The sequence below is a fragment of the Rana temporaria genome, chromosome 7, assembly GCF_905171775.1.
Source record: "Rana temporaria chromosome 7, aRanTem1.1, whole genome shotgun sequence".
NCBI lineage: Eukaryota > Metazoa > Chordata > Amphibia > Anura > Ranidae > Rana > Rana temporaria.
In genome coordinates this window covers 145,018,551-145,090,639 of record NC_053495.1, presented here as the reverse complement: position 1 = coordinate 145,090,639, position 72,089 = coordinate 145,018,551, and positions in this window count along the sequence as shown.

The window sequence follows — 72,089 nt, the reverse complement described above, 5'->3', positions numbered from 1 at the left end:
TATGGAACATATTAGCAGCCTTACATAGTGTGGGGCATGGACTCTGCACCCTGCCTTTGGCTAATCATGGCACTCACAGCAGAGCGCGCTGTGATTGGCCAAAGCATGCAAGTCAGGTGCATGCTTTTGGCCAATCAGCAGCCATCAATGCACTGCAATCTCACAGTGCATTGACGGTCTCCCCGGGCGGGTGCTCAAATAACGCCCCATAATGTTCGGTATTCGGTGAACGGGCAAACACCTGATGTTCAAGTCGAACTTAAGTTCGACTCGAACATTGGGCTCTTCCCTATTCTTGATGATAGTGTTCTTGTTTGATGTTTTATAACTGATTTATCCAGTGTAGAAATATTTCCTACCTTTTGGCCATAGCAATATTTAGGAGATTGTTTGCATCTATATGGTCCTGGTAACAATTCTCTTTGACGTGGCAACATCCTTTAAACTGGAGTTCCAAAAATGCTAGATGCTTGCATAGTTCAATTTTCTCCATGGGCTTTGCAGAGTAAAAACATCTTGTGTGATAAAGACACTTGATCTGCCTTGAAAAACTTTTAGATTCGTTCTATTCTTTCTTCCCTTTTTATTTTTCAGTGTAGGTTTGAATATGATTGGTTGCTATGGGAAATCTAGACAGCAATTTTATTTCAGGCAATTTGATAAATATACTTTAAGAAGTTGGGTCTAGACATATTTCGTCTTTACTGTAAGTTTAAGATTTAGTTCTAGAACATGATACATTTTATATAATGTGCATCTCTATTCACTAATTTATTGGCTATGTTTATTATATTTTTACACATACAGTACCCATTAAGTTTGGCAAATAAATATAGAAAGAGGTTAAAATGAAAATAATAGAAATATGAATAATGATGTATTCGATTATATTTTTTAATTGATAGCCCTTATAAAGATTTTATACTGCATATAATTATATAACACCATGGTTTTTTAAATATAATAACCTTGATATTTTAAGTCTTTAATTAGTGCTATTGCTGCCACCTGGGGCCTGAACATAATATCCCAGTCACAGGCATTGGTGTAACACATGAGATGACTTCAAACTTATTAATTAGGTCTATTGTTTGTCCTTCCATTTGGAAAGCCAATCATTCTGAGTCAGGTCTTAGTTACTGAGACATGATCTATTAGTATAGGAAGTACATTTAGCTATGATCAGCTTATTGTGAACAATTACCACATACTTACAGTACAGACCAAAAGTTTGGACACACCTTCTCATTCAAAGAGTTTTCTTTATTTTCATGACTATGAAAATTGTAGATTCACACCGAAGGCATCAAAACTATGAATTAACACATGTGGAATCATACATAACCAAAAAGTGTGAAACAACTGAAAATATATTTAATATTCTAGGTTCTTCAAAGTAGCCACCTTTTGCTTTGATTACTGCATTGCACACTCTTGGCATTCTCTTGATGAGCTTCAAGAGGTAGTCACCTGGCGCAGCACCCCATCTCTCTCCTTTTTGTGGGCTTCACATGCCCACAGGCAATATGGAACATATTAGCAGCCTTACATAGTGTGGGGCATGGACTCTGCACCCTGCCTTTGGCTAATCATGGCACTCACAGCATAGCGCGCTGTGATTGGCCAAAGCATGCAAGTCAGGTGCATGCTTTTGGCCAATCAGCAGCCATCAATGCACTGCGAGATTGTTTACACAGCCTGGAGGTGTGTTTGGGGTCATTGTCCTGTTGAAAAATAAATGATGGTTCAACTAAACGCAAACCGGATGGAATAGCATGCCGCTGCAAGATGCTGTGGTAGCCATGCTGGTTCAGTATGCCTTCAATTTTGAATAAATCCCCAACAGTGTCACCAGCAAAGCACCCCCACACCTCCTCCTCCATGCTTCATGGTGGAAACCAGGCATGTAGAGTCCATCCGTTCACCTTTTCTGCGTCGCACAAAGACACGGGGGTTGGAACCAAAGATCTCAAGTTTGGACTCATCAGACCAAAGCACAGATTTCCACTGGTCTAATGTCCATTCCTTGTGTTCTTTAGCCCAAACAAGTCTCTTCTGCTTGTTGCCTTTCTTTAGCAGTGGTTTCCTAGCAGATATTCTACCATGAAGGCCTGATTCACACAGTCTCCTCTTAACAGTTCTAGAGATGTGTCTGCTGCAAAAGGTGGCTACTTTGAAGAACCTAGAATATGAAATATATGTTCAGTTGTTTCACACTTTTTTGTTATGTATAATTCTACATGTGTTAATTCATAGTTTTGATGCCTTCAGTGTGAATCTACAATTTTCATAGTCATGAAAATAAAGAAAACTCTTTGAATGAGACGGTGTGTCCAAACTTTTGGTCTGTACTGTACATACTATATATATATATATATATATATATATATATATATATATATATATATATATATATATATATATATATATATATTGGTTTCTACAATTACAATATTTTGTTATGTATGTAGATTAATTTTTTTACAAACTCATCTGCAGCTCCATCCCTAAGGATGTGTGATCAGTGTAGTGTGCTGTGGTACTTGCTGCTTAAACTACTGTGAGAAGTTTTCCTCTGGACTTTTGCTTTACTGCAAAACCCCCAAACTGTCAGTAATACGATTTTTAAAGACTCCATAGTGTAAAGACTGAGGGAAGAAAGAGAAAGATCTATGCTGCTGAAGGGGGAGAGTCCAACATGCAGAGGACGTTAGCTTCAAGAAGAAGCTTGTTTGTCCTTTGTTCATTCCGTATCATCATGGCTGCAGCACACCACAGAGAATTCTTGGCTTTCAAGAGGACTTGCTACTGTGGTCTACAAAATCAACAGCATCTGGTAATATTTTGATGTCCTCTGGGTTTTGAACAGAAACTGAACTGATGTTGGAGAGGACAAGATCCCGGTAGCTGAATAAAAATATTTCCAAATTTTTGCCTAAACAACTATAGTTTGACCTCAGCCAATATAAGTTGCAAATTGCAATGAATATATAATTCACTTGGAAAGCGTTTAGAGTGTAGAACATCAGCTCCAGGTCTACAGCTAACCTATTTTGTAGCATCCCTATTTGCTTATTTTATGTCACCTCTTTAACACCTTTATCTTGTTCCCAGGACCTGTTCACTGCTACTTCATTTTAATCACCATTAACTATTGCATTGCCACAGTGCCACAAATGTCACAACCACCCTAACCCAATAATCATTCATGTTTGAATTTCCCTCTCCCTTCTTCCGAGTTAAACAATGAATGTGAGTTTTCATACTTTTTTATTCCATCCAAACTTGTTTATACAGTATTTGGAGAAAAACATTATGTTATGACTACCAATTTTACTTTCACATACAAATTAAGCTGTAGTACAAGGGACTGTTGGAAGCTGACTGTTAGGACCTGGGCTTGAACCTGGGACCTCTGGTGTGTATTGCAGTAACTCTGTTTGCTGAGCCACCTGGAATGCTGGACAGCTCCTTGGACAGTTCCTTAGGCTATTCCTTGAATGATCTTGTCTTGAATCTTGTTTTCCTTGAACCCTTTGCTCCTCCCATGAACTTCCTGATTTAAGCCATGTCTCTGCACTTCCTGGTTGCCAGAATATTGTGTCTTCACCAGCCAATATCTTGCTCCTGTCTCTCCTGCTGCCAAGCATATCTTCGCTACCATTCGTTACCGACACTTGGCTCGCTCTTCGACTGCGCTTCTACTGAATCCTAACCTGCAACTATTTGTTACTGACTTTTGGCTTGTTTCTCGACTATGCTTCTGCTTGATCCCTATCTGCTACCAGACTCAGGATTGCTCACCTCCTGGTAGGGGTATCCTGAGGACCACGACCTGGCACTAACACACAGAAAAGCCCATCTCCACCATCAGGAGTTCTGGTGAATAACGGTTAGTGCTTAGACCCCGTACCTCAGATGAACCTGTGTCATTAGCCAGGGTGACCTGTGTAAATAGCTGCTCTGCTGCTGTTGCTACTGGCCTCTGAGCCTGACTCCAGACTATGACACTGACATGCTTATAAACCCATTAAGTGAAAAACCTGAAAGGGAGCACAAGTAGGAAAATTGAGTGCAAACATTTCCAATCCTGGGTTCATCATTATTTTACAGCTACAAAGCTGAACCTTTAGTTCACATTGTGGACCACCAATGTGGTGAGTAGATAGACCAAAAAAACTTTGATACATTTGGGGAACCACAGTGCCTTCTTGCTGTGATTGCACCATAATACTGTTTCTGCTCTGCCCTAAAAATCCACTATGTGTCTGTCCCTGGGATCCTGCACTTTGGGAGCACAAGCTTAACCCCCCTGCCCAAATCCATACCAGATGCTTATCTAAGCATGCAGCCTGGCAAGCTAGGACATTGGGGGAAAGAGCATGCAGCCCTCTACAGAACCAAATTAGGCCACACGTGGGGAGGGTACCTTGCCAAGGGGAAAAAGGATCACCATGTCGGTGAGAACAAGGACCTCTTCCCCACAATTCAGGCCCAGTGGCCCATTGAATGATACCTACTGATTTGCCAAAAAATAAAAAAGCCGCTGACCCACGAATGACAATTCCCGGGACAAGCCAATTAATGTAAACATAGGGACAGGTCTGACCAGGTAACATAATTCATGACAACACCTGGAGAACTAGGCCCTTTTTTTACATGCCACAGCAGGGACTACAGGCTATCATTCACAGTGAGTGACAGAAATGAATGTGTCAGTGGGTGTTTTGGACAATTAATGGCCATTGTTCATAATGATAAATAAGGATATGCTTTACTGGACAATGTGACTAACTTAAATGTTATGTTTCACAAAAAAAAGAAAACATTTTTTCCTTTTTTTGTTTTTTTTTGAGAATAAGGAGGGGTACTATGGCCCAGATTCACATAGAATCGCGGCGGCGTAACATATCGTAGATACGGTACACCGCCGCAAGTTTTCATCGCAAGTGCCTGATTCACAAAGCACTTGCGAAAAAACTTCCGCCGGCGTAATTCAAAGGGGTGTGTGTCATTTAAATTAGGCGCGCTCCTGCGCCGGACCTACTGTGCATGCTCTCTTTTGAATTTCCCGCCGTGCTTTGCGCGAAGTGACGTCATTTTTTCGAACGGCGACGTGCGTAGCGTACTTCCGTATTCCCGGACGTCTTACGCAAGAAGGAAAATTTTTCAAATTTCGACGCGGGAACGACGGCCATACTTTATACAGCACATACGTGTGCTGTGTAAAGTTAGGGCACCAAAAACGACAACTAACTTTGCGACGGGAAACTAGACTAGCAGCGACGTAGCGAACGCGAAAAACCATTGTGGAACGCCGTAACTACTAATTTGCATACCCGACGCTGGTTTACGACGCAAACTCCCCCCAGCGGCGGCCGCGGTATTGCATCCTAAGATCCGACAGTGTAAAACAATTACACCTGTCGGATCTAAGGGCTATCTATGCGTAATTGATTCTATGAATCAGTCGCATAGATACTCTGAGAGATACGACGGAGTATCTGAGATACTCCGTCGTATCTCGGCTGTGAATCTGGGCCCATGTATTTATTTTAAAAGAGAGTAAAATTATAATATCTTAAATCAAATATAGCAGACTCAAAGTATTAAAGATTTTATTATTTTGAGTCTGTGTACTAAAAACTGATATTAGATACAAATAGGTATTTACCCTTTTGGTTTTTATATTTATTATATTTTTTATTTGTATTATCATTTTTTATATTTTTGACTTTTTGTTCTAAGATTTATGACTTTTGTATTTGTACTTATTTTGCAACTCTGCTATGAATCAATTTTATCATTAAATCACCTTGGATTCCTAGACCTTGTTTGGTGCTCTCATTGGATTGTACCAGTGTATGCTAACCTGATGACAGTGGTTTGCACTTTCTGACTGCAGTCCACCTGGGCTTTCCAATAATTCAGGTTCTATGGACCACAAATTGAGCACACCTGCTTGTCTCTAATCCATTGGAGTGCTGCATTATTACAACTTCCTTGACATTTACTAGTCCTGCTTAAAGTGAAATTTGTGTACCACTTTTGTATTTTATTATTGCTTACATGTACACAATATTTCCAAAAATAAGAAAAAGATTTGTTGAACAAATACAGTTTATTAAATTTGTGGGGTCCATTTGCCTTCCAACTGCATTTCCATCCAGTATTTTTTTGAAAATTGGTGTGTGGGTAGAGCTCTGGACCCAAAAGTAGAAACAAATAGGCATAGGGCTATAAAAATGGACTGGTTACTGTGTAAATGTCACTGGCAGGAAAGTGGTTAACACTAAAGGGTGATAAAGGGGTTAAATTTGTTTCTAACTGTGGGGGGATGGGACTGACTGGATGAGGAGACAGATCGTTGTTCCTAATCACTAGGAACAGCATATTTGTCTCTACTCCCCTGTCAGAACAGGGATCTGTGTGTTTGCAAACACATCCCCATTCTGACTCTTGTGTCTGCAATCGTGGGTGGCTGGCACTCATTGCGGCCGCCGGCCACGTGCATCGGGTTCCTGCGCACCTGCTCTGCCTCTTAAAGGAGCTGACGTGCGATGTACGGCGATTTACGGAAACATGCCGACCTGCCGCCATATAATAACAGTGGCTGGTCGGCAAGTGGTTAAGCTTATGATCTACCACAACCCCCAGATCCTTTTCCCCTATGGATTCCCCCAGTTGTACTCCCCCTACTATGTATGATGCATGCATACTCTTAACCCCCAAGGTCATTATGACCTCTATTTTTTATATTGCATTTGTTGTCCAGTATTCTCTTCAGTTACTGCCAGGGAGTTCTGGGTCCCTGAACAACATTGGCTTTCTTCTCTGACCTCTTGTCATGTGCAATAAAGACTTAATAGACTCACATTATATTTCTGGCACTCTCATCCTTTCTATAATATCTAGTAGTTTTTGAACTGTTTCATTTTGATATTAATTTACAACTTGTATAAAATGATACACTACTCACCTGGAACAAAATGATGTCAGGCTGAGCAGCTTTGTATTCTATCAATGAACACAAAGCTTTCTGTGATTGGCAGAGATGGAGATTGTGTCATCATTAGCTCTTCCCCCTGACTCAACCGTTCAGAGGAAGCTTTGTGTTCATTGCTAGAATACAAAGCTGCCTATGAATGGCTGAGTGCAACTTTGTTCCAGTTTTAAGACTGGAAGGTCTACATACAGTTTTATACAGCATACCCGGTGGGCGCCACACATAATGGTGAAGGGGGCCAGCTTGGCTCAAACAAACTATTTAAAGTGAAATTAAACCTGGATATCAGCTTTAAGGATGCAATGAACTTTAACGGCTATTGAAAGTTACAAAAACCCTTTCTAACTATTCAGGATCAGTTCTTGTGCCAAAGAATGGCGCATCATTGACCTCATTAACTACATTTTTTAACAGAAAGAGAAAATAAGTCAGAGGGGGAAAAAAAGCAATAGTACATAAATGATTGTCAAACATGAAAAGAGGGAACAGAAAGGGAAAAAAACACAGGTAGAAGGAACACTAAATTAAATAAACCTAACTATAACCTAACCTATAAATCCAAAAAAAGCTCTTATCTTATCTTTAACACTTTAGTTTGTTTGCCAAGAGTTTGTGTATGTATGCGCTTAAATCAGTGCATGAATACTTGTTATCTTCTACAGGATGTGACTCTAGCTAGGTGCATCATGTTGTGTTTGGCAGCTTCAGAAGTATATGGCAACATTTTCCAGCTGCACAGCATGGATGGCTAAATATATCCTTTAATTTCTGACTTGTTGGCAAAAAACATTATTTTACTGCTTTCGCCTAATCATATGCTTAGATTTTGTCATATTTGATATTTTTAATTATATTGTTAACAATTATTTTCAAAGGGTGAGACCCTGGATACCAAGGTACTTTATAAATGTTCTGAATTTCAAGAGGTTAAAACAAGCTCATTGTTGCTGTTGCAGCTGAGAACTTGGTATGGTTATTTTGAGCCTCACAATGAGCTTTGAGGAAAAAGTGATCCAGGTGGCTCTAAAATTACATGATCACTTTTTACAAGACTCTGGAGGTGAAACCAACCCTTCCGTAGCTTCTGGCACCTGCAGAGTCCCAAGAGGATCAGAAGGGTGAAGAAACCGCTCTGGAGGCACAATTGGAGCAGCCCCACTGTCATAATCGGTGTGGAGTGCTAAACTGGAAGTGATGTCAACAGGAAGGGACCAACAACCAGCATGGACCACAGACCGGAAGTGAGGTCATCAGAATGGGACACATTTCAAAACTACTGATTGGTGCCCTCTTCTTTAATGAAGGAACCAATCAGGAGTTTCGAAATGTGTCCCATTCTGATGACCTCACTTCCAGTTTGCGGTCCACTCTGGTTGCTGGTCCCTTCCTGTTGACATCACTTCCAGTTTCGCACTCCACGCCGATTCTGACAGCGTGGCTGCTCCAATTGTGCCTCCAGAGCTGTGTGTTGACCCTTTTGGAACCACTTTTATGCTGGATCACTTTCCACACTCATGATGCATTTCTTTTCACCATCAATCTTGTAAGTGTTTTTTTTTTCCCCCTTTTGGGGATGTTTTAATAGTTTTGTATACTGCACTTAGAGACGCCTTTTTTCTGTTTTTTATATTTCACGTGAGTGCTGCTGTCACATTGCAATACCCTATAGGGGTGTATTCCTCCGTCCATCTCATTTTGCGGATTGGGGACAGCTACAATACACCCATGATGATTCAGAGTTAAAACTCTCCAATCAGCAGGAAACGTGCAATTGCAAAACTGGGGGATATTTGAGACCTTTTGGAGAGAGATCACTGGTTTTATGCAAAAAGCAAGGGTCCTTCACTACATTATGTAAGCAGGAAATAGCCTTTGCTACTGAGGTTGTGGCTGCTTTCTAAAGACAACAAAACTCTGTAACTGACTGTATAGCTGATGGATTGTTTCTACAATATAGTCCTTAGCCTGCTCCCAAAAAGAAAGCAAATTCATGGTTGCTATTGTAGTAGATACATAGGGGGCGTGAAAATGGAAAGTTAAATTGGGCTTTAACCCATATCTACTCAAGAAAAGGGCGACAATCCCTTTACTTGGTCCAATTAGCTTTGACACACAACACAAAATAGTTCTGATACCCAGGCTATTGGAAAACTTCATGAGTCCACATTTTACAATGTATTTCTTATAAACATTTGCAGATTTTTTTTTTTTACATGTTTTTTATACATTACACGTTTTGACGCAATCTACAAAGTATGTTGAAGCCAGTTCCCATTTAAGTCTATTTCATATTTTCACAGTGCTTCTATTGGTGAATATTAATCCTGTTTTTCCTATTTGTAAAGAGTATCTTTGTATCTTTGGGGGAACAAAAAACAGAGTAGCCCTTAAGGAATAAATTATTAAAATGACTTAGTATGATTTAGACATGAATATATAAGTCAGTAGGCTATTGATTTTAAAAAGAAACTGTTTGAATCCTACCAGATCATTATGCGGATTCATTATTTTGACACTTCTCTGTCATTTGCTTCTCAAAATTTAACTCACGCTTCCCCAGTGGTTGTGTTTCTTTGGAGCAGCCTACTTACTATGCACTTGGTTGGCTGCACATGATTGCTTAGGGACAGCTGCCTGATAGTACCAATGGTAGAGCTTGAATGCGTAATGTTTGTTGGCATAGCTGTGGGTAGTCTTTATAAGGGGGTGCATGTAACAGGGTGAAAATGCAGAAGCACAGTTGAGAGAAATTTGTAACCCCATTACAGGATGTCCTGAAAAAATAAAATTTTGGCAGGATCATCAGTTATTCTTTGAATAAAAAGTAATAGCTTACTGATAGAAGATTACTTTTTAAATAACATTTACATATTAATGCTTATTTGAGATTGTAGTGGTGGGGATTGAATCTATTTTAATGTTTTTTACACCTTGATGTATAATTTTTTTCATTTTTTCTTGTTATGTTTCTTCAAAACTGACATAAATTCAAGTTTCTCCAAACTCACAATCCAGTCTATCAATATAGGGGTAGATTCAGGTAGATTGGCTTAATTTTCTGCGGGCGTAGCGTATCTCAGATACGCTACGCCGCCGTAACTTAGTGAGGCAGGTTCTGTATTCACCAAGAACCTGCGTCCTAAGTTACGGCGGCGTAGCGTAAATCTGCCGGCGTAAGCGCGCCTAATTCAAATTGGTAAAGAGGTGGGCGTGTTTTATGTAAAAAAAACATGACCCCACGTAAATGACGTTTTTGACTTACGGCGCATGCGCCGTCCGTGAAAGTAACCCAGTGCGCATGCTCCAAATTAACCCGCAAAAAGCCAATGCTTTAGTCGTGAACGTAAATTACGCAACAGCCCCATTCACGGACGACTTACGCAAACTACGTAACATTTTCAAAATTCGACGCGGGAACGACGTCCATACTTAACATGGGATACGCCTCATATAGCAGGGGTAACTTTACGCCGGAAAAAGCCTAACGTAAACGACGTAAAAAAATGCGCCGGGCGGACGTACGTTTCTGAATCAGTGTATCTACCTAATTTACATATTCCTCGCGTAAATCGACGGAAGCGCCACCTAGCGGCCAGCGTAAATATGCTACTAAGATACGACGGCGTAAGAGACTTACGCCAGTCGGATCTTAGCCAAATTCCGGCGTATCTTTTTTTTCTGAATACAGAAAAAAGATACGCCGGAGCAACCCAGAAGTTATGCAGTGTATCAATAGATACGCCAGCGTAACTTCTTTATGAACCTACCCCATTGTCTATTTCAGTGCAGATAACTTTCAACTCGGAAAGTCCAGCCATCTCTTCCGCTCTCTCTCTCTCTGCTGTGAGTCCCCCTACCGTGGGTCCTGATCCAGAGCCTCCAGTCATCCCAACCCCGATGGGCCCTCTCCTGTCCAGGTCACAAACCTACATATTGTACGTGGCGCCGCCGTCTTCCCACACTCCTCTTCCACACACACTGACACAGTCACAGATCCTGTCAGCTACACAACCCGGTAAATCAGACTCTGAATTCAGGATGACCCCTATTGCTCTGCAGAACACCCCACACAGCTCTGACCTGCTCAGCCAATTTTAGCGGATAGTTCAGAAAGCCTAGCAGAATACCTCAGATACCATAACAGACAAGCTCACGTGGGAGATCCGCAAGGTGGACCACCGCACCTCTATCTTTGTGGAGAGGGTAAATGATCTACATGTTATATCCACCAACCACAAAGAAGAAATGGAGACCCTCAGGGAAGAAAACTCTTCCCTCCAAGCCCACCTGGAGGGTTTTGAAAATAGTGCCAGAAGATCTAATCTCCGCATCAGGGGAATAACTGAGGTGATAGAGGTGACAGAGGACCTTCATCCCAAGATTACTGCATTCTTTCAGGAATAAGCCTCATTTAGAGATGGACAGAGTTCATAGATTACTAGCCCCCCACAAAGACGATGCCCCGCTCCCCCCCAGGGACATCATTATGAAACTGCACTACTTCCGCACCAAGGAACAACTTATGTCAGCAGCCGCAACAAGGACCCCCTGATATTCCAGGGTCATCGCTGCCAAGTCTAAAGGACATCTCCCGGCAGACTCTTGCCAAAAGAAAAGCAATGAAGCCTCATCTGCAAATCCTTGAGCAACACCACATCTCATACTGGAGTTTCCCCTTCACCATTCACTTTACATACAAGGGATCCCCCTATACATGAAAATCCAGCAGAATATCTCATCGCTACTCTCCAAGATCTCCGCCTGTCAACACCTGATGCCACCAAAGAGGGCTCCAATACCGGGCATCATCTTGCTCCCCCAAAAAGCTGCTAGATACACCAGCTCACCAAGCTCACTCCAGCGTCCACAAGAGGAGTCCCTTCGTCTCCCCAGCTCCAGAGGACCCAAAGGACTAAATTTTCATAACTGGGTGATATGTTGCTTCACATTCTTACCACCACCTCACAAACATAGTGAACCCAGTGGTTCTGCAAAATTTAATTGACATAATCCGGTTATAGTTGGGCATTCTCCCGCTGCAGGTCATACTTACCCAGTTTCACCACCTGGCTTTTTTACTGCCTGTTAGGATGGGGTTTAATACCTTTCCGCTTACTACTGGGCCTTATGCCGCGTACACACGATCATTTTTCGGAATGTAGAAAAAACAAAGTTCTTCCAACTTCATCATTAAAACGACGTTGCCTACACACCATCGTTTTTAAAAAATGCTCTAGCAAAGCGTGGTGACGTACAACACGTATGACGGCACTATAAAGGGGAAGTACCATGCGGATGACGCCACCCTTGGGGCTGCTTTAGCTGATTCTGTGTTAGTAAAAGACGAATCTCGCTTTTCTGTCTGTTACAGCGTGATGTGCTTACTCCATTATGAACAGTAGTTTTACCAGAACGAGCGCTCCCATCTCATAACTTGCTTCTGAGAATGCGCGGGTTTTTAACGTCGTTTTAGCCCACACACGATCATTTTTTACAACACAAAAAACGACATTGTTTAAAACGTTGTTAAAAAATGCAGCATGTTCGAAAAAAAAAATTGTCATTTTTCAGAACCCGAAAAATTATGTGAAGCCCACACACGATCATTTTAAATCACCTTTTTTTAAAAACAACGTTTTTTTAATGGCGAAAAATTATCGTGTGTACGCGGCATTAGGATCATGATATTTGATCCCCTGCTCAGAGCATCCAGAGACACCTGGTTCTACAGCACCATTCAATGGGGACACCGTTTCCTATTACTCCCCATAATGCCTAGCTTTGCTTTGACCTCCTCCAATGAGCCGTGCATACCAACGCTTTCTGTATACCTAATGATGAAGAGCCCTACCACGTCAAGTGGCAACCCCTATTTCGAATAACACCTTCACCCCTCTTGTAGGATTCTCAAACCATACCTTAACATAGCATTACCTAGTTTTTAAATGTAATAGTTTATTTTCTTTCTACTATGTCTTACTTGCTCTTGAGACTTGTTTACTTCACACTATGGCCCGGATTCACAAAGCACTTACGCCAACGTATCTCAAAATACGCAGCGTAAGTGTAAATATGCGCCGTCATATCCATGCGCCGTGCCCACAAACTGAGATACGCCTAAAAATAGGCTTCATCCGACCGACATAACTTGCCTACGCCGGCGTATCGTGGGCGCATATTTACGCTGGATGCATCTGGCGCTCCCATTGATTTCCTATTCAAATATGAAAATGAGGGAGATACGTCGATTCACGAACGTACTTGCACCCGGTACATAATATACGAGGTTTGCGTAAGTCCTACGTCCGGCATAAAGTTATTCCCCATATATGAGGCGCAACCCATGCAAAGGTATGGACAAGGGAACTCAAGCCGTCGTATTTTACGTTGTTTACGTTGTACGTGAATATGGCTGGGCGTAGGTTACGTTCACTCCGTAGGCAGTGATCCGTCGTATCTTAGGCATTCGTTCTGACGTGATTCTGAGTATGTGCACTGGGATGCGTCCACGGGACGGCGCATGCGCCGTTTGTTATTCGTATCTGGCTGAGACTCAGCCCATCATTTGCATGGGGTCACGCTTCATTTGCATGGCTCACGCCCACTTCCACTTACGACGACTTACGCCTAAGAAACCCAGTGCAGATTTGGTGGCAAGTGCATTGTGAATTCGGTGCTTGCTTCTCTGCGCTACGTCGGCGTAGCGTATATGAAATACGCTACGGCGGCATAAATATGCGCCGATGTCTTTGAATCTGGGCCTATATGACTAATACTGCTTATGTAGTGGCTGTCATAGACCTGGAGACGGCCCACTGTGCCTCCACTTATTCCTCGAGTACACAACACTGTTGCTTGGGTGTTCCTTGGAAATCTCGGTACCCACCGGCTGGTGATCCTCCACCACCCCTTGGATAATACTAACTCTATATAGGAGTTACCTCCCCCTACCTAGTCCAAGTGCTTCCCATCCTCTTCCAATATCAGTGCTTATGCCAATAGACTGACACCTACCTACTCCCACCCTAGATTTGAAAAAAATGTTGTGGGGGTCCCCCTAAAATCCATATCAAACCCTTATCCAAGCATGCAACCCGGCACACCACAGGAAAAGGGGGGATGAGAGAGTGCCCCCCCTCCTCAACCATACCAGGCCACATGCCCTTAACATGGGGAGGACAGGAGAGGTTTGGGACAAGTCCAATTTTGTCACAGGGTTCCTATTAATATCCATACCAGCCCTGATTTTAGGGGGACCTCACACATTTTTTTGGTGTGGGGTTCACCCTTATATTCATACCAGACCCAAAAGACCTGGTAATGGACTGGGGGCAACCCAATCCGGACAATATATTACAGCCGTGAGAAGTTTTAAATGATTTTCATTTAGCAATGTAATTTTTCTGTGGTGCTGTTCTAAACATGGTAAAGAGGTGCTACTTTACAGGTAGACTAAGAACACCCTCCAGGCATGATATTTAAAGGAATATTTCATTTATATTGTTTCACTTTAACCACTTCCATACCAGGCACTTACGCACCTTCCCGCCCAAGCCAATTTTCAGCTTTCAGCACTGTCGCACTTTGAATGGCAATTGCGCAGTCATGCTACACTGTACCCAAACAAAATTGGCGTCCTTTTTTCCCCACAAATAGAGCTTTCTTTTGGTGGTATTTGATCACCTCTGCGATTTTTTTTTGCGCAACAACTAAAAAAAGACTGAACATTTTGAAAAAAAAATACGTTTTTATTTTTTCTGTTAATTTTTTTGTAAATAAGTAAGTTTTCTCTTTCAATTACGGGCACTGATATGGCGGCACTGATGAGATGGCACTGATGGACATCGATGAGGTAGTACTGACGGGCACAGATGAGGTGGCACTGATTGGCAGCGCTGGTATGCGGCACTGATGGGCACACATAGGCAACACTGATGGGCACACATAGGCGGCACTGATGGGCACACATAGGCGGCACTGATGGGCACACATAGGCGGCACTGATGGGCACTTATGGGCGGCACTGATGGGCACTCATGGGCGGCACTGATGGGCACTCATGGGCGGCACAGATGGGCACTCATGGGCGGCACTTATGGGTGGCACTGATGGATACTTATGGGTGGCACAGATGGGCACTGATAGGTGGGCACTGGGCATGGATGGGCACTGTGGGGTGGCACTGATGGACACTGTGCGGTGGCACTGATGGACACTGTGGGTGGTACTGATGGACACTGTGGGGCGGCACTGATTTACACATGTTGCCAGTCAGTGCCCATTTGTGGGCACTGATTGGCATCTTTTTTATTTTTTAATGCTTTTTTTTTACTTTTTTTTTTGTTTGCCCAGGTGGGCTTCCCTGGTGGTCCAGTGTGGCGATCCGAGGAAGGGCTGCGCTGATAAACAATCAGCGCGAACCCCCCTGTCAGGAGAGCCGCCGATCGGCTCTCCTCTATTTGAGTCTGTCAGACGCGAGTGAGGAAGAGCCATCAACGGCTCTTCCTGTTTACATCGTGATCAGCCGTGGTTGGACACGGCTGATCACGTGGTAAAGAGCCTCCGTGAGAGACTCTTTACCGAGATCGGTGTTGCGGGGTGTCAGACTGACACCCTGCAACAACGATCGCCGCGATGCGCCTGAGGACATCATATGACGTCCAGTCAGGATTCTACAACCACTTTGCTGATGTCAATATGTCATTGGCGGGCGGCAAGTGGTTAAGCATTATTAAAATCACTGCTCCTAAAAAAAACTTCACTTTAAAAAAAAAAACTTGCATTAATACATGTCCCCTGGGGCAGGACCCAGGCCCCCAAACACTTTTTATGTGAATAACATGCATATAAGCCTTTAAAATTAGCACTTTTGATTTTTTCATGTTCGTTTCCCATAGACTTTAACAGTGTTTGCGTGTTCGCACAAATCTTTTGCATGTTCGCGAGTTCTGGTGCGAACCGAATGGGGGTGTTCTGCTCATCTCTACTCTAATGCCTCGTACACATGACCATTTTTATTGATCTAGAAAGAACAATTTTTTTTTCAACCCGATTATTGTTAAGCCTGCCTTGCCTACACACAGTCGTAAAAAAAAATGCTCTAGCAAAGAGCGGTGACGTACAACACGTACGATGGCACTATAAAGGGGAAGTTCCATTTGGATGGTGCCACCCTTGGGGCTGCTTTTGCTGATTTTGTGTTAGCAAAAGTTTGGTGAGAGACGATTCGCGCTTTTTAGTCTGTTACAGCGTGATGAATGTGCTATCTTCATTACAAACGCTAGTTTTACCAGAACGAGCGCTCCCGTCTCATAACTTACTTCTGAGAATGCGCGTTATTTTCGAAAATTTAGAGCATGTTCATGGCCATTTTTAACGTTGCTAAAAATGCTCTGGAGTCCACACACGATCGTTTTTAATGACATAAAAAAAATTTCACATCGCGAAAAACGGTCGCGTGTACACGGCATAAGGCATCATGCACACTCAGCATTAAAAACACAACGTCAGAATCGGGGCAAAAGTGGGATGCCATTCAATTGCCATTAATTGGTAATGGCACCCCAATCGAGGTGCCATTTTGCCGCGATTGGCAGGCGATAAATTGCGTTGCAATTGCCGCAAAATTGCAACACTTACAGTGTCACCCAAAATAAGCTAATACTCTTTTTTGAGCGAGTAATGTCATCAGTTGTGCTATTCACATCCTCTATGTGTTTGGGGTACATGCATATACTGTATCCCCAAGTGGAATGTATGCTTTACCTCCCACAGATGAGAATTACACGTCACACTGGTATGGAGGCCTCCTAGATTATAAGTGAAAGATGCTACTAATCCTGTGACAATTATATAAGATCATACATATCACACCCTATATGAACATCAAACAAACAGAACTATGTATAGTATTGGGGGACATTACACAGTGGCACGACGTGCTGACGCCATTACGTTTTTATGCCCCACGTGATTCCGGTACATGGGTGTTAAATGCTTAACAACTATTTTTTATGTATATGCGGCTGATCCCACTTACTTCTTTTTTAAGCATTAAAGGCTTTTTAATATACTACACTATTGGAAGTCCTTGTCCCTCTTTTCACTCACGGCCTGCCACCCAGTAGTAATTTCCCCAGATTGAAGTTCCAGCTTCTCTTATTCCCCATTGAGGACCACAGAGATTGAATCACAGCACGGACACCGAGATCCACTTGTCAGAGGGCTGATTCTGTCTGTGCATATGACCTTGCTCTTTAAGGGTCCACTGTATCTGGTAAAGGTATCTACTCATAAGATTAAAACCATCTTTTTCAATTGGGACTCCTGCACATATTCTCTTCCCCCTATGCTATTTGGTGAAGGTGGATGAACTCTGGACCTCTATTTATTCATTTGGACTCTTTTGTTTCTTTTTCTATTAGTTTGCTGAACTCCATATGGACTCAATATAGTATTGAATGTAGTCTTCTGTCACTAATCAAGTTTTATTAATCTTGTTGTCACTCGTTTATTTAGCGCAACTTATTTTTTTGATGTTAACATCATAAAGATGAAAATAGTTCCAAAGTTTTTGTACCTTTTCCAGTCCTTACCTATTGCCATTCCCATGGCTTACTTCAGTCAAATTTATGCCATGTTTACCAAATTTATCTGGGCTAGCAAGTGCCCAGGGATCAGCAGAGTACTGCTGACACTGCCAAAGAAGGCAGGAGGAGTAGCGGCACCAGATCCATACATATATTACCAGGCAGCCCAACTTGGTAGAATAACTGACTGGTGTAGACATGGAGAATACAAACTCTGGACGACTGTTGAACAACAAGTGAGCCCTATCCCATTAGATAGAGCTGTATGGTTGTGACGGGAGTCACTTTTGTGCGCTGGGTGACCAAGAAAATAATGAACACTGAGAATATGATTGGATTACTTCAAATGGTACAGTAATATTCATTAACAATATTTCTAAAGAAATATGACAATTTTTTCCCCTGTACACTGTGAAGTCTATGATCACGAAGTATAACTCCTATTATGGGCTTCCAGGAAGTTCAATGTAAGAGACCGACTGTCTATTGCTTAGCGACGTTGCTTTTGTCTGGATAAGTAAATTGTGTTAATCTTGTCCGAGGCAGCATTCCATTCAACTGTTATTAAGTGTGCTAATAAAACTCACCTGTTGACTGCTAAGGGATGTATTGACACTCAGAATAATGTGTATTGGGGGCTCGTTATGTAACCATTGTGTAATGTTGTGGGTGGTTTCCGGGACATTGTTCATGTGGTGACTGCAGTATTCTCAAGTGTATATAAAGAGCCTGTATTCCTCTCAATAAAGAGTCTGATTCCTGCTTGACCCTCAATACAGAGCCTTGTCTCATACTTGGGGGGGGGGGGGGAATTATTCGTATGGGTTTCTTGTTCGGCTGCTTGGAGTGTTTGGTAGCTGCCTTTGTGTTTGGGAATGTAATGTCCTAAACGACTTTAACCCCTTTCATACTCTGGGTGTCGTTACAACTGGTGGCAAGCAGCAGGATGAGACAGCCACAAGAGGACACAGGCCAATGGAAACACAGTATAAATGGCTAAAGCGCTCCACCCTCAAGGACTTACCGGAGAAATGGGGCCGACCGGCCAACAACCGTAAGAAGAGGAACATTATAGCAGAACTAGTCTAAATGGATAGAGCCGAATGACCCAACACAACCGAAAGGCCCAGCGTAACAGACAGGACACCCGAAGAGGCAAGTTTTGATTGGGCTGTTAACATAAGACTGGCACATTATGGTCCTAACCCTACAGAAGAGATCATAGACTGAGTAATAGCGGCTGTGGAGGCAAAGAGGTGCTGCAGCAGCAGAAGTCACAGCTGTACCAACTGAAAGGAGAAAGGAACATTTTGCTGCTTTTAAAGTTTTTATCGAAACAGAAGGGGAGATTAATGGGTACCTTGCCGATTTTTAATGGCAATGTGCCCTACTCCGGGTGCCCACAGAGGAATGGATTAACATTTTGTCTGGGAAATTGTCCGGCCGGGCCAGTGAAGCGTTCAGGGCCATCCCAGACGAGGATATAATGAACTATGGTCTGGTAAAAGAAGCACTTTTGGCCAAGTATGCTGTCACACCGGAGGTTCTGAGAGACTCGCAAGCAGACTGGAGACTCATATACAGAGTGGAAATGCCACCTACACTGCACGGCATCCCACTGGGTCGCTGGATGCCAAGCAGTATCCGGGGAAGAGGTGCTGCAGCTGTTCCTGCTGGAGCACGTCTTTGACAAGCTGTCCCCGGAAGTCAGAGATTGGGTCCAGAACGAAAACCTTTCACCTTGCCTGAAGCAGCTCACCTGCCAGGCGAATACACAGACACCCAGAAACTGGATAACCCTCTGGTCAAGACAACAGCTCAGGTGGATTATCGATCAGCGGCACCCCCTCCAGCTGCCGTCTACCAACCACAGTCGTACTGCCCTACAGCTCCACCTCCAGCGGCCACCTATTTTCAGCAGCCCAGATTCAACTCCCAGGGCTACTCACAACTCATCAGGTGTTTCGGGTGTAAACAGCGAGGGCACAAAAAGCCAGACTGTCCATTGCATCCAGCCAGGCAGTCCCAGTCTTAGAGAAAGCCAGCAGGGGGAACCTCTGACCATCCATGCCTGCGGCCCACCGCGTGAGCAGGATGAACATTGGGGTATGCTGCACAAGGCTGATCCAGTACAAGCAGCTAACCGGGACAACAGGCAGCAACACAGGCAGACTGTCCGGGTTAATGTAAAGGTAGCCAATAGCCTACGTTATACTGGCGCTGCCATGACCCTACTACAAAAGAACCTCATCCTGGAGAGCAAACACACCGGAGACTTTGTAGCCATAAGGGTAGTGGGAGGCACTATTTTCCAGCTACCCGTTGCCCATGTTCACCTGGATTGGGGGGGTTGGTTCGGGACACGTGAATGTGGGGGTGATGAAGGATTTGCCAGTGGATGTACTACTGGGGAATGATTTGGCCCCCCTCGTTTCTGCTGAAGCCAACCCAGTGAATACCCTGCCCAGACCTGTGCTGCTGGAACCGGCCCGCCTGCTGCTGAGACCCAGGTAAGGCTATCGCCCTCGAAATGTACCTTAGATCAGGCTCCCCTAGGCTGGGATACCCCAGATGCATTCGGGAGGAAAACCCGGGAGGACCCGACCTTACACAAGTATAGGGCTAAGGCAGATACTCAGGAAAGGGGAATAGATGGGGAGCTTTATGAATGGGTGGGGGATAGAATGTCCTAAACGGCTTTAACCCCTTTCATACTCGGGATGTCGTTATCTGATTCATGATACTGTTTAACACCATTATAAGACCAGAACTGTGTGGACTGCAACAGAGAAAACCCAAACATAAATAGGTGAAAGTAAGTACGTTTATTAAAGCGGAGGTTCACCTGAATTTTTTTTTTTAAAGCCAGCAGCTACAAATACAGCAGCTGCTGACTTTTAAAAAATGCCCACTTACCTGTCCAGGTCGCCTGCGATGTCGGCAGCCAAAGCCGAACGGTTGTTCGGCTCTCGACTTCCCCCGCCGCCATCCTCGCTGAGGGAATCGGGAAGTGAATCGCTGCGGCTTCACTGCACGGTTCCCTACTGCGCATGTGCGAGTCGCGCTGCGCCGTTTTAACTGGTCCCCACTGTGTTCTGGGAGCTGTATGTTTCCCAGAACACAACGGGGGGGACGGGACGCAGAGGGGCGGGAGTCTATACCAGGAAGTGGTGCAAATACCTGTTTTCTACATGTTTTATCTGCACCCCCCTCCCCCTGAAAGGTGTCAAATGTGACACCGGAGCGGGGAGGGTTCCCAAAAAGCGGAGGTTCACTTTTGGGTGAACCTCCGCTTTAAGGTAAATGTGAAACACCACGAATACATAGTGAACAAACCAAACAACCAAAACAGTGATAGCAAACCAACCAGCATATATAGCAAAGGGAGTTCCAGAATCGTAGTCAAGCAAGGCCAGGATCATAAACAAGGAGATCAGCAGATAAGGGGCTATGGGTAAACAGACAGGGACAAGATGGAAGGAATCAGGCTGTAGGGCAAGGATCCATAAATACAGGAACATGCACAACAGGTTCAGGATACAGGGTTCAGGGTTCAGGTTCAGCTTCAAATTCACGGGTAAACAGGCTGCAGGTCAGGGCACGAGGACAATACCAGGGCAAGCATGTGAGGGCTTGCTGGATATTTATGTGTATGCCTGTAATTAGGCTTAGGTGACACCTGACCGCAGGAGATGCTGTCTGCTTCACACTGCCAGGATCCATCCACTGGTGGATAGATATTACCAGTGGATGGAACCTTCCTGACAGTACCCCCCTCGAAGGAGCGACCTCCGGACACTCCAACTAGCCATTTCTGGGGAAAGTCCATGGCGTCAAGCTGGGCAGCAGACAAAGTCACATCAGGTTGGACATGACTGAGGAAGGTCCATGGCTTTAAGCCAAGCAAAGTGTAGCTCGAGCTGAGCAGTGGGTACAGACACATCAGGCTGGGCAATAAGTATGTCAAGCTGGGTAGCAGGCACAGGAACTTCAAGCTGAGTAGCCAGCACATCGAACTGGGCAACAGGCACATCAGTGCAGACAGTGGGCACATCAGGGCAGACAGCGGGCACATCAGTGCAGACAGTGGGCACATCAGGGCAGACAGCGGGCACATCAGGGCAGACAGCAGAGTCATCGGTTTGAGCAGCAGGCTCCGGGTCATCAAGATGGGCAGCAGGCTCTGGGTCATCAAGCTGGGCAGCAGGCTCCGGGTCATCGAGCTGGGCAGCAGGCTCCGGGTCGTCGAGCTGGGCAGCAGGCTCCGGGTCATCCAGATGGGCAGCAGGCTCAGGGACATCGAGCTGGGCAGCAGGCTCCAGGACATCTGGCCGGGCAGAAGGCTTCGGGACATCTAGTTGGCTGGATAACAGGTACCGGCTCAGCATGCAGAGTAATGGCCCAGTGGCCTGGGTAACGGGCCCCCGGTTCAGCAAGCTGGACACCAGGCACTGATCCAGCAAGGATGATGGGCACTGGCCTAACAGGCCGGGTGAATGGCACCAGTTTAGTAGACTGGGTGACGGTCACCGGAATAGAAGACTGGGTGACGGGCACAGAGACATCAGGCTGGAAGGCGGGCACCGAGACATCAGTCTGGAAGGCAGGCACCGAGACATTAGACTGGAAGGCAGGCACCGAGACATCAGACTGGAAGGCAGGCCCCAAGACAGCAGACTGAAAGGCAGGCACCGAGACAGCAGACTGGAACACTGGCTCTGACTCTTCAGGCTGGAACACTGGCTCTGGCACATCAGGCTGGAACACTGGCTCTGACACTTCAGGCTGGGACACTGACACTGGCACTTCAGGCTGGGACACTGGCACTTCAGGCTGGGACACTGGCATCAGGACTTCAGGCTTGGACACTGGCATCGGGACTTCAGGCTGGCATACATAAACTTCAGGCTGGCATACAGGAACTTCAGCCTGGCATACTGGGGCGTCAGACTGGACAGCAGGCACTGAAGCATCAGACTGGACAGCAGACTGGTTAGCAGGCACTGGTACATCAGACTGGGCAACAGGCACTGGCACAACAGGAACATCAGACTGGGGCACATGAACTTCAAGCTGGAGAGCAGGCAGAGGTTTGGCAGAATCAGGTGGGTTATCAGGTTCAGCTGGCATGCAAGCAGACTGGAGCAGGTTGTTTGGTGTGGAGGCAGGTTGGGTTAATGGCAGGATTATTTTAGTTGGAAAAAACGTTTGTTTATTTTTTGGCTTAGCCACTAAAGCTCTGTAGGTAAGGGGTGCAAGCAGACTGGAAATGAGCATTGGGATATGACAGAGAAGAGGTAACAGTAGCTGGGGAAGGTTCTTGTGGGTTTGTAGGCAGCTGAGAAGAGACAGGTGGGTAGAATACAGGATAGGGACAGTGAGCAGAGACTGGATATGAGTATTTGGTTGGGAGCAGCGTATACTGGGCTGCAACTGAGGTTGACATGGGTGATGGGGAAACATACATTTGGGTAGGTCTGTGTCTGATGGCAGAGGTGGTTTGTTTGGATGGGGCTGATTGTACCATGTCAGACCATGCCGAGAGTATAGGTTATACAAACTGTAGTTTTAAATCTCCCTGTCTAACAAAAGACGGAGCAGACTCAATGCACCCAGCAATCACCTGTGGGGAACAGGCCGAGTAATGCTCACAAAAATTGGCAGGATCATCTTCAAAAAGCCAGTGTCCCAGCCTGAAGTGCCAGTGTCCGTGTCATACTAGGGAAACAACCTGATTCACATTAAAATGAGGAGAGAAATCATCATGGCCCTCTGGAATACAGGGCAGGGCCAGCTCAGTACAGATCTTGATCAAAGGCTGCATCTCCCCAAACAGTATATAACCCTGATCGACCAGGGAGTGAGCCAAACGGATAGCTGCAAACAACTGGTCACTAGACCATTCTTTTAAAGCCTGGCGGCAATAATCACCACTTTCAGATGCCAGCAGAGAAAAATAAATAACCTCATCGGCATTCATGTTTGCAAACAAACTGAATCAAAATGGTTTCCCTGTGCAGCCACTTCTGGTCAGTGATGGTCTTGTTATTCTGTCATGTATCAGATAAGACCAGAACTGTGTGGACTGCAACAGAGGAAACCCAAACATAAATAGGTGAAAGAAAGTAAGTTTATTAAGGTAAATAAATATGAAAACACAACCAATACAGAGTGAACAAACCAAACAACCAAAACAGTGAAAGCAAACCAACCAGAATATATAGCAAAAGGGAGTTCCAGAATCGTAGTCAAGCCAGGCCTGGATCATAAAAAGGAGATCAGCAGATGGGGGGGGCCAGGGATAAACAAACAGGGATGAGATGGAAGGAATCAGGCTGCAGGGCAAGGATCCAGGGATACAGGAACCGATACAACAGGTTCAGGATACAGGGTTCAGGTTCGGGGTAAACAGGCTGAATGTCAGGGCACAAAGCCAATACCAGGGCAAGCGTGTGAGGGCTTGCCAGGTATTTATGTGTATGCCAGTACTGCGGCCCAAAGATGACTGTCACGTACCTGATGGGAGACTGAGATGACGAGGTCGGCCTCTCTTGTATCCCCCGCCCTGGCACCACTGGAGATGAAACAGAGGACACCAAGGGTCAGGAGGAACACGAGTGCCTGCAGGTGAAGAGTCCGACAGCCGAAGCGACACTGGACATTCGATGAGATGCAGTTTCTGGAAGGCTTGCAGCAGGAAAGTCGCAGACACTCGGGGGTTGCCAGGATGCAACACAGGAACCAGATGCGGGGTCAACAGGAAGCCGGGTCAACAGGTAGATGGGCAGTGAGGTACCTAAACAGCAGGCAGGAGCAGCGTCAAGTGGATAGCCAGGATCATAAACCGATAGTCAGAATACAAGGAGAGTCCAGGAACAGGGTCAGGGCCAGCAGGGTTCAGCAACAGAAGATCAACAAGAAGATAGCAGGATTCAGAGTTTCAGGGTACTAGCTGAAGACCAGTCAGCAAGGGTCTGGGGTCAAGTACTTCCTTAAATAGGCCGTATGGCGCCAATTGGGCTAGGGGCGTGTACCTGCGCGCGCACTGCGTCCGGCGCGCGCACTGCATCCGGTGCGTGCACGTGTGCGCATTGGCGCACCCGTGTGTGCATGCGCATGCGTATTGGTGCGCCCAAGTATCCCAGGACGCCCGTGTGCGTGCGCATGCGCCAGAGAGCGCCAAGGACGAAAGGTGACAGTTCTCTAACAATGACATAGCACCAGCAGGGAGAAGTTCCCCTGACAGTTCCAAACTGCCAGGAGACACCTGCTGGTGGACCTCAGTACTGCATGCCAAATGAAAGATATTACCAGCGGATGGAACCTTTCCTGACACACAGCCTAACCAGCCTTGCTAAAAACACACCCCACAAAAGGACCCCACACTACGAATAGGCTTTAAAGTTTTCCAGAACCCTAGATTCTCAACTAAACACTCACCTTTGTTTCCCATATTGGAAAACCCGGACTTTCCCCTGGACTAGAGCCACAAGTCTTTGGGAAACTTAGGGAGAAGGGCTGTTTTCAAGCCTCACATATCCTGACCTGTGATAATTGGCCAACTATAGACTCATTGGCACAACAGTTTGAAATACCTTTCTGGCAGGCGCGATAGGTGCGTCACTTTTTGGAAACACTGGGACCCACAGAGGGCTATAGATGGTCGTGTACAACATTTAAGACATTTTGTAAGGAAGGGGAGCCCCTTCCCCACATTATCTCTAGGATGCATGCACTGTTATCGACAGATAATCCAGAGGATTTTACAATACCTGGCCTAAATAAATGGGAGAGAGACCTTGACCAAATTTTTACACCAGTCCAACATCAAAATATTATACACCTGTTTTAAAATCATCTAGGTGTACGAAAATACAGGAATCTAATTATAAGTTATTAACACCTTGGTACTTCACTCCCTCAGTCCTTAATAAATTCTTCCCAGATGTCTCAGACCGCTGTTGGAGAGACTGTGAGGAACAAGGGACTCTACTCCACATCTTTTGGTCATGCCCAAAAATCTGACAGTATTGACAGGAAGTACACAGGATTACTAAAAAATTCACTGAATATCAAATCTAGGATGACCCTGCCTTTTTCTTAATACAGTGCTCACAAGTGCCACTTAAGAAATATAAGAACTCAGTACTATGCCACCTGGTGAACACAGCAAAAAGCGGTATCACCATGTGCTGGAAGGGTGTGAATAATGGCAAATCTTCTTTCCATGACATTAGATAGAAAGGAACAAGTTATTGAAACTTGGTCCCCCTGGGAAGTTTTTGTACATGCAAAAAAGTGGATTGTATCGCTCAGGGAAACTCAAAGAAGCAGAGAGACCCCGGGGATATAAGGGGCTACCATAGGCAGTAACGGACAATAATCAGGGTATTTATAGAAAATATATTGAATTTTTTATATGGAAAACCTTAGGTAGATAAAATTACAGCATAATGCTACAAATAGCAAATCACAAAAACTAGCTTCTAAATGCCGGCAAGTATTGCACCAATAAACAAAGTTTATTGTATAAGTCCAGACAAACAACACATGAAGACATAAAACAAAATAAACAAAAGCAGTCCGGACGCCTAGATGTCCGCACTTGTTGGGATCCCAAATGGAAAAACACTGTGTACAGTATCCTAATTAAATAATGACAATGATAAGAGTATAGGGAACAACCAACAAGTGCGTCCCTGCGGGGTATAGTTAGGAATGACGGCTATGCAATGATGAAGCTTGGATGCTGATGACCAATTACTAATAAGTGTGACACTGTACAGGTGTGACAGGAGCAACAAACTCGTGGCAGTCCTTATTCGTAAATGCTGCAGATAGTCACAGTAATTGGACAATTATGTACAGAGATGCTATTCAATGATAAAGTTTCCCTCTGTATATGGATAATTCCAAATGTTCCAAAGCCTGGCATCTATTGAGCAGTGAGTCACTGGATAACCAGCAGTTCTCCTGTACAGGAGTGAGTGTTGTAACTTAGTTGGTCTACTGTGTGCTGCCTGCTATTGAGTGTCGCTACTAACAGCAGATACCCTTCAGGTTAGTCCAATTGCCTGTTAGACTTGGATGTCTATTGAAAATCCTCATAGCGATGCACAGCACAGTACACAAACACTCAAACAGCTGTCCGACAATAGGAAATGCATTCCACCTTACCACCTCCATGTGTCATAGGGTTATGCTGCGCAGACTCATCCTCTACTTCCAAAGTGGGATGTGCCCCGTGCACCGAGGTATATGCTGTCTTGATACACTCCTACAGGGTGGTGGGTGGATTGATGCAGTCCTTTCTCCCATGTGTCAGGCACGTATTGCCGTATTGTGTCAAACGAGATCGTGTAGCTTCATCTGGACAACAGTACAGTCAGTACAGTACAGTCAGAAGAGGGGAAGAGGTTACTTGGAGATGGGGGAGGGGAATGAGACTTCCAATGGGAGGAAATAGAGGAGCCTGGACAGGTGGCCCTTTCCTTCTTGGGGCACGGGAGAAAAGCCATTTTTTTTCTTGGGGGGGGGGGGTCTGTACTTGTATTTATAGTAGGATTAAAAGTAACAGAAGAGTTGAGATTGCATGGAGAAATAATTAAATATAAATATTTCTCATGAGGAATAAGTAAAAAGGGAGACAGTGAACTCACGGGGGCTCCAGTGAGTGTACTGTATAAAAAAAAAAAAGGTTTTGGTACGAAACATTGTACTATGTTTTTTCTGTTTCTTATGTTAAGAAATAAAGAATAATAATTAAAAGAGAGAAAGTATTGATGGAGGCCCACGAGGCCGCCCTGCAGATGACATCTGAAGCCACGTGTTGGGCCGCCGCCCAGGAAGTCGCCATGCCCCTGGTTGAATGTGCTGTCACCACCTCTGGAGGGGCCAAGCCCTTAGACCTATAGGCCTGCTGGATGGTTTGGACAATCCAGGCCACAGTCATCCTGGTCGAAGCACTTTTCCCGTGGTTACTCCCAGGGGTGTAGGACAAATAGGTGATCCGAGCATCTTAAGGAGGAGGTAGCTTGCAGGTATTCCCTCAGTGTTTTCCCTACATCCATCGGGTGTGCCTCCACGGCACCTGGAGCTCTGAATGCGGGCAGGACAATCTCTTGATTTTCATTTAAGACCAACGGGACTTTAGGATTTGAATAGAGCATGGGTATGAGCACCACCTGGTCCGGAAAGAAAGTCCAGAATGGTTCTCTCCCCGATCTCTGAGACACTCCTGGCCATTGTGATGGCTTGCAGAGAGATATTTAATAGGAGTCAAGTCGTTTCCCTTGGTATTGAATCCTAGGAGTGAGGTACGAACAAGAGGAAGGTCCCACTTGGGGAATCTCAGCATCCTTTGGGGCCTAAGTATTGCTGCCCCTCTAAAGAACTGCTGGACCAGAGGGTGAATGGCCAATGACACTCCGGAGAAGGCTGAAAGGACTGAGACTTGGACCCTGAGGGAACTGACTGACAGGGTCAGATGTAGACCCCATTGTAAGAATTCCAGGATGTCTTGTATTCCCATCTCTGTATGATCTTCCCGCAGAGGATACAAATTCTACAAACTTGGCCCATATTCTTCTGTAGACTTTGTTCGTGCTTGCCCTTCTTGAACTCATGAGAGTGGAGATGATGCCTGACGCACAGCCATGGGGCTTCCAGCCTATCCCTCTCAAGAACCAGACCATCAGTCTCAGCAGTGCTGAGCAAGGATGCAGGACTGCCCCCTGGGATAGAAGGTCCGGGCCTGAGGGAAAGGGGTACTGGGTCCCAAAAGCTGAGCTGGGTCAGAAGGGGAAACCACAGCCTGTTCATCCAGTAAGGAGCTACTACCACCATCTCAACGGCCTCTACTCTGAGTCTCTGCTGAAATCTGAGGATAACCGTGAATGGGGGAAATGCATATGCCCTGTTAAAACTCCACCGATCCGTCAGGGCATCTACTCCAAAGGCCTGGCTGCAATAGCCCCAGGTGTAATACTTTTTGATCTTGAAGTTGCAGGGGAATGCGAACAGGTCCACTTCGGGATCGACCCCCAGGGACAGGATCCACCTGAATGTCTCTGTGTGAAGAGACCATTCGTTGTTGTCTAGTTGCACACGGGACAGGAAATCCACCTGGACATTCTGAGCACCGGGGACGAAAACTGAGATATTGACCAGATTCTTCTAGGCCCATGACATGATAGTCTCAACTTCTTGGAGCAATGTAGAGCTCAGATCCCCCCTTGTCTCTACAGATAGGAGACAGCTGTGGTGTTGTCCATGCTCAATAAAGATGACTCCCCTTTCAGGAGATGACTGAAGACCTGAAGGGTGCACCAGGCTGCCTATATCAGGACATTCAAGCTTGGGTTGTGGAGATGGGCATCTCACCTGCCTTGTGCCAGCTTTGACCTGCAATGAGCTCCCCATCTGGCAATGCTGGCGTCGGTCATGACCGTGACCCATGGAGTGGCATGTGAGCAGGTTCCTGCATTTTAACCACCAGAAGCAGCTGTTCCTCATAACTCTTGTTATGCAAATGAGTTTGTTGCTGTCCCCTGAGTCCTATTGCTGGAGAAACCCTGTCTGGAAAGGGCGTGACCTCTAAAGAGACCATTTGACAATAGGGGTCGTAGAGGATATTATGCCAATGATTTTGACACTGTGAAGCCCTCAGACCTGAGGAAGTTAAGGCCTGTGACACCCTTTCTCATATGACCTGGATCTTTTCCACTGGCAGAGAGATGGTACTTTTGACAGTGTCAAACTGGGCGCTATACTGGTTTCAAATGGCTTTTTTCTAAGTTTAGTAACCAACCAAACTTGAGCAGTGCAGTAAGACCTTGAGCTTTGTGGATCAGCAGCTGCCTCTTGTCTTGGGATAGCAACAGAAGAACAGGAAAAAGGATAGATGGCGCAAAGGATTATTCTGGCATAGTCTAATAAAGTCCAATATAGTAAGCAGGGCTGACAGTATAGTCAATATAAATAAGCAATCAGGCTCTGGAAGATAAATGTCCCTGCAGAAATTGGATTACGACCTCATCCCCCAGCGTTTACCATCCAACGGACCTTTCACCTTGCCTTTCATTATCACCACTTTGTGAGAAGCCATTTGGCTGTTTTATGCTGTTGCTGCTTTAATAAACATTTTTAATACTGATTACCGCTTACTATTTAGGTTCCTTCCTTTTTTCCATCTAGCAACAGAAGAACATTGAGATAATGTTATAGCCAAATTCCTCTTGTTCTGAGGAGGGCTACCCCAACCATAAGAACTTTTGATAAGATTCGAGGTGAGGTTGAGAGTCCAAAAGGGAGGCAGGTGAACTGCAAATTTTCCCGCCAACACACAAAGCAGAGGTATTTGCAAAACTCTTGGAACGTGGAAGTAGGCATCTTTTAGATCTATCAAGACTAGCCAGTTGCCCTGCTGCACAGCTTGCTGAATTGTAGACAGGTTCTCCATTTTGAACCTCTCGTACTTTATAAACTTGTTCAAATAGGTTAAGTCTATCACGGGGTGCTGTGAGCCATTTTTCTTTAACACCAGGAAAAGAGGGGAATACACCCCCTGAAACTCTTCACCTTTCGGGACAGGCACCGCAGCTCCCTGCGCCATCAGTGAGTCCACATAGGACAGCAACACATGCTTTTTTTCTTCTAACCGTGGTAGCAGAGTAGGGCTAAACCTGAGGGGAGGAGTACTGGTGAAGGACCATCTGTGACCTGAGGAGTGTCTTAATGGTCCAGTATTCTGAGATTGAGGCTGCCCAGATGTGCCAAAAGAGAAGTAAATATGCCCATCTAGACAGGCCCAATCTCAAAATGATTTAGAAGGTTTGGGTCCACTGGACGCCTGACTCCAGTTTCTTCTGAAGTCTCGCCCCGGCCTGTAGGAGCGTGCTTCCCTTGAACGCTCCGTGCTGTGTCTTCTCTGCTGGAGCCTCTTCTGGCCGAACAGGCACTTATCCTGGAGTAAGAAACTTGACTTCCCATCTGTGGCCCAGGCTATGGCACTATCCAACCTGTTTCCGAAAAAACGAGGGCCCCTCAAAGGGGATCCTACACGAGGCTTGTTTGGATGCCGGGTCAGCAAGCCAAGGGCGCAACCATAAGTCCTGCTTAGCCGTGACCGAGGATATCATAGTCCTGGCCAACAGGTGGATGAGATCGATGGAAGCCTCCCCCAGGGAAGCAGTTGCCAGCTTCAATTTTTGGACGGCCGAGCCCCTGGCCAGTTCTTCTGAGATGCTCCTGTCCAGGCTTCCATCCATAGCCTTGGACATGGCCACGAGGGCCAAGGCAGGCTTGCAGGCCATACCGGCTAATCCATAGATTCTCTTGAGGTCTTGATCAATTCTCCTCTGGAGCCCATCCTTCAACCGTGAATCACAGTCCTGGGCTGGTGCCTACCGAATGCCGGATGTCCAGGGCTTGGGGATGCTGGCGCACACTGCTCGCAGGAAATCCCACAGAGACAGGGGCTGAAAGCCTTTTTAAACTCCCCACCCTGGTGATGTCCCTGCCATGTCTCCCTCGCTCTTGAGCGCAGTGACCAGCCATCATGAGCCTGCGTGGCCCCTGGGTCCTCCATCGAGCTGCACATGCGCAATCAAAGCCTCGGTTTCACCCTTGGTTGCACAGAAGCTCGTCGTGGCCACGACCCTGAAGAGATGTGGCGTCCTGGAAAGCAGAAGCACACCATGTATCATGAGAGGCCCAAAGGGGAAGAAAAAAAGGGGTAAAAGGAGGACACCATAACACAAATAAAACATAAACTGCTACCATGAAGGGAATTTGCTGAAGACTCCAGATCTTGCCAGCCAGCTGCACCATGCTGGACATCCCCTCCTGGACATACGCAGGCTGCCCCCACCACTGGGACATTCTTGCCTGAAGCTACTCACCTGCCCATGACTGGCCCCTCGGCTTTTTACACCACTTGATTGGTATGCTCGATTCCAGCTCGCTCAGGGCTTATTCATCCAGATTGGACGTCATGTGAATATCGTAAGTGCCTACACTGTAGGTCCAACGAGGAGGACAAAAAAAGAACGCAGTCCCTGGCTGTGAGCTCAAACTTATGATAATGGGGTCCTATAGCATTGGAGAGGAGGCGGGTTAACCCATACGTAGGGTGTCATGAAGTCTGTCAGGAAAAATTGATTGCAGTAGAAAGAGAAGGAGATGCTAGTCACAGCCTGGGACTCTTTGGATATTTCTTTACATTTTGTTGTCGATGCAACTGCTTCAGTTATTTTCATTCATCCCATTATGTACAGGTATCTCATACATCTGTGCACATTATAATATTTCCCCAAAAAGTAAATATTGTACGTTTTAGTAAAGGGTCTTTTTCCTGCATTTATTAGTGAACGATGATTTGATCATTCAGTTGTAAAATATTAATAAACATACATAACCCATAAACAGTGCAAATTGTATTATTACACTAGCAGTATCAACACAGCAGTGATTGACTTGCTATTACCGTGATCCTATGCATGTTCTTATGTGTCTTTACAATAATATAAGCACATCCCTAATAATTATGATTATTATCTTTTCCAGTCACTGCAAGCACAGCTTAACAATATGGGAAGTGTATGCAAGCATGTAAGTCTACATATATGCACACCTACACACAAGCTGACACATAAATATATTGGGTTTAAAAGCACAAGCTGTGCACCAAAATAATAAAATATATTCTATATGCTTCCAAATTATCAGCATCCTTAAGTTAGGGATAAAAATAAATATAACACAATATGTCAGAATTTTAAATCACTAACATACTCGAAATGAAAATGTAAGTAGTTACTGTTATTATGATAAATTGAACAGTGATTAAAATGCTATATATTCATTTTTTTACGAATTCCCTAGGAATTCCATTAGAAGGCAATAGTAGCCAAGGGGTTAAGCATTATTGTAATCAGATTGTGGTATGCATGATCATGTGGTTAATAGTACATTTTCCATGATTAACTGTCCCTGTTTGTTACAAGCTCCTATTAACATTAACGCTATCTGTGTTGGCTGCGGAGACACACCACGGACCAGTGGAAGATTAATGAATGCAGGTCCGCATGCTGATTAGAATGTGGCAGTTTAATAAACTCTTCCTCCATTAAATTATTTAATGCATTCATACTCATGCAGACTTTTCTGTGGTCAACTTGACCACCTATGTGTTAATATTGGGAATTGGAATGCAGAGGCTGAAAGACATCTAGCTGTATATGAGCTAATTAGCTCTTGTGTCTGATAAATGTGGCAATACCTATGTGTATACATGTTTTAGATCATCACAAACGTTGTCTTCATTAACCGTAATATTCTCTGGAATTAAGAAAATATAGATGATTTTTTTTTCTACTTGTTTGACACATCAAGCTGATCGCTTCAGCTATTGCTAGTTAAATATCACTGAAAATTTAAAGTGAACCGTAAAAATAGGATGTGTTGTTTAAGATGGCAATGAAATGAAAATTATGCATGGATCTTAAAAAATTGGGTTCAAATGTGGACACATCCTAATAACAAACATTACAGTCAGCAAGGCACACAAATTATTAGGAAGTGGAAAAAAAAGTTTGTGCGCTGGCAGAAAACAAATTACAACTTTAGCCTGATTTTTACGATGCCTTTGCATCTATTTGCCAAAGATTTATCTGCATTATAACTTATGAAAGGTGAGTTAATTACAGCGCAGAAGTGAGAGAGGAAGAATTGGTAGAAAGTAAATGGTAAAATCTAGATAAGTGAAGGTTTTTCTAATGCCCGCGTTCTTATTTTTAGGCAAACAAATTTAAATGATCAGGTGGGGCTTGTAATTAAATGCATGAGATTATTTTATTTTGTTTTATGTGTGTTTGTTAATGGAATTTCTCAAATACCATTTTCCTAGGCTTAATTTATGGATGCCTTTTTCAGCACCCCCTAAGGAACCATAATGAGTTGTTTCAGGGGTATATCTTGACCTGGAAAGTAATAGATGCATGTGGGATATTGGTAGATCTTGCTGTACATTGCTATGGAACATGTCATATTCATTTTTTCAGCCACAAGCACTCTGTGTCATCTCTAGAAAATCACTTTATCTTAATATGCATGCTTAATCGAGCTGCAATGCTGATGAAAGTTTCCCCAGGGCATAGCATATTGGCTACTTGGTATATATTAAAAAAACATATATTATTATATTGTAATGTAACATACACATGCCTTTGTATGGTACAATGGACAGATTTGTCTCCATAAGTAATAAATGGCTGACAAAAGAGGTGTGATTAGAAGAACAAATCTATAAATTATAAGTATTCTATAAGTTGTTTTCCTGGAACCAGTAAAAGTTTCTCTTTCCTGAAGAGTGAAAATATAGCATTTTACTGAATGATTTCAAGGTGTTCCCTGGCCAGTTGGATATGTTTTATGTAGTTCAACTTGGAACTTTTCAGAAGGCTTCTACGTAAGTTATTCTTGCCACCTTAGAATTAAAATGGAAATGAACTCAGAGTGAAAATTTTAGTTAATCTTGAGGAAAATTCGTTGTTTTTTTTAGGGAAAAATCCAAACTTTCTCTGAACCTCATTGAAGTTAATGTGGGGTGAAGCTTGATTTTCAGTTTGTTCCTTTTATGTAATTAATAAAACAACTGTCAAAAAGAACCATGGGGAACCTCAAAGCACCCTCCCCATGTTGAGGGCAAGCGACCTGGTATGGTTTGGGGGGCTTGCTCTCCCCCCCTTTCCTGGGATGCCAGGCTGCTTGCTCAGATAAAGGTCTGGTATGGAACTTGGGGGGCCCACATCATTTTTTTTTTTATTTTGGCATGGAGTTCCCCTTAAAATCTATGCCGGACCCAAAGAGCCTGGTATGGATTTTGTAGGGGATCCCACGCTGTTTTTTTTTATTTTGGTGTGGAATTCCCTTTAAAATCCATACCAGACCTGAAGAACCTGGTATGGACTGGGGGGAGGAGCCCACGCCAATATTTTCTTTGATTTTTAATCTATATTGCCGGGAGCCGGCAATACATTCCAGCCGTGAGCAAGTTTAAATAATTTTCTTTCCTTTAGAAATTTCATTTTGCTATGACACTGTTCTACACATCACACAGATATGCCACTTTACAGGCAGACTGACCCCCAGGCACAATATTTAAAAGAATATTTAATTTTTATTGTTTCACTTTAAGCATTATTAAAATCACTGCTGCTGAAAAAACTGTTTTAAAAAAAATGTGCATTGCTACATGTCCCCTGGGGCAGCACCTGGGCATATAAGCCTTTAAAATGAGCACTTTTGATTTTTCATGTTCATGTCCTGTAGACTTTAATAGGGTTCACATGTTCGCTCAAACGTGTTGCCTGTTTGCATGTTCTGGTCCGAACCGAACTGGGGGTGGGTTCGACTTGGTTATAGATACCCTGTCTAAATAGGTTCCTACCAGTAGACATGAGAATGCATCCTAAAATACTGATGTGTTTCGTGGATAGTACCACTCTTCAGGGGCAGGTGCATGCAACTCTAAAAAACAAAAAAAAAACATTAGTAGACCAGTATGACCAAACGTTATACTGCTTAACGGGGAGAATGTGTACAAGAGAAAAGAGAGAGAGAGTTACTCATCCCTCTGAGTACTTACATCATGATAAGTCTGCAAAATGGGGGATGAGGAATCAGAGGCTGTCCAAATTGTCTGTACTGGGAGCTGTGTAAGGGGCCCGCAGGAGAGGGACTGGGTGCACAAAACATAATCCCCAAGAAAATGAAAGATAGAAATCCAGGTAGTGGTGTGAGTGGGCTTCATATATAAATATATATATATATATATATATATATATATATATTGGGTGCACATTAAATTCTCTGTATTGTGGGAAGTAGCTACAGCCCAATACCATGGTGCAGATGGACAAGTGAATGTGAAAGGAAAAATGTACGAAGAGAGTAAAACAGATAAGAGATGATAAAGAAAAAGGAAAAAAGAGAAAAAGAAAAGGGAAAAAAATAAAAATAAAAAAGAGAAACCCCCACAAATCAGTAGCCTCATTTAAAGTCTCACTTTTGTTTTTCTCATAAAAAAATGCATGGGTCAGTATAGTGTAATGCACAGGTCAGTAAAGAGAGTACAACAAAAAATGACCTCCCTCCCCAAGCCAAAATTCTACCCAGTACAGATTTCCTTCCTCCTATTAGTTCAGGTTTCTTCCCATTGCAAAGCTCTCCCTTCAGTACAGCTCCCCCAATTTCCGCTCCCCCCTCCAGTACAACTCCCCTTCATTATAACTCTCTCCCCCCTCAGTACAGCACCCACCTCTCCCCCCCTTCCCAATACAGCTCTTCCCCCCTTCCCATTACAGCTTTCCCCATCTCAGTACCTCTCTGCCCCCTCAGTACAGCTCTCCCCCTTAATACATCTTTCCACCCCTAGTACAACTCTCCCCCTAGTACAGCTCTGCCGTAGTTCAGGAGTATGGGAAGTCCTCCCTCAGTTGAGTCATTTGACAGGAGCTGGAGAGGGGCAGCCACCCTCATTCTGAACTGACAAGCTGCAGGAGTGGCTCCAGCTTTGGGTGCCTGGTGTGGCTGTCAGCACTAGCTGTTGTGCTGCACCACAGGCACTCTGAGGAGGTTTGGAGCCCCTATCTTCCTAATCTATGCCCTTGATAGTTCTCTATAGCACAGTATAGCAATATATACTGTAGCACTATATATATCATTATATCTCTTGTGCTCTCTTTACACAGATTTATCACCTTTTTATACAGTGGGGCAAACAAGTATTTAGTCAGTCACCAATTGTGCAAGTTCTCCCACTTAAAAAGATGAGAGAGGCCTGTAATTGTCATCATAGGTATACCTCAACTATGAGAGACAAAATGTGGAAACAAATCCAGACAATGACATTGTCTGATTTGGAAAGAATTTATTTGCACTAATTGCTGTATAAATGTAAATGGTTCCAAAAATGTATCAAAAGTGTCCGATATGTCCATCGCAATGTCACGGTCACAATAAAAATCGCAGATCGCTGCCATTACTAGTAAAAAAAATGAAATAAATATATCCCCTATTTTGTAGACGCTATGGCCCGGATTCAGAAAGCACTTATGCCGACGTATCTTCTGATACGCGGTCGTAAGTGCATGGATGCATCGTCGTATCTCTGCGCCTGAATTTTGGCTCCATCCGACCGACGTAAGTCTCCTACGCCGTCATATCTTGGGCACATATTTACGCTGGCCGCAAGGGGCGCTTCCATTGATTTACGCGTCGAATATGTAAATGAGCAATATACGCCGATTCACAAACGTACTTACGCCCGTCGCAGTAATCTACGCCGTTTACGTAAGGCGTACGTCCGGCGTAAAGTTATTCCACACAAAGCAGGTGTAAGTCATGTTAGGGTATGGACCAGGGAACAGCCGTCGTATTGTACGTCGTTTACGTAAGTCGTACGTGAATGGGGCTGGGCGTAGGTTACGTTCACGTCAAAGGCACTGAGCCGTCGTATCTTAGGGAGTATATGCGATGTGATTCTGAGCATGTGCGCGCATGCGCCGTTCGTTCTGAACATTTATTTGCATGGGGTCACGGTTCATTTACATGTATCACACCCACCTTCAACCTACTTTGAATTAGGCGGGCTTAAGCCGGCCAATTTACGTTATGCCAGCGCAAGTCTGGGAGCGAGTGCTTTGTGAATACTGTTCTTGCCTCTCTATGTTACGTCGGCGTAGCGCATATGAGATGCGCTATGCCCGCACAAATATACGCCGCTCTACGTGAATCTGGGCCTTTAACTTTTGCTCAAACCAATCAATATACGTTTTTTTTTTACCAAAAATATGTAGAAGTATACATATCGGCCTAAACTGAGGAAATATTTTTTTTTTTAATTGTGATATTTATTAAATCAAAAAGTTAAAAAAATATTGTGTTTTTTTTTTCAAAATTGTCGCTCTTCTTTTGTTTATAGTGCAAAATAGAAAAAATGCAGAGGTGATCAAATACCACCAAAATAAATCTCTATTTGTGGGGAAAAAAGGTCATAAATTTTGTTTGGAAACCTTGGTCTGGGCAGGAAGGCAGTGAAAATGCCCTGTATTGAAGCGGTTAATACATCTTATATTTTTGTATACATTGTTTACGTGAGTCTTTACCATACCATGAAAGTCCAAAGTTGCCTCAAAATCTCTGCTCTTTTTTGCTTGACCTGATAGGACGATGGTACATTATTTTTTTTCATATATTTTTCAGTAGTGTTAATCATTACTGCAAAAGCTAGTTATAGATTGGAGTGGTTGCCTCTTGTTGGTACAGTTAATTGAATTTGATGCGTGAATGCACTAGATGCCTTCAGCTACCATTGTGCTCTTGATGGATGTCATGTGTGTCCCTGTGCCTTTAAGGAGGGGTGGGCTCCCTCCAAGCAAATCAGCCATTAATTTATCCACTGCTTTATATGCTCCAACTTAGAGACTCTCAAAACGATAGATTTAGGACCGCAGTATACAGTTGCATTGACATAGGCACCACATGCCACTGCTTAAAGTGATATTTAAGGTTCAGTTTAAAAAAAAAATAACAAACATGTAAGGCCTTGTACACGCGGTCGGACCAAACCGATGAGACTGGTCCGACGGACTGTTTTCATCGGTTCACCGCTGAAGTGGCCTGATGGTCTGATGTGCGTACACACCATCGTTCCAAAAACCGATTGGGTCAGAACGCGGTGACGTCAAACACACGACGTGCTGAATAAAACGAAGTTCAATGCTTCCAAGCATGCGTCGACTTGATTCTGAGCATGCGCGGGTTTTGAACCGATGCTTTCTGTACTAACTATCGGTTTGGACCGATCGGGCAGCAGTCCATCGGTTCGGTTTTGAAGCATGTTTTAAAATTTTGGACCGAAGGAAAACAGACCGATGGGCTATACACACGGTTGGTTTGGACCGATGAAACTGAACCTCGGTCCATTCTCATCGGTTTTGTCCGACCGTGTGTACGGGGCCTTACACATACCTCCACTGTGCAGTTTGTGGCCCCAATCCAGCTGTTCTGGGGTCCCACAGTGGCTCTCTCGGGTCCTCCCTCCCCACATTGGATAGAATCCTGAGTGCTCGCTCCTGTGTAATACACTCGGCATTCATAGACGCCGAGTGTATAACTCGGCCCTGTCCCCCGCATCATTGGATTTGATTGACAGCAGCGGGAGCCAATGGCTGCGCTGCTATCTATCTGTTCAATGAAGAGCCAAGAACCCGTGGAGAAAGCAACGCGCGGATCGCTCTCACGGAAATTCGGGGCTCCGGTAAGTAAAACGGGGGGGGGGGGGCTGGGGGGCCGGACACTGCAAGATTGTTTTTCACCTTAATGCATAGGCTGCATTAAGGTGAAAAAACAAGTAGGTTTACAGCTCCTTTAAACAAACAGTATATTTGTAAACCCTCTGTTTTTAACATGAATTGTGTTTTTTCAGGCTAGCTGGTAAGTGTGCTGGGAAATCTTTGTTTGTGATGTGCGTTGCCCTTTCTATGTGAACCTTACATCAAAGGCTAGTTAAAGATTGGAGTGTTTGCCACTTGTTTGTACAGTTGATTGAATTTGCAGGGAGGCACTGGATGTCTTCAGTTGCCACTAGGCTTCTGCTAGGTGTCCCATTCATCCCTGTGCCTTTAAGGAGGGGTGGGTTCCCTCCAGGCAAACCTGCCTTTATTCTATCCACTGTGCTCTAACTTGGAGACTCGTATAACTATGGAGTTAGGACCGCAGTATACAGAGGATCCTTGATGTAGGCACTGCGACTTACACATATTTTTGCAAATGTGTGCAAACTAAACCCTCTTTTTTTTAACATGAATTGTTATACAGGGACAATTTGGTTGTTTTGCAGGCTAGCTGGTAAGTGGGCTGGGAAATCTTTGTTTATTTGTGATGTGTGGTGCCCTTCCATGTGTACCTTCCTACAGAGGCTAGTTATAGATTGGGGTAGTTGCTACTTGTTTGTACAGATGGTTGAATTTGACGTGGGGATGCGCTGTGTGTTCTGTGCGTCCTTGTGTCTTTAAAGCGGAGGTTCACCAAAAATAACATCTATATATGAGTACACATACTGTTGTACATACCGTATTATGGCAATTTTGACTTCCGGGTACTCACTCCCACGGGAGTAGGCATTTCTATTCTGAGGCGCAATGTAATCTGGGAGTTCGCCCAGATGTGTCATGTCCTTCCGAAAAAGTCCCCCCCCCGGTGGGTAAGGACCACCTGTACTGCGCACGAACCTCAACAAAGTTTCTGAAAGTAGCCGAACATGTAGAGCTGCGAGTCAGCTCTACACAGCACCTGCACAGTCAGCTCTCAGACAGGGGAGGTTTGAAGTCCCCAAACACGTGAGTACTAATTGGTGATTTAAAAATACATTGAATGCAACCATAAAAAAAAAAGATTTGCCGTGGAACCTCCGCTTTAAGGGTGGACTCCCCCCCAAGGCAAACCTGCCCTTAATCTATTCACTGCTATATGTGCTCCAAAAGATAGCGTTAGGACCGCAGTATACAAAGGTTCCCACTTGTTTGTACAAGGTTGAAAAGTAATCTATAAAGCCCTTCAACCCTCTTCTTTCTTGAGCCAATAATAGTGGCATCTGGCTACATGGGCAAACATGCAGAAACCAAAGTTATCACCAAGCTTGACAGTGGATCTTTTTCATTGTTACTTTTCTGACAGTACCCTTGTGCTCTGTCTGCAAATGGATAAGCTGATGTTTTGCTATAGGGCTTATTTTCTTTCAAACATGGATGGACTAAGAACATACTAACAACTTTTACTTTTCAGATGGCTCAACATTGCTAGTTTATAGCCATCTAAGAGAATTTTGAAACTTTTAAAAAGGCCTTAAAATTAAAAGAGATAGGACATTTATCCGAAAAGAAATATATAGCAAAAAATGTAGCTAGCAAAATGAGAGGACAACACATTTTTATGCCGCGTACACACGATCGGAATTTCCGACAGCAAATGTTCGATGGGAGCTTGTTGTCAGAAATTCCAACCATGTGTAGGCTCCATCGGACATTTGCTGTCAGAATTTCCGACAACAAAAATTGGAGAGCTGGTTCTCAAATTTTCGAACAACAAGCTTTGTTGTCAGAAATTCCGATCGTGTGCACACAATTCCGACGCACAAAATTCCACGCATGCTCAGAATCGCACGTGTTGTATTGCACTGTGTTCTTGACGTTCAGAATTTCCAACAACATTTGTGTGTATGCAAGACAAGTTTGAGCCAAAATCAGCGGTTTTGTTGTCGCAATGTCCGATCGTGTGTACGCGGCATTAGACTGAATAGACCTTAAATACAGAGACACGTGGCTTTGTTTGGGCAACCTGCATACAGTGGGTAAAATTATTATTTGATCCCCTACAGATTTTGTAAGTTTGCTCACTTACATTAAAATGAAGAGTCTATAATTTTTATCATAGGTGTATTTCAAATGATAGAGACAGAATATCAACCAAAAATCCAGAAAAACACATGATACACATGTTATAAATTGAGTTACAGTTCAGTATAATAAGTATTTAATCCCTTACCAACCAACAATACTTCTGGCTCCCACAGACTGGTTACAGTATGTGCTCATGTGGTACACCGATTGTCATTTTAAGAAGGTGCTCCTAACGACAACTCGCTATGTGTATAAAAGACACCTGTCTACAGAATCTTTTTCTTCCATTCAAACCCACCATCATGGGCAAGACTAAAGAGCTGTCAAAGGACATCAAGGTCAAGATTATAGATCTGCACAAGGCTAGAATGGGCTACAAGACCATCAGTAAGAATGTTCGTGAGAAGGAGACAACTGCTGAAGCGATTTTTCGCAAATGGAACAAATGCAAGATAACCATCAATCACGCTTGGTCTGGAGCTCCAAGCAAGATTTTTCCTCATGGGGTAAGGATGATTATGAGAAAAGCGAGTGATCAGCTAGGCAGTTGGGACCACAGTCATCAAACAAACCATTGTTAGCACAATACGCCACCATGGATTGAAATCCTGCAGCTCCCGCAAGGTCCCCCTCTTTAAGAAGGAAAATGTACAGTCATGCCAATAAACATCTAAATGATTCAGAGAAGGATTGGAAGAAAGTGCTGTGGTCAGATGAGACCAAAATTTAGCTATTTTCATTAACTCGACTTGCCATGTTTGGAGTAAGCCCGGCCTAATTCAAATGTGGAAGATGTGGGCATGTGTTATGTAAATTTATTGTGACCCCACATAAATGACCGTCCGTGAAAGTATCCCAGTGCGCATGCTCCAAATTAACCCGCAAGAAGCCAATGCTTTTGATGTTAACGTAAATGACGCCCAGCCCTATTCGCAAACAACTTACGCAAATGACGTAATCGACGAAAAATTTTACGCTGGCCCGACGTCCATACTTAACATTGGTACGCCTCATATAGCAGGGGTAACTTTACGCCGGAAAAAGCCTAACGTAAATGGCGTATCTGTAATGCGACGGCCGGGCGTACGTTCGTGAATTGGCGTATCTAGCTGATTTACATATTTCTAGGTGTAAATCAGCGTACGCGCCCCTAGCGGCCAGCGTAAATATGCAGTTAAGATACGACGGCGTAGGAGACTTACGCTGGTCGTATCTTATACTAATTCTGGCGTATCTGATTCTTTGAATCAGGTGCCAAGATGCGACGCCTCAGACTCAGAGATACGACGGCGTATCTGGAGATACGCCATCGCATCTCCTACGTGAATCCGGGCCTGTGTAGGATGTCCAGCTTGGCCTAACTAGAAATCAGTCCCACTGTAAAGCTGATTTACCTGCCAAATTTGGTTCCACTTTATCCTCAATCACAAATGTATGCCTGAGAGAAACTCCCTGTTCCAGGAAATAACAGAAGTTCAGAAAAGATCTTTTGATCTGTGCCAACTTCATAATGTATAAAAAAGACAGTCAGCGCAACCTAAATACTTGATAACAGCAAATGATCTGCAAGCTGGTAATTTCACATAGCCCCACACATCAATATAGACATATAAATAGTGTAGCGAAAATAAACAATAGAACAATAAGCTTCAAAGATAAAAGATAAGATAGTCCAAAGCCCAAGCAAAAAAATCCTCAGATGAGAAGGAGAATCCCTTGAATAAAAATAACAGGGAAAATTTTCCTCTGCGTGAATGAGCCCTCCGCCAATACACAGATTGCTCGCTCACCTCAAAGGATAGACCCCTGAGCTAACAGGAAGGTCAAACACACCGATTCCCTCTGCCCGGGGATAGGGTATAGCAGATGTCGTCCAGGTCCCAGACACTCCAATGAGCACAGGTATAACCAGATGCTTATGAAAGATAAAAAGTCTAAATGTTCTCCGTATGATAGAAATAACACACACTTTATTTGAATAAAACATACAAGATCCTCCTCTTGTGTCACGCATAATATGTGCATAAAACTCCAATGTATATGATAAATGCTGAGTGTTCGATCCATCCGTTCGGCTCCACTCGGCTCAGATGATGTCACGCAACGCGGCTCCTCCTCCCGTGCATGTTGCATCCTATGGGACTTCGTCACTACAGAGATTTGTGAGTGAGATTAAAGAATAAGGGCTCACATGCATCATATTGCACAGCTCTGGAACACAGAGAAACACTACATTCTGAACACGACACACATACAACTATTGCTTTTTGTGTGCCATTGCAATTATTTGCATTTATCCAGGAGGAAAAACAAGGGTAACTGCACATAGTTTTAGCGTAATAAACCACTTGCCCTTCAAAAAGGTTTACCCCTATTCATGACCTGGACATTTTTTGTGACACGGCACTGTATTACTTTAACTGACAATTGTCGTGCAAACATTTCTGTCCTTTTTTTTCCTACCTATAGAGAGTTCCTTTGGTTGTATTTGATCCTCTCTGCGTTTTTTTTTTTTTAACTATGAACAAAAAAAGAACAACAATTTTAAAATATATATATATATTTTTACTTGTGCTATAAAACATATCCAATAAAAAAATGCAAGGAAATCAAATCTCTCCATAAGTTTAGGCAAATACATATTCTGCTACATGTTTTTGGAAAAAAAATTAAATAAACGTATATTGATTGGTTTATACAAAAGTTATAGCGTCTACAAACTATTGGATAGACTTATGGATTTTTTTTAACTAGTAATGGCATTGATCAGCGACTTATAGCGGGACTACAACATTGAGGCAAACAAATCAAACACTAAGTGACACTTTTTTGGGGACCAGTGACACTAATACAGTGATCAGTGCTAAAAATAAGCACTGTCACTGTACTAATAACACTGGCAGGGAAGGGGTTAAAATAAGGGGCAATCAAAGGGTTAAATGTGTTTCCAGGGAGTGCTTGCTAACTGTGTGGGGATGGTCTGTACTCTAAGGCCTCGTAAACACGACCAGACATGTTTGATGAAAATGGTCCGCGGACCGTTTTCATCGGACATGTCTGCTGGCTGAATTTGGTCTGATGTGTGTACACACCATCAGACCAAATTCCCCGCGGACAGAATACACGGTGACGTGGCGGCGACGTTGCGCGAACCGGAAGTTCAATGCTTCCACGCATGCGTCGAATCACTTTGACGCATGCATGGGATTTCGGGCCAGCGGACATGTCCGATGAGTCGTACTGACCATCGGACATGTCCGACGGACAGGCTTCCAGCGGACAAGTTTCTTAGCATGCTAAGAAACTTTTGTCCGCTAGAAACCTGTCCGCTAGGCCGGAAAACTGTCCGGTAGGCCCTACACACGGTCGGACATGTCCGCGGAAACTGGTCCGACAAGGCCTGAGAAGGCAGATATCCATGCTCTGCGGGAGGGATTAGAGCGAGGGAATTTGGAGATTTTCTTTCTTGCAACCCATGGTTGGCTCCAAGACTTGTACCACCATCAAGGTATTCAGAACTGGACACTTCACTTTTAAAACCACTCTCAGCAATGTCCAACTTCCAGCATTCCCCTGCTGCCATTTGCAGTGAGGAAGGTTTTGCAGATGGCAGCAGGGGAACGCTGGAAGTTGGACATCGTTACATCTACACACTACAGGTACCCCCAGTTATCCCACCTACCCATCCCTTTACCTGCAATGGACACCAGTGCAGATAGGATAAGTGGCCCACAGTAGTGAGGATAGTAAGGGGTTAAGTGTGTTCTGGCATGTGGGGTGTGGGGGGAGAAGTGGCCTGTGGTGGGCGGTGCTCTAGACATGTGATCATTTCAACCATTTACACACACACATACATATATATAAAGGGGGTCAGAGAGAGGTCCAGGTACTATTACTTTTGGCCCTGGGAAACCTGCCATTCTGCCTACCTTTTGTCCTTGCGCCATTAGCCAGGTTTGTCTGCTGTGGCTTGAAAAATCTATGCAGGGCCATGACAAGGCTTCTGCTTTTCCCAGTCCTTGAAAGAATCTGAATGTGTGCAACAGCTGCTGCTATGTCATTACGGGCACTGGTGGATCTTTTCTAGATGCAAGATGTACAGCCCCATTAAAATTACATAGAAGAAAATAGGATCCAGGCTCATATACAAAAGAATGCCATGAAAGGGAACAGTATAAAAATGATATTCCATTACTTCCCGCAATGGCATCACATGTGCCCTGGCAAACCTGCTATACTCTTTAGAAGGCAATGCGTATGATCAGAGGTAGGACTTGTTAATGGGTTGTCTATTAAAAACTGTCCATAAGCACCATAATGAATGGAAACACTCCAACACATATGTGAAGAATATAGCTGCCAATACTTTCCAGTGCTTAAAAAGTAGTAAAACGACAAACTTCAAATAAAATTCCAGCATGTTGCAAATGTATAAAATATACCTCAAGACATGATTTTCCTCTCCTTCAATTCCTTTCTGGTGACAGCAGATATTTCTTTTTTTCTGTTGGTATCCTTCCTGGATTTTAGGATAAAAAAAAAAAAATACATATTTGCATTTCATATATAAAGTGCCTTCTGAATGATTGGGAGAAATAGAGAAAATGATACATAAATGCACCTAAATACATCTCCCTGATTCATAACACTGTTTGATTAATTTTTTGTTGTGTCTTAGGTTTTGACATGCCACTGAAAATTCCATGACCAATAACTTTACCCTCCTGAATTTCTTCCTCCAACAGTAATTATACAGCAATGAAAAAGTGCTAAACTTGAGATAGCAAGGCTCTGCAGATCAATCTTTTTCAATTGAATCTGAACTTGTTTACATAAACCATAATTCAAGTTTTTAAAAATGTCACGGGGGAGAAACTGATTTATTCTTGTCATCTTCTTAAAAAAGTTTACACAAAATGTGATTTTAAATAGTGGCTAAATACATAAAGACGGCATACTGTGTCACACAGTATCAGAAGAAAATAAGCATACATATTAAATCTGAATTTTTTTTTTTTCATTGAAAATCAAATTCTAATGCAATCCAATTAAACCCTTATCCTATTTGAGTTCATATTTAAATATAGCTGATTTATTCATTGCGTTATGGCAGTTTAAATTCTAAAAATGAAGTTATAATTTACCTGCAGATGGCATCTGCAATGTATTATGTAAAAGATGCTGTTTCCTTCCAAGAATCATTATTACACTATAGAAATAAAGAATATATTTTTAGATGGAGTACAAAATGTGGCACATTTGTAGAGATGCCAATTTTAAAGAAGTCCACTTAAATAAATAATTAAAGTGGGCCTTCAATAGCAAGTGCATGAATACATTCCTGACATGTTCTAATACACAACAACTGTGTGTTTTGTTTTTTTTCTCTTAAACAAGCTATACCTTTTAAACTTTGAGTTGAGCTGCTGTCAAGTCCCTTTCCTGAGTTGAGAAGATGTCACCCACCAGCTGCTGGATACCAAGCTGCATCATTATAACTTTGTAACCATTTACAGGGTTAAAGGCAGCAACAGGGGGCTCATCTGTTTCAGATATTTGTGAACACAGCCAAGAGTTGCAGAGGCATCAGGTTTTAATTGACTGCATTATCCCTGAGACAGCATCTCAGTTTATTATCTACAAATGCTGATTCAACTGATGCCTGAACAAAGATGGACCCATGGACCCATCCTTCTGGAAAGAAAACCAATTGAAGACATTGTCAGTTGGAGTACTGTGATTTTTGTAAGAACTAATGAATGCTTGTAAGGGTTACTCTTACATATTACTTATCATGTATACCCCTAACTTAAATAAATGAAGTAAGGTCCACTTGCATATTTCTGTTTCCAATTCACTTTTGTTTAGATGTTGTTTTAAGGACATGTATGGAGATAAAAAAATAAACAAAAATTAGGACAAGTATCTAGTCTCGGAGCCTGATTTTGTCACTTATGATAGTAATACCAGTTCTATTTCCCAGATGGCAAAGATAACTTGCCACACATTTGTGGCAGTGTTGAATTGGAAGTCTGTTAATTTTCACTGACAATGTCACAGAATGTTTGCATAGAAATTTGATCTTAAGTCACGCAATACGGACTTACTGCAATTGTGCAACAAACTTGTGAAGCCTGGCAAGTCTAGCATTAGCTTAGCAAGTCATTTTCCATCTTGCAGCACAATTGCTTGCTATTTGGGTTACTGTTGTCATTACGGTCATGCACCAGCCTGCATACTACTACTAGTTACTGAGTTATTCAATGGTTGAGAAACATAAGTACTTCTGCCCTTGTTCCTGGATTGTTTGCCATAGTGTAGAGGCTTCACAGGCTGTGGGATCGATTGTTTCCCCCATGGCTTTGTTGAGAAACTTGAAGAGCTTGGGTTGGGAAATTCAGATCCCTAGTGTGAATATTTACTACCCCCTGACCAATCCCTGGGGATGCATTCCCAGTAGCTGGAGAGGGAAAAAGGGGTAAATAGGCTGAAGCCTGGACAGACAGGTTTCTCCAGGGTTGATTCCTCCTGGAGCCCTCTGGGACTGGCTGCTGGACTATTCTGTGTTATGTACAGAGTCCGCAAACAGGATATCCCTCCAGGGTCTATGAGTAAAGCCTGTACACTGTCTGACAGTTATCAGAATGCCTTGTATCTTTTCCAGTGAATACAAGGAACTCTGATTGAACAAGGTGGAGATTATGTCATTGTCCCTTCTCTCCATCTAGTCCAATTAAAGAATATAAAGCTGAACCATACATGGAGTTCTGAACCATGGTAGTGGGTGACATGCATTTTCCATAATGTAACAGTATTCATAGCATAATTGCACATTATTAAAATCTTACCTCTAGGATATGCCAGTAATGTGAGGTCCAAGCTCCCTACATCTGGGTTCAATGTCTTCCTGCTTTGCCTATTAAGCAGGCACTGATGATGTATCTTCAATTTATATTATCTTGGTACCTTGTTCTATTTCTGTAATCTGTAGGATACCAGGGCTTTACATCCTGTAATTATTAATTTGATTACTTTAATTATTGTGCAACTAATTCCTCTTAACTCAGACAATATTAATTGAAACCCTACTGTTAAACCCTGATTCGTGCCTACAGTGAATATTGACAGCTGAGGTAGCAAATTTACAGAATTTAGGGCCAATATAATGTTGTCCTGAGCTCTTAATTAGGTCATATTGCTCTTTAAAGTGTCCATATCTTTACTTGTCACCCATACATAGTTATTTAATGTTTTTACTGCCATGGTACCAAGTCTTTCACTTGTTAAACACACATTTTGCTCAATAATATGGGCTAATTACACTGTCTTCTTTTCCAGTCACAGTTTCTTACATTATGTCACTACTCCCTATGAGATAGATGCTGATTGCGTGGAATTTACAAGTACCGAGTAAATGCAGACATCCTTACTCAAAGGGTGCTTACTTAAGGGGTTAGGCAGATGTCAAGATGTCAGGTGGACACATTCTATGTTAGTTTAATAATTATAGGAAGAAGAAGCACAAGCTGAATAGCTGTTAACTGTACTCACAGTAACAATAAGGGGTGAAAGACAAACGCAGCTTCTCTGCACCGGAGAAAATAATCTGAAGATGTTGCATGACTTCCCTCTCACCTCAACTTGTCAACACAGGAGCAAATGACAACTACTTATGCTTTTCTAACCAAAAATGCTCTTTTATGTGAAGCACAGCATGACAGTGCCATTTACTAGTGTCTCCTGTGCTGACTCACCTAGAGCCACTTAGACAATATTCTCTTTTTCAAAAAGAAAAGCACTCAAGACTATTGTAGGAAGGAATGTGTGTCACTTCTTTGATTATGCTTTACATGAGTTGGGCAATACCTAAGAAAACACCAATGGTTCAGTCCCAAACAAGCTTACTTTTGGAAGATCAACACTTAGTACATTTTGGGCAAAATGCCGATAACTCCCCATTTCAAGAGATGACTTGTTCTCAAACAGTGAAAAATAGAAGAGGTTCCAATGTGATGAAAAAAATCTCCACCAAGCATAGCATATTCTTGACACTGAGTGAAATTGCTCTGATATCCTATGGCAGTGATGGCGAACCTTGGCACCCCAGATGTTTTGGAACTACATTTCCCATGATGCTCCACTACACCGCAGAGTGCATGAGCATCATGGGAAATGTAGTTCCAAAACATCTGGAGTGCCAAGGTTCGCCATCACTGTCCTATGGTTTATGCTACAAATTCTCTTTAGGCATGGTGTAAGGTAAACCAGATTCCCAGCATCAGACAGCCAGTGAGGGCTTATGCTTATATTCGTGCACGTGTGTATTGCACATATGCTCATACTTCTAAGTGAAGAGGGAATTTTAGACATACTATTTCATGTTGTCGAGCTTGTGCGTGCACATGTATACGTGCATGAGCGCATATCAATTTGAGTATGGACTTGGCACTCAGTGGCCTATTTAAATTGATCCATCGATATCAACAGTTGCTGAATGGTCTTCAGCTTGTACCTGTATTTCTGAGGCCTTATCTACTGAACCTGCTTACCTGTGTATGACCCAGCTTTCCCCTGGACTTCGCCTTTGCTTCTGCCTTAACCTTGTTCACCTAATCATTCTGACCTTGGCCTGTTTACTTGACTTGCCTTTGCCTGCTGATTCTGTACTGCACTGCCTGGCTGTTACCGACCTTGGTCTGCTTCCTGGACTTGCTCTGTCTGCTGACTCAGTCCCTCATTGCCCGGCTGTCGCTGCTTTTTGTCTGCATAACGGCTCTACTACCATCTCCTGCTCTGGTGCCAAGCTGCTTCAGCATCCTATCATCAGGACAGCAACTCCCAGCTTCATTCATCTGAAAATCAGACTGCCAGCCAGCTACTCATGCTACTCTGACTCTGTGCTCTCACACTCTTTGTCTCCACCTTCAGGAATGTTGGGCAGGAGGTGCATGAGAGGCTTCCACAACATTCCAGTCATTACCAGGTACATGATACATGGCCTTTATCAAATTTCTTACACATAGGTATATGTATTAACCAGACTAAGCTGTTTTCTTATTTTTTTCTGAAATTATAACACATAAGTGAGCAAAGTTGACGTGTGTGGGTGGTTGATGTTTAAGCAGAACTGTAAGCAAAATGTTTTCTCATTTTGGATAGAGTAAAGGAAGGTTACACTGTATAGCCCCTGTCATTATTTTGTTTCCATCTGTGTCCCATTGGGGAGATTTATTATCACATCCTGTCCCACAGCCAAAACAGAAAGTAAGAGGAAATTCCTGCAAATTTAGGTAATCCACTTGGGCCACCAGGTGCCCAGAACTAGTGTCCCCATTCAAATATTTCCCCTCTATGACTGTTTTGAGGACAACCACAAATTTGGGTTTTTATTTTACTTTCATTTTTGATGATAACAGTAAACAAGGCAAATAAAGAGGGTAAATATCCTTAATGGGGGCTCAGACATCAATAAACAGGTGTTCTAATCCCTCTCCACTCTGTACAAAAAAAATACCTTGAGTTCTAATTTAACCTGGCCTTGAAATATATGAGATGTAAAATCTATTTTATAATGACTACATCTGCTATTGGGACCGGGTATATGACCACTTTCATTATACAATGCTCCAATAAAGGATCAGTTCACCCAAAACATTTCTAATTCAAAACCTAGATACTGGAGAGTTAAACCCATAATTTGTTTTTATCTTTTGGTACTGTGCATCTGAGGTCCTTGGTCTGCACAAATTCTATGACCATTATGAGGGAGTTGTATTCTCCATATTAATAACATGTCATACTGATGATTGCTACAGGAGATGCTGGAACATGCAAAGTTGAAAAAAAAACACCCAAAACAACCCAGTGGACAGGAACAGAGATGAGAATTGTAGTCAGGAGTTCTCACTGTTAGAAGTATCTGAAATGTAACCACAAGGCTACACCTTTGAAAAGACTGAACCTTTCATTTTTAATATATGAAGGATTAGTGATATATTTGTATGGCTGAATATGTTTAAGAGTAAACCTTACAGGATGTGGTCTGTATCTTTTCTCTACTCAACCGTACTTGTTTTTGCTGTTACATATACTGGCTAAATGTTCTGCTTTACAGTTCTGTGACTGTGCTTTACTGCTAGTTCTTACAAAGTCTATAAGTCATCTGACTCATTGAAGGCAATACATTTCATGATGGCTATTATCTTCTCTCAGCAGTAACAGTTTCTAAAAGGAAGAATAATTGCAATAAACTGCTGAAAGACCCCCTGTAATGGCTAATTTAGAATTCTCTATACACAGCAACACATTTTTGGAAGAGCAAGCATGTTAAATGTAGGGGGTCACATCAGAAAACGACTTTAAGGGAAACATTGGAATATCTTAAAATATTCCCTCACTGAAGATACTTTGTGCATTACTATTAATCACCCCAAAGCAATTGGTAATCAAAATGGCTAATCTGATACTGTTCCAGACAACTATAGCATCACAATAAACATGTACAAGATTTTTTTCTTTTCAACAATGAGCTTAAAACTTCATATTAAAAACGTAGTCATAATTACATCACATTCTAATTTGCCAAATACATTGATAGAAATTGGTATCCATAATATTCTATAATTTTCTATACCAGAAATACAATACAATGGCACAGTTGCAAACATGAGGTTTATAATAAAAAAAATGTTTTAAAGTATATTCCAGACCACACTGTATAGCTTTCAAACATGGTGGACATACCAGTACATCAAATTATGAGTAATATACAGTATTATAAAGCTCATGTAACTATAGCAAAATGCAATTACACACAAGTGAGTTGTCTATATTGCTTCTGCTTTATTATGATTCTGGATGAGACATAACATAGTGAACAGTGTTTTTTTGTTTTTTTTATGAGAAATCTTGGAATGACAACAGAGACCTATATGATTGAGCAGCCTATTCAAAAGATATTATTAATACTGAGAAGAAATCAACTACAGTAAGGCTATAATACCAAAAGTTGTATTCTGTATTCTTTAGAATTTGTGTTTTATAATGATCAAGTTGTTCAAGTGTATATAGATCGATCTTCAGGCAATCTTGAAAACTTTTAAATTGAGATTAAATTATGTTAATTTAATATCATTTCAATTAAAGTTGTGATCATAAATGTGCTTTTGACAGTTCAAGGGTGTAACCAGAGATAAAATAAGAGAGCTCGCTTGGAGCACCATCTTTTGGTAAAATCTATTTTTTCAGCATGGCTATTTAATCATTTGTGCTGTTAGGGACCTAAATGACAAATGACAAGTTACCTGGACCTAAATGACAAGTTACACTATCATTTATTTTCTGTAAGTTTTATTCAATATGCAAAGCAATATTAAAGACAGTAGGACAAGGCACTTGCATTTTTTTTTATATAAGGGAATGTGTGGCCTCAATGTTACTGAGCTGAGTGTTGACAAGAGAAATCTCCTTTAACTTTGTTAATTATTTGTTAAAAATCAGATCTAGTTAAGATTTAAAAGTAAAAAAATTAATAATGATGACGATGATAATAATAATACAATTATTTAATTAGCTAGATAGTACCGTATTTCAACAAATGTTTATGTTTAAAGTTTATAAAAAAAAATGAATTTTTCCACAAGAACAACATGCAAAATGCTAATACAAATGAGTGTGTTGTATATTTCTTTTCCATAACAGATGGAAGAGGGAAGGGTTTGATATTTATGAAAATGATTTATTAATTAAATCATTTATTAATATGCTTGTGGGTAGTTTATGAATCAAGATGAGATGCTGAAGCTGTTCCAATGGCGTAAATGCAACTGTTCATTTTAAGCAAAGCATTGTGCCATCTGCCACACCAGAGTGTATCACAAAAGTCAGCAAAGAAGTCTTGTAAGTCTGGCCAATCAAAGAACTAATTAGCTCTATACAGTTCATTTCAATCTGCTACGCAATTGGCTCCTCTTTCATTGCAGCCAAGACAAAGAAGGAAATTTGTTTTATCAACAAATTTGAGAAATCCATTTTCAGAGTTAATCTGTTCTTAAATTTACAGTATTCACTCTATATTCATGTTTTTCAAAGCAGCTATTTTAAGCTGCAAATTATGATTAATGATTTTTTAATTACATTTTAACGTAACAAGTAAAGATCAAGAGATATGGGAATAAATTAAAGACAAATCCTGGGTAACACGTTAAATTCAATATATACTTAGTGGAGGTGTAGGCAGATATAAAATACCTAATTTAATCCTGTTGTCTATTTATTTAAAAAACTTAAACATACAACATATTTTGAAATAACACCTCAATCTGTCTTTGCAATGAACTCTTACAATCTCCTGTAAATTATCTTTTTTTTTTTTTTACCCAGTAAATATTTATTGATTTTTTTTCCCCTGTAATACAATATACAAAAAATTCAACGTGCAATACATACATACTGTCCACATAACATTGAATAAACCAAAAACGCAACACCTACAAAAGAAAACCCTCCCCAAAAGCAACCCTTCCCCTCTCTCCCATACTCAGTCCTATCTCTCTTTCTTTATCCCTTAATCCTATATGGCTCTTTCCAACTTGGGGCCTAGAACATCCATCCATTTCTCCATATAGTCTCAAATTTCCCTTGGCAACCTCACTGTAGAAAAATATATTTATCTTTTAGCAATGTTTTCTTTATTTGCATTCTCCATTCCTCTACTGTTGTTGGATATACCGAGATCCTCTTTTGGGTTAATAACTGGTAATATAAGCACTGTCCGGGATACTAGATTCCTCTATTATTTTACCTAACAGATACCAGGTTCTAATGGCAATTTTATTCTGAACATACTATTATTAGTATTGATTATACCCTGACAATATTGGTGGAGTCTGGGACATCTCCATAACATGTGCATCGGGGGAACCTCTACATTTCCATTTAAATAGTTTCTCAGGAGTATAATACGACCTATGTAAAATTAATAATTGTGTCATTTTTGTGTAGTGGACAGTGATACATTAGGGACCGTAGACAGAACCATTGGTCAATGGACATCTGATAACATTCCCAAGTCTCGTTCCCACTGGGCCCTTGAGGGAATATCTACAGACGCTAGAAAATTATTATATAGTACCCGATATAGTCGAGATATAAGACCTTGCTTATGCCCTTTTAACATCTAATAATGATATTATTATAGAGTGATTACGTTAAATTCAAAGGAACGGGCCTGAGCCTGTACAGCATGCCTGAGTTTAAGATATTGAAAAAAACTGCCTTGGAATTCCATATTCATCCATTATTTGAGTAAAGGATTTTAAACTATCATTCTGAAACAGCTGCTCCAGATATCTTATCCCATGTTTTTGCCATAACTCAAACCCTTCCAGTTTCTGCAATTCCTCACAATTTGCATTATTCCATATTGGGGTATAACATGTATAAGCCGTAATATTAGTATTTTATTTTTTTTTCATTTCTTGCCCTACTTTATCAAAAAGTTTACCTGTCATAAACTTTTTTCTTACCTTCCTGAGTAGCAAAACCCAATTATCCCTTCTGACTGCCTTATGGCAATAGCCAAAAGTTCTTTATCCAGAGCAAACAGTAATGGGGATAGAGGGTACCCTTGTCTGGTCCCTCTAGATAATGAAAAAATGGAGACATAGTATTATCAATTCTCAACCTTGCCTTAGGATCTTTATACAGCAGTTTCAGCCAAGATAAGAATCCCAGGCCTATACCAAATACCAAAAGCCTTCTGGGCATCTAAGGACAATATGGCACTAGTACCTGCATTAACCAAAGGTAACTACATATTTAAAAAAAAGTCAGCAAATATTTGTTGACACTGCTCTTGTGGGGATAAACCCATGAATCAGAGTATTAATATATCTAGATAACCAATTTGCAAGTATCCTAGCTAAGATCCTAACGCCTGAGCTAAGGAGGGAAATATGGCAGTAGAATTCTGGTTTTAATGGATCTTTGCCTGGTTTTAAAATTACTATTATTATAGTTTACCTCATTGATTTGGGAAGCTCCTGTGTATTAAATGCCTTAATACTTCAAGAAGTTCTGGAAGTAGAATCTGGCCATATTTTTAATATATCTCAGCAGGCAATCTATCCATTCCTTGGGCCTTATTATTTTGACTTTGCACCACTGCTTCTTTCCGCTCTGCCAGGGTTATGGGATTATCCAAGGGTTCTCTTTCTTTCATTTTCAGTTTAGGTATATCTAGTTTATCTAAAAATGATTTACTTTGAATCATTACATTTGAAGTCCTGGATTCATAAATCAAGGTATAAAATCCACAAATGTATTTTGAATACTACTTGAATCATATACCACCACTCCATTTATAGCATAGAACCTATGCCTGATGGGCCATCTTGATTACGTGCTATCATAGCTAACATATGGCCTACCTGCTCCCCCATTTCATAATGCTTTTGACTCTGAAGAAATCTACTATTCTCCGCTTTTGATAAGGGTAAATTTCTATATATCTTCTGAGCTTCCTGCCAGGCTAAACGCCTATCTTCCATAAGGTCTAATATAAACTCCTGTTTCACTTGATTAACTCTGCATTACTTCTTCCTCTCATAGTCTTGTCAATCTCTTAATTTTAGAACTTTCTTTAATTATCAAGCTTATTAAGTATGCTTCATAGTGTCACAAACTACTGCCAAAGAGGTTGAGTTCTTATTATCTCTAAAGAATCTCTTAAGAATCTTGACAACAATAGTTAAATCTGGTTCTCCCCTGGCATCAAAGACAGCCACAGAGGATTAACTTTCCATTGGTGGGTGAGACAGTTGCTCCCCCATCTCCAGTGACAAAATCAGAGGAAAATGATCAGAGAGTTATCTTGGCTCGTACTAAATTGAACAGAGAAAACTACCGTTCTACAAGGCCAGGTAAATTCTTGATAGTGACCCATAGGTATTTGAACAACATGAGCATTCTCTATGTAATGGATGTCTAAATCTACACACATCTACCAATCCCATTTCCTGTATCTGACTAGCCAATCTAGTTATATTTCTTCTCCCCTTAATCTTTATGGTACTCTGTCTATTTTACTCCTTGTTTAGTACATTATTGAAATCCCCTATTATTAAGATTGGGAGGTCCGACCATTGTGCCATTTTTTTAAACACTTTCTTTAGTAAATCATCTTTATAAGGAGGAGGAATATTGATGTTCCCGAAAAAGAAAATGTTGTCATTCAAAGTACATAAAAGCATTAAATAGTAACCATCATGGTCATTAAAGGGTCACTAAAGGAAAAAAAATTGCTGAAATTACTGTTTACAGGGTATAGAGACATAAAAGTTAACTGATTCCTTTTAAAAATGATTACAAATAGATAAAAATCAATCATATAATGAGCCTGCAGGTTAGTTTCACTTTTAAACTGGTTTCATGTTCCTGTGAACTAGAGAGACACACAGAACAAAAACAAACACATCCAGGGCAGTGTTTTGTTTTTAAAATGAATCTGATTGGTTCTGTTAAGTTTTAGACACACAGTAATGACAGCTTAGACCACAGTGAAAAGCTCCCAGTACTGTGGTTATAAGGAAACAGGCAACCAGGAAGTGTGGAGATCACAGCAGAATTATAGCAACTTCAAAGCAAAAACGAACAATAAGGACATGAAACCAGTACTGCAGTAAGGTAAAGGAAGCTATTTAGCTAAAAAAAAAAATTCCTTTAGTGATCCTTTAATACACTGCTTGCATGAAAAACAGAGGGAACTAGAAATCAAAATGCTTACTCTTTATGAGTATATAGAATATGTAGCGTGATATTGACACTTATATCTAGATGTACCAAACAATATACTATCTTCACATAAAAATATATAAAAGATCAATTAGCACAAACCTCAATAATAAAAGAAACTAGAAAAAAATAAGAGATATGCAGCTGAACACCAGGGAAATTCTGAAGCCCAAAAAACATATATAGTTCAAAACATTTTATTAAAATGTCTGTAGCGCTACCCCCGAAGGAGCCGCTGGGTTGATATTGGGCCTACTCTCTGATCTATCCACCCTTTTTAATAAGCTTGAACCCTCCCTGGCACACCAGATAGATTCAAATATATTGCAAGTCCCCTTCTGAGCTGAGATCGCAATAACACATGTAAAATATGCAGTAATGTTATTAGAGAGCGAGTTCAGCTCCTCTCTGTCTTTAAGTAACCTCCCCCATAAAGCTGTGCAGGGTGCAATGTTCTCTGGGAAGCCGATGCATTGTGGGTACTGTAGTCTATTCCTACTAATGTCACTGGAGTCCGTTTCTCACAATCCATCAAATCCCACAATCCATTGCCTCATGAAAAAGTAAACACATATCTACAACTTGACTGGAACTCCCGGGGGATTTATGCATGCTATCGTCCCTTGATAGTATGACCCTGCTACATGTCTATAATCATGAATATCATAAAAGCAAAGTAATTAAGATGATCTACACGAGCCTAGCAGCTCGTATGACATATACAAAGGATCCGGTGACAGCGAGTGAAGTCAGCGGAACGTCACCCGCTGCCATCGGATCCTTCGTATGTAATACAAGCTGCTAGGTGGCTCTATTCATGCTTTATACAAGACGTGGATTTTGTAAGTGCAATTTTTATCATTAAAGTGCGTGTTTTAATACTCAGTGAGGACTTTTTTATTCTTTTCATGGTTTCCGTGATGACCTATTACTTCTGATACATGTGGACCTGGCCGGTATTCACCTTCATTTGCATCACTCCATATTAGTGGGTAAACTGTGTTTTATAACCTATCTGTGAGAACATAGGTCATTAATTGGAGGTGAGCAAAGCACTATCTGTGTATCTGTTGGTGGCGGGCTCATTTTGTACAAGGAGACTAGTGTATTGTCGGCTGGGAAATTTCAAACATATAGATCATCTTAAGGACTTTTCTTTTTATGACATTCATGACTATGAACATTATAATAATATGCGCTGCACTGTTTTGAATTTAAATATACTATCTTTGCTCCCCAAATGTGTGTCATGCAAACATACTATTGCTGGTTTGTGAAATTCTATTGATTCCAATACCGCTTGTCTTTTTTTCTTATCCCCCAAACCTCTCACATTCCAGGACATCACCTTAATTTTACTTGTCATCAATATCGATGTCCTATGAACACAGAATAAACCCATTGGGTTGCTAATTGTTATAGTACCCTCCATAGAATAGTTTACCATTTCTCGGAGAGAAAGGCGAGAAAGGAAAAGCGAGAGAGAGGGGCAACCCCCCCCACCCAAAAAACAAACAAATTCCCCCCAAAACACTACCACACTTCCTAACAACCCTCCCACCTACCTCTCCCAATCCAACCTACACCTAGGAACATCCACAACTAGCTGAATACCCTCCCCAGACAGGGAGGCACAAACTACACAATTCATGTCCACACATTCAGGGGACCCATAGTGGCCAACTCTGAAGTCACGTCAGTACCAAATATAGTCTAGAAAGAGAGGGGGTAACGTGAGAATGTGTAACACCCCCCCCCCCAGAAAAAAAAACACCACCACCTCATTCAAACAATAATGGAAACACTCCCATTCCCATCGAATTACCACCCCCCACCACATTACCACCTCTTATCCAACCACATATTCACTGCACCTGGAGTATCAAAATACGGAACTCCATCTCTGTAACGACACCCTGAGTATAAAAGGGGTTAAAGTTGTTTAGGACTTTCCATTCCCGAATACAAAGGTAGCTACCGAACACTCCAATCAGCCGAACAAAAAAATTATACAAATAATTCCCCCCCCCCCCCAAGTATGAGACAAAGCTCTGTATAGAGGGTCAAGCAGAAACACTTTATTGAAAGGAATACAGGTTTTCAGGTAAGATAGTTCACAAATATGCATTTCAAAGTGTATTTAATCATCAGCTTACACGTAGGCTACATTCACACGGCCATACAAAAAAAACAAGCATTTTTTATTTACAGATCTGAATGCAGCTGCATTGATTTCAATGAGGACATTTACAAGCTGTCAAACAATAACTCCTCTAAAATGGTCCAGCCATTCCTTTACCACTTAGAAAGTGGTGGCGTGGCCTTGAAACATGTAGCCATACCTCCTCCACACCCACCAGTGGCTAACATTACACAGGACTTTCCTCCAGCTGCCTGACTGACTCGCATGGCTCACTGAGTATTTCCTGGCCATTGGAAGCACATAGCTTCTGGACTGGATTACCTCTGCTGTTGTGGTCCGAATGACAGCCTCCAGTGGATAAGTTCATATGACAGGTACTTTACTCCTTTCTGGGAGGAGGCGTGCTGACGTCACCGCGAGAGAGGAATTAGTTCCATTACCGGCCGGAATTGTTTTATGCTGTTTTATCACAACTATGCTGTAAGTGCATTACCTATTACCTATTAAATCCTTAAATGATGTCACACTATTGTGAGTTCTCTTCCACATGTGTATACACCATCTGAACATTCGTTTGAGGATCGATCAGACCATTCCCTATCCTGCTGCACACATCTCTTGTACTATTTGCGCTAGCCATCCCTAGGGCTCTGGTAAGGAGCAGTGTGTACTGTGGTGGTGGTCTTTTTGTTTCACTGTTGGTCTGCCAGTCACTGGGTGATATTTACCATTAAGTGTTCCATACAGTATCACACTATTTTTTGTTTATTTATTTTTTGGGAAACTCTGCTGGAGAACCTATTGTGAGGATCCTAAAGACTCCGATCCCCTGTGCAGTCCAGGTGTGTGGCTGCTTGCTTGGCCTGATCCTTAAGGATCAATCTTTCTGGTAAGGGTCATCAATACCAGATATTTGGGATCCATGTTCACCGTTTGATTTCTTTCTAGATTTTTCCACCATCTTTGAACAAATCACCTATGTTCTTGTTTACCTACACGAATGACTTATGATTTTTTGATCACAGTTATCACATTTTTTGTTAAGACTTTTTAGTTTTCATCATTGAGAAAAAAAAATTTTTCTTTTTTATCACTGGATATTTTTTTGATTTATTCCCTTGATTACGGGATACACACCATTATTATATTCGTTAGCGCAACTCCACCTTTTTTCTATTGTTCACTTTTGTTTGTATAAACATTTGAGTTTGCGGCTATGTATATGTTTACTTGATAAGCGCACTTTTTCTTCTTTTTGTACTTTACTCCTTGCCCACCGTTAATTATATAAAAAAATATGATTTTTTTTTACTGCACTTAGATGCGTTCTCTGATGTTCCTTTTTGTTGCTTAAACAAGCATTGTGTTCAGATCCATTACACAAAACTATAATCTTCATCTGATGACTTGCATATGCATTATGGTATTGAAAACAACAGCAGGATAATTTCATGCATTAAAAATGGATCTAAAAGCAAGTGCTGTATCATTTATGCAGGAACTTTTGTATCCATAACAACCTTTACGGCCAGTGAATTTAGCCTTAAACCTGAACTGTGATACATTTATAAAAATCACATTTAAATGCCCCCAGTCCCCCCCCCCCCCCCCCCTACACACACACACACACACCTTGCTGATACTCAGATACTGAAGTATAATATGCTTCTATTTTGCCTTCCCTGGTTCCTCCTTCAACTTCCTCATTAACCGCTTTCTGCCTGTGCTATAGCTGAAAGTCTGCTACAGCGTGGACTTACTTTGCCATGGATGTCCTCCCGTGATCTTGCTGACTGTAATCGCACATTGTGTGATGACCTTTGGACTCAGTTGATCAAAGATCGGGATAAAGGGCCAATCACAGTGGCTCTTTACCACGTGATTAGCTGTGTCCAATGACAGCTGACCACTGATGTAAACACAAGCCGGTTTTCCGCTTTTCTTTCCTCACACTGTCATAAGAAGAAGAGAGGAGATAACTGGCTTGTGTTAAACACTTGCCGACCAGCCGCCGTCATTATATGGTGGCAGGTCGACACAATCCGGTGAACCGTTGTAGCTGTATGTCGGCCCTTTAAATGCATATAGCACAGCAGGGGAGCCGATTCGCATGGATGGCAGTCACAATGTGCAGTCGTGGGCACGAGAGCCAGAACATGGCCGTGTGTGTAAGGAGAGGAGAGACAGATTGTGTGTTCCTACTAGCTAGGAACAATGATATGTCTCCTCCTCTAGTCAGTTCCACCCCCCACAGTTAGAAATCCAAATGAAAGAACACATTTAACCGATTGATCGCCCCTAGTTTTAACCCATTCCCTGCCAGTGACATTTATATAGTAATTAGTGCATTTTTATAGCACTGTATAAAAGTCAGTGGCCCCAAAAATGTGTCAAAAGTGTCCGAGCTGTCCACCGCAATATCACAGTACTGCAAAAAATTGCTGATCACCGCCATTACTAGTAAAAAAAATAATAATAAAAATGCCATAAATCTATCCTATAGTTTGTAGAGCACTGATAATCAGTGTCCTGATTATCAATGCAGTCCCACCAGTGCCCACCAGTGCTGCCAATCAGTGCCCATCAGTGCTGCCAATCAGTGCCTCCTCATCAGTGCCACCTATCAGTACTGCATACCAGTGCCCACCAGTACCTCCTTTCAGTGCCGATCAGTGCCACCTATCAGTGCCCTTTAGTGCCACCTATCAGAACCCATCAGTGCTACCTATCAGTGCCCACCAGTGCTACTTCATCAGTGCTGCCTCATCAGTGCCCATCAGTACAGCCTCATCAGCAGACTGTTGAAGGAGAAAAATTATCTGTCTACAAAATTGTATAACAAACTATGAATTTATATTTTGTTTAGCAAAAAATAAAAAACCCACTGGTGATTAAATACCACCAAAAAAAACTATATTTGTGTGAAAAAAAATGATAAAAATGTCATATGGGTACAGTGTTGCATGATCGTGCAATTATCATTCAAAGTGTGACAGTGCTGAAAGCTAAAAATTGGCCTGGACAGGAAGGGAGTCAAAGCGCCCAGTAGGCAAGTGGTTGACATGCTAATAAATATGTTAAGTAAAACTTTTCTGCCATCATCAATGTATCTCTGTGCTTCCTTATGCAATTCATACATGGCTTCCTGGAAACATTATAGCATCCTGCCTCAGTACTCCTCTCAAGAGCCAAGATGTAAGCAATGGGATGGCCCTTGAGAGGAGTTATGCAAATATCAAAATGCCATAATGGGCGCATGTCAGCCTAAATGAGTGGGATTTTCACAGACTGCTTTTAAACATTCGCATTTTGAGATTCCATGATTACAAGAACAAAAATCCAATGCATGAACATGAATGGTTAGAAACAGTTAGACTGGAGAGAAAATAGCTAGATGATTCTGAATTCTCTCTGGATGTTCTCCAGCCAGGAATTGCTGCAGTTTCTAATGCACACCATGAAAAGTTCTTTGTGTTCAGGGAAATCAGAGTAAGCTATTTCAGTACAGGAAAGGAACTTGTAAAAATGTGCAAGACTGAAGGTAAGGCACACATGTACTGTCAATCTTCCAACTGAGATGTTGGCCCAGATTCACGAAGCAGATACGACGGTGTATCTCAGATACACCATCGTATCTCGGATTTTTTCTGGTCCTATCTATGCGCCTGATTCATAGAATCAGATACGCATAGATAGGGCTGAGATCCGACAGTGTCACACTGTGTTACACTGTCGGATCTTTTTTTTGAATTAAAAATGGCGCCGGGGGCGTTCCCGCTGATTTACACTGAATAATATGTAAATCAGCGAGATACGCGAAATTCACGACCGTACGCGGACCCGACGCGGTGTTCTTACGTCGTTTCCGTAGCGCGGTACCCGTCGTATACTTACCCCTGCTAAAAGCAGGGGTAAGTATTGTTAAGTATGGCCGTCGTTCCCGCGTCGATTTTGAAATTTCCTACGTCGTTTGCGTACGCCGATTCACGAACACGCGCGTCGCAAGTCTAGATCACGTCGCAACCACTGACGTCCTATTGACGTCAGTGGGAGCAATGCACGCCGGGAAATTCCCCGGACGACGCATGAGTATTTAAATCGGCGCGGGAGCGCGCCTGATTTAAATATGACACTCCCCTAGCCGCGGAATTTGAATTCCGCTGGGGGATTTAGGATCCGCCGTCGCAAGTTTGGAGGTAAGTGGTTTGTGAATTAGCCACTTGCCTCCTAAACTTGCGGGAGCGGATCTTAATTCACGTAGAACGAGCGGATCTATAGATCCGCTGATCTACGTGAATCTGGCCCGTTGAGTTTTGCTAACTGAGGAGTTTAGATGAGTTTTCCACCAAAATATCCCTTTTAAAGTAAACTTTGTCGGATGCAAACATTTTATTGATGATATGTTTTTCAGATGACACTCTGACAAAATACATACAAAAATACATTGTTCAAAAATTAAAGGAAAATTTATATTTTTCAGAAAAAATATTAATAATAATTGTGATTGAACTACAAAAGTGCTCATCGGCACCCTTGAAGGTTAATTCAGAACTACAAGCCGTCAGCTGCGGCAAATGAGTGACGAGCAGCAAAATTTTACATGGCATAACAAAAGATACAAATAAGCAAATAAGATCACTTTACATAGGTAATTGTACATTTCAGGTACAAACGAGTATAAAAAAAGTAAATAAAAAGCAGTATAATCCGCGCTAAGGTTGAGGTGTGTTAGCTGCTGCCCCCTGACAAACCCTGCAAGGAGTTTAGGTTATAAATGAAATAAGGAGAAGGGGTGGTGATGCTGCTTAAAGTGCTGGTGTGTTAGTGCAATCCAATCAAGCCTAGGTGAAGTTTCCTGGAGCAATAGAACACACTACCCTGTGTGTTAGGGGTGTGGGATGTGTTGTATAAATGTCGGGTGACCTCTGGTGGGATGCTCATATAAAGATAAGAGCTACCCTATATACCGTCAGAAGTAAACCCTTATAATAATTGGCCAGGAATAGTAATGATGATATGATCCCTGTGCTGCAATTTGCACACGTCATCATATTTATTTGTAGCATAGACTAATTTTCCTCACGTTTTGGACCTTATGAGCAACACTTTTAATATTTAATTTGGTAAGCACCAGGAGGGATTGCATCACTATAGTCCTCCCCCTAGGGGAAGTCGCTACCAATTAATTGCAGCACAGGGATCATATCATCATTACTATTCCTGGCCAATTATTATAAGGGTTTACTTCTGACGGTATATAGGGTAGCTCTTACCTTTATATGAGCATCCCACCAGAGGTCACCTAACATTTATACAACACATACCTAACACACAGGGTAGTGTGTTCTATTGCTCCAGGAAACTTCACCTAGGCTTGATTGGATTGCACTAACACACCAGCACTTTAAGCAGCGCCACCACCCCTTCTCCTTATTTCATAAAAAAAGTAAAACCTGCATTTCACAGAAAACAAACAATGCCTTCCACCCCATATGGGATCAGGCTGTGGACCAGCCATGCATTGGTGAAGAAAGATAAAGACCTGGAAAAATAACAGGTCAACTATATCTCTGAGCTATGAGTACAGATATCAGCTTCACTAGAGCCAAAAATCTAAGTATTCAAGCCATCAATAGGTTATTACCCTATCTTGGAGGCACTGAGGTATTTGGGTGTGGTAACCAAGCTTTCCAATAGTTAAAAAATGTATCAACTCTGAATTCCTCATAGGCCAGCATCCTTTCATATTGATATTGGGTGTTCAATCGATTAATCACAATAGATAAATTAGGAGCCACTGGGGATTTCCAACCTCTAGTAATAGTATGTCTGGCAGTGAACTACACTTGTGCTACTACAGTTCTGTACGTCAGGGGATAGACCTCCAGCTCAATATTTATAATTGCCAGAGCATGGGCAAGAGATAAAAAATTCCCAATAGCCGCACTGTTTTTAATTTGTGACAGAGGATGTTACATGTTCCACCTTACAAATGGGTGGAACATATAGCATGCTCCAAAAGGTGAACTTAGCCTTTGAAAAATAATTCTGAGCAAAAAAATAAAAAAAAGGCGCCACACATCAAAAAGATCATTAGTATCCATGTTTATTTGTTCAGAAAATCCACATGCATGATTTTAACAGTCCCCACTCCAGGACCACCCATCTATTACATAGTAGTGTCACCTAGTAGTGCTGAGTCATAGAGATTTCTATGGTGTTCTGCAGACTCCTTTACTGCATTCAGTCTGTAACCCGTTTTGCCCCAAGCACTTGGGGTTTGAGTGGCAGTGGGAAGGAGGGGCTCGGAACAAGGAATTTCTGTGCTTAAATAATATTCGGGACCTATTAATTTATCAAACTTACCCAATAGCCACCCATTAACAAGATGTAACCAGAGGTATTGCTAGGATCCTAAAATCCCCTTAAGTGATCCTTCAAAAAAAAAAACTTTACAAATGTATATCAATTACATTTTGAATGTGCTGGCAGAAAACCTTAAAGTGATACTTAAGTCCTGATTTATTTTTTGTTAAAAATAACAAACATGTCATACTTACCTGCTCTGTGCAGTGGATTTGCACAAAGAAGCCCAGATCCTCCTCTTCACGGGTCCCTCTTCGGTGCTCCTGGCCCCTCCTTCCTGTTAAGTGCCCCCACAGCAAGCAGATTGCTGTGGGGCACCCGAGCCACGGCTCCTTATGTCCATTCAGACACGGAGCCATGCCTCAGCCTTGACCCCTCTTTCTCCTCATTGGCTTACTGACTTTGATTGACAGTAACAGGAGCCAATGGTGCTTTGCTGCTGTCTCAGCCAATGAAGAGGGAGAGTCCCGGGCAGCCAAGTCTCTCGTGCAACATCGCTGGATCGAGATGTGGCTTGGGTAAGTATTAGGGGGTAAGGTGTCTGCTGCACACAGAAGGCTTTTATCTTAATGCATGTAATGCATCAAGATTAAAAAAAAAAAGTTCTGTCTTTACAACCACTTCAATAAATGAAAAAAATCGAATCAACATGACCCTTTTTAAGACATCAGCACGTGTGTTGCACTACTGTAGTTGGTGGTCAGGTTACGATTCTTAATAAAAGTCAGGATGCTGATTGTGCATTACTACAACTCACAGCTCTAAATTGTCCCTGAGAGAAGGTTTCCTTTTTCTCTCCAATGGGACACAGATGGCAAAAAAATAAAAAATAAAAAATAAATCATCAAATTTCTATCCTAAACAAAAGAATATAATTTACACAAAAACAATTGTTTACATTTTCGTTTGTTATGTATGATTATTCCCTTCACCTCTTTTGATACCTCTGCTTTTTAAGTATTTTACTTTAAAAACAAACACGGTAGAAAGTGTACTCTTTACTAGCTCAGCTTTAAAAAAACACACACACACATACAAGATTTCAAAACTATTTATGTCATCACACTTGAAGAAGAGACCTAAGTAGTTCTGAAAGCTTGCAATTCCCTCCAAGTGTTCAAATGTAATTTCAATTATATGTTGCTCTAATAAAAGGTATCATACAATCTTCTCCATCTTCCTGCACTTTCATTTAACTCACATCAATATATGTGCCAACCTTACTCCACTTTTGTTATTTTTTTTCCAACAAAAGTATTTTCTTGCTGTGTTTGCTAAAAACTATATTTTCTGCACAAACTGTTAGCAGACTTCTATTCCAGCACAGAAGCTTTCTGCCTATTTCTCTAAAAGCCCTCAAAGAGTCCCAGCAATAAGTTTACTTCTCGTGTTTTATCCCTAGCACAAATCCAAAAATTGTGCGAGATTTCAGCCCTTATCACAGTTAAGAGTACAGCCTTTCTTTGAATTATAGTCACACAGTAAAACTTTCTCTACTTTTTCTTTTATTTTTGAATTTATATTCTAGACTCAAGTTCAGATTCCCCCTTGCTTTTAATAACAGAGGATATTTATTGGCTTTATTATGTCTATAAAGATACCCTATCACCAACTTAAAAACATTGCAGGTAAAAGCACACAGAAGTATTTTAAATGCTTACTTGTGTTTTCCTTTCCATAAACAATTTTTATTGACATGTCACGTGCCTTTGAACGTTCTAGAGATTTGACATTCTAAGAAGGGTCAATGTCTTGTCATAGCCTACTCCTTCCTTGCACATCATAGCCCTCTTATCATTGAAAAGTGTCTACTTACTGTTTGCACTCGCCCAACTCCTCTGCCCCTCCCATCACCTCCCTACATAAGCAGCAGCTGGGGAAGGAGTTCATGGGAATACTATAAAGGGTAACTTAAATGGCCTAAGTGTATCTTCATGATATCTTGCTCCCTTCTCTGGACTCATCAAAGGTTCCTCCATGCTGCAGTTGGAAGGAGGGTCTTAAAATGTGGTTGCCCAGGAGCCATTTCTTTCTCTAATAATACACTTTTCATGTGCAAGCAAAGAAGCATGAGGCTTTCCACGCTCACCACCAATTCTTATGCCCCGTACACACCATCACTTTATGTGATGAAAAAAAACGTCATTTTCTGTGAAGTAAAAAATTACGTTTGAGAAACTTCAATTTTCAAAGACGAAGTTGCCTACACACCATCGTTTTTCTCACAATGTTCTAGCAAAGCGAGGTTACGTTCTCACCACTTTTTCCATTGAAGCTTGCTTCATAAGTAGCTTCTGGGCATGCGCGGGTGAAAAAACTTCGTTTTAAACAAAGTTTTTTACTACACACGGTCAATTTCTGTGAAGTAAAAGTTGACGTTTTGAAAAACGACACATAAAATTGAAGCATGCTTCAATTTTTTTTGGTCGTTTTTTAGAAGACATAAAATGAAGTTTTCCCCCACACACGGTCAATTAAAGTGACGTTTTTAAAAACGTCATTTTTTTTCATCACATAAAGTGATGGTGTGTACGGGGCATTAGTCTTATGTCACAAGAACCCTGTTTTCCAATTAACACAAATCTTTGTAATAATTATCATCATAATCATCATTATGGTCAAAAGACGTGTGTGGTGCAACCCTTAATACTAAGCTGCAAATTGTAGACATTTTTTTTCTTTATGTCAATGCAAGCTTGTTGGCCCTCAGCATCCTGCAACATCAATCTAACTAAATTTGAAGCTTTTCTAAGTGCAATAAAACAAAACACATTTTCTGTTCCCACACCACCTGACTTTAGAAAACCAATAGGGCCAGATCCACAAAGAAGTTACGCTGGCGTATCTATTGATATGCCGCGTAACTTCTAGTTTGCTCCAGCGTATCTTTGTTTTGTATCCACAAAACAAGATACGCCTGAAGCTGTGCTAGATCCGACTGGCGTACGTCTTAGTATGCCGTCGGATCTAAGGTGCATATTTACACTGGCCGTTAGGTGGCGTTTCCGTCTATTTCCGCGTCGAGTATGCAAATTAGCTAGATACAGCGATCCACGAATGTACGTCCGGCGGATTTTTTTTTTACGTCGTTTCCGTAATACTTTTTTTGGGGTATAGTTACCCCTGCTATATGAGGCGTAAACTATGTTAAGTATGGCCGTCGTTCCCGCATCGAATTTTTAATTTTTTATGTTGTTTGCATAAGTCGTTCGCGAATAGGGCTTTGCGTAGAATGACGTTCACATCGTAAGCATTGGCTTGTTGCGGGTTAATTTTGAGCATGCGCACTGGGATACCCCCACGGACGGCGCATGCGGCGTTAAAAAAAAACGTAATTTACGTTGGGTCAAGACGTATTAACATAAAACACGCCCCCATCACATCCATTTGAATTGCGCGCCCTTACGCCGCCAAAGTTACACTATGCCGCCATAACTTACGGCGCAAATTCTTTCAGGATAAGGAAAATACGATGTAAGTTACGGTGACGTAGTGTATCATAGATACGCTACGCTGGACGGAACAATGCGCCACGCTACCTGGATCTGCCCCATAGTCTTTATTTAAAAATGTTCAATTTTCTTGCCAGAAATCTGCTGTCACAATATAGGAAAAATTGCGTAAAAAACAAAAAAACAAAAGAATGTTTTTAAATGTGAAAGTTTCGCAAACTGTAAACCAGTGAGAAATCACAAAGAAAAGTCCATAATCATAAGATGTAAATGTCCATAAATTCCTTAATCTTTACTACTTGTGTGGTAAGTTGCAGAGGAGCAGGAATTACACCTTCACCAATCCTATCACCCAAACGTGCATAAAGGATGGCCCCTTACCGCATGTAGTTGACCTTTTTAACTAAAAAAAGATCAAATAAAGCTTTGCTGTCACCCTGGACAGATTGTGGATGGTCTGAGGTTCCTATGGGTCAGCTTAGTAGGACATCATGAAAAAAATATAAAGCAGAGAGATGCCGCCATAGCATATTATCATTTATTAAAATTATTAAAACAAAGCAAGTGACGAGTGGAGGCTTACTTTAAAAGTGCCCACATCCCGGCACTGAGGCTTTGGGCTTGAATGAGAAAGTACGATCCTGAGGACCTGTTCCGTAGAGAGTGATGTCCGCGCTGGGGTGTTCTACGGCGTGAGTTCCACCTCGCAGGAGCCGAGAGCCAGCTGGACAGGAAGCTGTGCGTAATCTGCGTGTCGCCTCGACGTACGTTTCAGTAATCCGTCATCAGGAAGCGCGCAGAGTCACGCACAAGACCAGATTTAAATAGGTCTGTCAATCAGTGATGGATAGTGACGTGCCGTTGAAAGCCTCAGTCTCGGTTACTAGGCAACCAAAAAAACACAATACAAGATGCACTAGCAAGCCGCATTCAAACGACCAATGAGATATAAGGACTAGATGGTCCATAAATACAACTTGTACTGACTTTTAAATATAACTTTGAGTATAATTGATAACTACAAGTAACATAGCAGTAAAAACTATCAGTAAAAATTATATAATAAGCAACAGGCATAGAAGACAGATATAAAATTAATAGGTAATCTAATACTTGTCGCGGAAAATATCATTAAAACTAAACCAAAGAGATAATCCATAATACATACATAAAATTATATTAAAATTATACACAAAAATAATTTTATTCAAATTACATAAAATATATATATATAAAAGTTTCTTTGCAAAAAATGCAAGAAATGCAACAAAATGCAAAAAATGCAAAAAAATGCAAAAAAACTCAAAAAATAAGGGGAAAGGGAGGGGCTAAGGAAAATCGTGTTCCCTAATGAGGACTCCTGATTGATCATTCGTTGTTCAAAAAACAGTTAAGATCAAGTTCGATATTGAGACCCAGTGGTCGCATGGTCCTCAGACGGTGCAGCCACTGGGTCTCGTTTTGGGACACTGCTCGAGTAAGATGTGTACCCCTCCAATGGCTACTAATCCTATCTATACCATAAAATGTCATTTTACTGGGGTCTCTATTATGGAATAAGTCGAAGTGTTTTGATACACTATGGTTAGGGTAGCCTTTAACGATATTGGCTACATGCTCATTTATCCTTATTTTGAGCTCTCTGGTGGTTCTGCCCACATATTGGAAAGTGTACGGGCACTCCAAAACGTATGTTACGTACCTAGAATGGCATGTAATAAAGGGTTTTATAGTGTACTCTAGCTTGGTCACACTAGAGCTAAATTTGGTGACCTTACGACCTTTCCTATTGGTTGTCTTGCAGGATCTACAATGAGTGCAGTAATGAAACCCTGTGGTGTCCAAGAAAGTAAGAGGTCTTTCCGGAGGGTCAGGGACGTTGCCTGCTATTTGGTTTCTAAGGCCTGGGGCTTTACGATAAATAAAATTAGGTTTAGAAGGTAACAATTTAGACAAATCATTGTCTTTCAGAAGGATGGGCCAAAATTGTTTAAATATTTTTTTTTTACAGGGCCTCCTTTTGGCAATGAGTAATAACTATTTTTGGGCACAAAACCAGTTTTACAAACAAATTAGTGGGGTTGCGATGGGGGCTCGCTATGCCCCTAGTGTTGCAAATTTAGTTCTGGATAAATGGGAGGAGGAGACTATATTTAGAGAACCTGACAAATCGTTAACATATTACAAACGTTACATAGATGACATTTTTATGCTATGGGAGGGGTCTGAACAATCATTGGTAGTTTTCATATCACAAATGAACACCAACCAGTATGGTCTGAGTTTCACAGCTGCATTCAGTTTGGTCACTGCTAACTATCTAGATTTGACTTTAACGAAGAAAAATAATAAAATCTGTACCAGAACCTTTTTTAAGTCCACTGACAGGAATGGCTATGTCCCAATCACCAGTTGCCACCACCCTAAATGGTTCGGAGCGGTCCCTAAGGGGCAATTCATGCGGATCCGTCGCAACTGTGATGACATTGTTGATTTCGAGCAACAGGCAGATATTCTAACCAATAGGTTTGTTGCCAAAGGCTATTCACAAACCATACTGTTGGACACTAAAAAAGAGGTCAGAGATATGGATAGAAACATGCTGCTTGAATCCAAACCCAAACCCCCCTATCAGGGAGAAATCTCTTTCTTGTCCGGTTTTCACAGACAATATAAACATGTGGAAAAAATATTCAAACAATTTTGGCCCATCCTTCTGAAAGACAATGATTTGTCTAAATTGTTACCTTCTAAACCTAATTTTATTTATCGTAAAGCCCCAGGCCTTAGAAACCAAATAGCAGGCAACGTCCTTGACCCTCCGGAAAGACCTCTTACTTTCTTGGACACCACAGGGTTTCATTACTGCACTCGTTGTAGATCCTGCAAGACAACCAATAGGAAAGGTTGTAAGGTCACCAAATTTAGCTCTAGTGTGACCAAGCTAGAGTACACTATAAAACCCTTTATTACATGCCATTCTAGGTACGTAACATACGTTTTGGAGTGCCCGTGCACTTTCCAATATGTGGGCAGAACCACCAGAGAGCTCAAAATAAGGATAAATGAGCATGCAGCCAATATCGTTAAAGGCTATCCTAACCATAGTGTATCAAAACACTTCGACTTATTCCATAATAGAGACCCCAGTAAAATGACATTTTATGGTATAGATAGGATTAGTAGCCATTGGAGGGGTACACATCTTACTCGAGCAGTGTCCCAAAACGAGACCCAGTGGCTGCACCGTCTGAGGACCATGCGACCACTGGGTCTCAA